This window comes from Hylobates moloch, unplaced genomic scaffold (genome assembly GCF_009828535.3).
Source record: "Hylobates moloch isolate HMO894 unplaced genomic scaffold, HMol_V3 SCAFFOLD_16, whole genome shotgun sequence".
NCBI classification, from domain to species: domain Eukaryota; kingdom Metazoa; phylum Chordata; class Mammalia; order Primates; family Hylobatidae; genus Hylobates; species Hylobates moloch.
In genome coordinates this window covers 21,540,961-21,613,049 of record NW_026652291.1, presented here as the reverse complement: position 1 = coordinate 21,613,049, position 72,089 = coordinate 21,540,961, and the positions used below count along the sequence as shown (strand labels likewise).

The following is a 72,089-nucleotide window of genomic DNA, read 5'->3' as shown; positions in this document are numbered from 1 at the left end:
CTATGGGGACCCTTAATGAGACTGCTCTGGTGCTCAGTCTTATATCTTCTCATCTTACCCTTTTACACCAGGCGTAAATAAGGCAAGGAAATAGAATGTGCTAAGGGTATCCTTGCATCACCTCATGTGAGTTGCACCATGAGTTTCCCTATTTTAGCTCCTGGGCTCTGGGCGTCTCCACATGGAATGTCTCCAGGAATCTACCCAACTACTCTGATGCATGAATGAACTTGGAAGTAAGAAAGTTAACAAACCATGAGGTGACCTCTTACCAATGAAGGATAGGAGTTGGTGAACACTCTCCTCTCCCTTATCTTACAGTGACAGTTCTGAGTGCTTATTTGACTTAGATCTTGCAGTATCTCAGTAGGATTTAACCGTGGGTTTTCATGGCAGTGAACCAGCTCAATAATGTATCTTTGGATTGCCAAGAATGGATGCCTCCATCCTTGTGTCATTCTTCTAGGTTGCCATACTCTTCTAGCTGCCATACTCTTCTAGGTTGCCATGTCTCTTAAGAGAATCCCCAATAAACTACCTCTTGCAAACATCTGTCTCACGTACTCTTTTCTGGAACAATCCCAAACTTGGCAATACCATTTTGATACACTCATTACACAGTCACATACACACACAACATACGAGTTTCATTTAATATCAAGAAAATTTGTTGTGCCAGTTCCAGCTACTCAGAAGGCTGAGGAGAGAGGTTCTCCTGAGCCCAGAAATTCGAGGCTGCAGTGAGCTATGATCATGCCACTGCACTAAAGCCTGGGCAACAGAGTGACAACCTGTCTCAAAAACAAAAGCTCACTGCATAGAATTATTAAATAAATTATCATTGAGAACTGTGCAGTGTTTCCATCCCTCTTTCTGATGTGCTCCCCTCCTTGACCTCTACCCAACATTTCCGCCCTCCAGTTCCCTCATTCTCACCATATTCACATGAGTGGGAATAAATATACCTCAGTGCGTACTGAGTAATCCATCAGTAAATTTTTCCAGTATGGTTTCTGACAGGTCTCAAAGAGGTTCATAAGAGCATTTTCCCTGAGGGCAACAACACCATTAGCCAGAAGTACTAAAACCTTTTAGTGAAAGGGAAATTGGAAAAACATTCATATTCTCTACATTTTCAAAATTGAGTACATTTAAACTTCAGTTTCCAGACTTAGAGAATAAACTTCTAGCCTAATTTCCATAGCAAAGCCATAGGCAAACAGGTGCTGGAAAGAATTCCAATCCCTTCGTTTCACAGCCTGGCCTACAGGAGTCCTGACCAGTTTGTGAGTGTCTGCATTAAGGGCTGTGCAGGCCAGGTTTGAAGGTGGTACTGTTTCATGCAGAGCAGTTGGAGGTTTCCATCACCCTTGCTGATTTCAGAGGACAGGAGTTTGAAGTGTTTCTTGTGTAGAGAGAGGACTGAACAAACAAACCAGACTAACATTACAGCTGGGATTAAACACACACAGCTGGTGTGAACATACCCAAGTATAAACTCTTAAAAAGATAAAACAGTGGGTGAAATATCAGCATGACAGCAGTTTTCATATTAAATCATACAACTTTGATTTTTCTCTTTTAGTAAATTAGTTTTCACTGATTCTGGTTACAGTTAGGAAGTAGAGAAACAGAAGTATTGGAACAGCAAGAAGGATCTGTTCTTGGGCCATTTCCAAGCAAGACCTGAAATGGGAACTCCCAGAGAGGAGTCAAGAAAGCCTGATCTTGAGCGATTTCCAGAAGCTTTGCTTCTGAATGAGTTCTGAGTTTGCAGAAGATGCCATTTAATAGTGCTTCATTGGTACATTCATATAAACCTCACATCATTTGAGGTTTGCCCTTCTCCCTTTCAAAATGCATCTTGTGTTACAAATTAGTGTAAACAGTGAAGGTTATATTCTCCCTGCCTTCTTAATTCTGATTTACATTTACAGGAAAGTCAAGCGGAAAACCATGAGCTGGGAAATACCACTCATCTGCAAAGAGGCATTACTGTTCCAGCTCTGGGGGCTGAATAATGCAGTTCCAAGTCCCATCTGCCAACCTCACTGATGCCCCATCTCTCTGCCCACAGCACACACACAGCTCTCATTCTAGTGCCATTTTACAGATCTACCTGACTTTCTAAAAGTAATTAGTTTAGTGTCACACTCATGTACCAGATATGGGGAACATCTGTGAGGCCCTGAGCATCAGACAAAACAGGAGGTAGCTCGAAGACTGTGTGTATTATGTGCTCCTTGGCTACCAGTTGGCTTGGGAAGTCTGTTTCTATTGGGAAAGCAGTTGATATGACTAATTCTTTCTCACATTTGTTTAAAAAAAAAAAAAAAAAAAAAAACTTCTCTGACCACAAAATTCCCAAGATAAAAAAATGTAGCCTATATTTTGGGCTCCCCATGCTAGTCCATTATTTTCTTTCTTTTCTTTTCTTTTTTTTTTTTTTAGATGGAGTCTTGCTCTGTTGCACAGGCTGGAGTGCAGGGGTGTGATCTTGGCTCACTGCAACCTCCGCCTCCTAGGTTCAAACGATTCTCTTGTCAGCCTCCTGAATACCTGGGATTTTTTTTTTTTTTTTTTTTTAGTAGAGACAGGGTTTCGCCATGTTGGCCAAGCTGGTTTTGAATTCCTGACCTCAGGTCATCCGCCTGCCTTGTCCTCATAAAGTCCTGAGGTTACAGGCGTGAGCCACCGTGCCCGGCCCCATTTATTATTTTCAAGCAATGAACACTGACAATATTATCCTTCTGTCATTGTATGGGACTGTTATGCACTAAGCACACAGGCATTAAAAATACATCAGAGGCATATTTACAGTTATATGCTCTCCTTTGGAATTCCTGTTAGTTCTTGCTAAAATGTCACTGAAGATTTGAAATGTTTTTGTTTTTGTTTTCCCTTTCCAAGTTGTCTCATAGTCAACAGCTTAGCATTTCCAGTTGTAAATGTTACTGGAAATCGCAAGAGAATATTTATTAAGGTCGTCAGTTTTTTACCTGTTGTAACTGTATGAATAAAGTTTTTTCTTCCTGACAAATATGTTTGTTTTCTGATGCAAAATCATTTGGAATGGGGAAATGTAAATGCGTCAACAGAGATAAATGAATGTGTTTAATTGTTTAGTCACAGAATTAAAAAAATCTAAAAATTAGGGGAAAAATATTCTCCTTACTTTTTAAAGCACAAACCTGGTTTTCATTACACCTACAATGTTGAACAGAATTGTTTTATTTAATTAGGAAAAGTTATAGAAGATACAGATTTAATATTTCAATATTTTATGGAGAAAATTCATTATTTGGAAGTAGCATAAAATGGGGATTATATTGGTTTTGTTTTATTGTTTTTGCCTTTTAAACCTATAGCTGCAATTTACTGGAGGAGACAGTTAAGCCATAGTTCCTTTCCATTATTAGCACGTTTCATTACTTTGCAGCTCTGTTATTTAGGCCTTAGTGATAATAAGATGAATATCACGTGTTATACCATATGCCATAATCAAGTAACGAGCTGTATTGTACATTTGTTAATTGCCTTTCCAACATACCTTTCCTATTTTTATTTGAGCAGTACATCAATTTCTATCTAGCCTCCACTCCCAACCCTCTGCCCCATTCTCAATCTGGTTCTAGTAAGACTACCTCTATTTCCTTTTGCAGGGCTGGAGCTTGTGATTTAAGTTATATGAGTGGTTAATTCCCATGGACACAGGAACCAGTTCAAGGACAGATGTTTGACCTCAGTTTAGCAGATGGAGTCGACAGCACTGGATTATGAAACCTTTCTCTGAGTCACATAATGACAATCAAGTTACTTTCACTACACTTGGTTTTGTAACAATATAAGCCTGAAGGTGGCAGAGTAAACAATGTTGAATCTGGCAATGAAGTCCACATTTAAAAAAAATCTAGGTAAGTAAAAATCTATAATTGTCCCTGGAAAAACTATTGAAAGCAAGGGTTAACAGTGCTGCATTAACATTTTAACTTTAAATTATAAGTATACACTATATTTTATCAAAACATAGATGTAATTACATGGGATTAGAGCAAATTCTAACCTATCTACACAACTCAAGTGTCTTCTGAGGGAGTTCTGGAAAAATCCTGCAGGTTTTCCATTTAGAAGAAATTTTAATGGAATAACTTTACCTAATTTTTCTATTTAAAAAAATATATATATTTGTGTGTTTGTATGTATATATGTACATTTGTGTGTATATATATTTATTATATAGATACATATACATGTACGTGTATGTATATATACACACGCCCCAAACACATACACATATACACACCCACACACAACACACAAATAACTGTCCTCTTTTTAGGATTCTATTAGTTACATATATTTAATACTGTTATTGTAAGAAAATCCCTCCAATTCTCCAATTAAAACTAAAACCAAAATAAAACTAAATATTCTGGAAGAGGATTACAGGATGCACCAAAGTTTTCAAAGACCATTAAGATGACTTGAATTACATAAATAATATTATGAAATAATCAATGTACTTTTTTCCTAACATATATTTCAGTACCTACTCAAATGTCTCTTGTTTCTTAAAAGTTGGCCAATAAGAATAAAGAAACAGTACAAGGAGTTGAATCAATAACTTCTTCATGGCTTGATTTGCTGAGTGACAGATGATCACTCCATTTCAGACAAAATCTCCTTTACACTTGATAGCATTGTACAATTTAAGGAGTGGCGGGCTGCAGATTAAATGCTCTACAAGTTGAGAAAGATAATATTTAGACTATGACAAAAGTACTAATTAACAACATGCGTTTGGAATCATTTTGTTAGCTTGTAATTTTGATATATCAGAGTAATTAAAACTGGCAAAGATGTCACGAAAATTTAGGACAGATATATTGTGATAAAGGGAGAGAAGTTCAAGGTTGAGAATCCGAAGAATTGTGGGTCTCTTCCTAATCTAACTTGCTTAGCTAATACATTTCACAAGAACACTGAACCTTCAGTGAACAGCATGAGAACTGGAGACTGAAGAATATGTGAGAATATTAGAAGAGATAATAAAAGTACTTAAACGTAGTCTTTTTTTTTTTTTTTTTTGAGGCAGAGTCTTGCTTTGTCTTCAGGTTGGAGTGCAGTGGTGCGATCTCTTTTCACTGCAATCTCCACCTCCCAGGTTCAAGCTATTCTCCTGCCTCAGCCTCCCGAGTAGATGGGGCTACAGGCGCCCAACACCATGCTCAGCTAATTTTTTGTATTTTTAGTAGAGACGGGGTTTCACCGTGTTAGCCAGGATGGTCTCAATCTCCTGACCTCGTGATCCGCCCTCCTCGGCCTCCCAAAGTGCTGGGATTACAGGCGTGAGCCACTGCGCCCAGCCCTATTTTTTTATATTTCTCTCATGATTAAAGTACATGCAAATTTATTCACAAGGATGTGAGTCTAGCTTTAAAGCCAACGTTTTGGCTTCTTTCTTCCAGAATGAGTGTTCTCCTCCACCTCCATCATTAGTAGATGGGGTGTCTTCTTAATCACGTTCAAGAGAAAGAAGCCATACTTTGAATCACAGTAGACTCTCTTTATCTGCAGTTTTGCTTACCTGTAGTCAACTACAGTCAGAAAATATTAAATGAAAAATTCCAGAAATAAACAATTCATAAGCTTTAAATTGTTTGCTATTCTGGGTAGTGTGCTGAAATCTTGCACTGCTCCTCTCAGGACATGAATTACCCCTGTTAAGCTTATTCATGCTCTATATACTATCTGCCCTACACAATGTGAAATAGGGAAAAGGCATAATATATTAGAGAGAGTTCAGTACTATCTGTGGTTTGTAAATATAATAAACTATTTGACATGAAACTTCTGCAGCTGTGCGTGACTGCAGTCGCTAGTAGTGTCACATGTGTTTCTTTTCATGGACAGTTTTGCTCTTTCTTCCCATAATATTTCCATAGCCCATGTTTTACAAATGGGTTTTACATGGTTATCTGCAGGAATCAGTTTTATTTGTTGTTTTGTTTTAGTTTGCTTTGTGTACATGTGTCCATATGTGTGTGTGTCCTTCCATCAAACACATGACACTTCTTCCTTTTCTCTCCCCAACTCAAGGGCATTTGTTCTGTGTGGCCACTGAATGGCAATTAAGTGTTTTCTCCCTGAGAAGGTGGATTATTAAGGGGTTGGTAGCCGGTGCAGATTGTTTTTGATTCATGGACAGGATTTCAAGGGACTTTACTAACAAGAAAACAGAGAAACATCTCACGTTGTCTTCATCAAGTCAATGATTTATTAACAAAACTTGTAACTGTGCTTGATTATTAACAAATGCAAAAGAGCAATAATTTACACAATATTTTTCATTCCAATGGAAATGCTTACATTTCTGTTATGAAGTATCTGGTTGCACTTATGAAATAACCTTGCAATTTCTTATGCTGAATACCAGTACCTCCAATATTTTTCTTAGGATTTGCCCTCTTTCTGCCAAATTTCAGCCGAAAGAAATCCTTTTGGGAAACACATTGAAAAATGTTTATATTCTCTCATGACACTGCATTGTATTGCAGATTCTCATTTACATGTAAGATCTCTTAGTTTTGCTCCTCACTGCTTTGCAAGTGTTCAGCAACACACTAGTTGAGTGAAAGGGAACAACAATCTTGTCTTGCACTCTGGTTGGCCTTACCCACCTTGGAGATAAGATGGAGTTCAACTGCATGAAATGGAACTGTTTGGCAAATAAAGTAGCATAGGCATTTAAGGAAAGGAGAGTTCATAGTTAATTAACTGATCTATGTATTTTCCCCTACTTGAAGAGTGCTCCCACTATCAAGTAGAGAGTTAAACTGAATTTCTCTGAGATGAGACTACAGAAAAGCTTCATTCCTCCTTGTTCTGCTTATCCTTAGCGCTACTAGTTATTAGCTCATAACACCAACACTTTCAATAAAAATTCAATCTTGCTTACCAAGAAATGTATGCTGGTTTAAAAATTCTAATATCTAAGTAATCAAAAGTTGTGTACAAATTTGGCTGAGCATTCTTTGTCCATTTTTTAAAAAAATCTCTGGACATTTACTTGAGAATATTTTAACCAACTTATTAATTGAAAAAGGGATTAATACAAGTTTTCCAGAGTCCATGTGTTCAACTTTTTTTTTTTTTTTTTGATAGCCAAACTAACAGTTTTACTTAGACTACTGGCCTTAAACAAAATGTAGCACAGCAAAGAAAGTAAACAAGCAGCAGCCAATGAAAGAGCTACAAACCACACAGAGTGGAACAGGAGGCAGAAGTAAAAGTAGAAAACAAAGAAGAATGTGTGTGAGCCCTAGAGGGACTCTTGCAGTGAGCCTGTGAGCCACTGAAAGAAATTTGGAACCATCTAAGGTCTTTTTATCTAACAATATACAAAAGCATCCATGGAATGAATTCAATTAAAATACATTTATTGAGAGAAAGTGCTTTTTTGTCTTTTTCCTAACATTGCTTCCTTTGCTATGAACTTCCTGGTCCCAAAGCCTATGCTTAGGCTCCGCATTGTAGAACAATTTGTTCTGAATTGAGTTGTTCCTTCTTTTCTCCTGGCTAGAATAATGAAAATTGTATTTTAGTAAGGTTATCTGCATTAGTTTGCTAGGGCTATCTTAACAAAGTGCCAAACAGGGTGGCTTAAACAACATAAGTGTAGTATCTCACAGTTCTGGAGGCCAGAAGTTCAAAATCAAGCTGTTAGCAGTGTTGGTTCCATTTGAAGGCTGTGAAGGAAAGATCTGTTCCAGGCCTCTTTCTTTGACTGGTAAATGACCATCTTCTTCCTGTGCTTTCATGTCATTTTTCCTTTTAATGTGTCTTTCTTTCCCCATGCATTCTTTTTATAAGTTCACCAGTCATATTGAATTAAGGCCTATCCTGATGACTCATCTGTACTTAATTAGTTACATCTGTGATAACCCTAGTTCCAAAAGCAGGTCACCTTGCAAGGTACTGGTGGTTGGAATTTTCAAGGTATGAATTTGTTGGGGAGTGGGGATTACAATTCAACTTATTACATGTTACATTTTCTGTATATCATGCTGCCATTCCTTTACAATTTTTCCACTTCTAGACAGTAGCATGAGTGAAGCTTTACCCAGTGGAGTAGAACTGAAGGAATATTAATTAGTGATTATACTCATTGGATCTAGAATTGTCAGAGATGTTTGAACAAGAGCAATTCCATCTTGGAGAGGGGCTGGGTAAAACAAGGCTGAGACATACTGGGCTGCATTCCCAGGAGGTTAGGCATTCTAAGGACTTACGGCCCTCCGGACCCCAGAATGGTAGATACACTGACAGCTTGCACCGTGCACCTGGAAAAGCTGCAGGCACCCAATGCCAGCCCATGAGAGGACCCATGGGGTCTGACCCCTGCAAAGCCACAGAGACAGAGCTGCCCAATGCCTTGGGAGCCCACCCCTTGCTTCAGCATGCCCTTGATGTGAGACATGGAGTCAAAGGAGATTATTTCGAAGCTTTAAGATTTAATGAGTGCTCTGTCCACTTTGGACATGCAGGGAGTCTATAGGCCTTTTGTTTTGGCCAATTTATCCCACTTGGAACAGGAGTATTTATCCAATGCCTGTACCCCCATTATATCTTGGAAATAACTAACTTGTTGTTTCTTTTATAGGCTCATAGGCAGAAGAGACTTGCCTTGTCTCAGATGAAACTTGAGACTTGGACTTTTGGGTTAATACTGGAATGAATTAAGACTTTGGGTGACTTGGGAAGGCATGATTGGTTTTGAAGTATGAAAAGGGCATGAGATCCAGGGGAGGCTGGGGTGGAATTATATGGTATGGCTCTGGGTCCCCACCCAAATCCCATCTCAAATTGTAATCCCTCTAATCCCCACGTGTTGGGGAGGGACCATGTGGGAGGCGATTAGATCATGGGGGCAGTTTCCCCATTCTGTTCTCATGATAGCGAGTGAGTTCTCATGAGACCTGATAGTTTTATAACTGTTTGACAGTTTCTCCTTCACACACTTTCTCTCATCTGCTGCCATGTAAGACATGCCTGCGTCTGCTTCTGCAATGATTGTAAGTTTCCTAAGGCCTCACCAGCCATGTGGAACTGAGTTAATTAAACCTCCTTTCTCTATAAATTACCCACTCTTGGGAAGTTATTTATAGTTATGTGATAATGAACTATCTCATCCTCCTATCACAAGATAAGATAGGAGGTTAGCACAAGACACAGGTCACAAAGACCTTGCTGATGGAACAGGTTGTGGTAAAGAAGCTGGCCAAAACACATCAAAACCAAGATGACAATGAAAGTGACCTCTGGTCATCCTCACTGCTCATTATACGCTAATTACAATGCAGTAGAATGCTGAAGGACACTCCCACCAGCACCCTGATATTTTATAAATGCCATGACAACTTCAGAAAGTTATCCTATTTGGTCTAAAAGTGGGAGAAACCCTCAGTTCCAGGATTTGCCCACATCTTTCCTGGAAAACTCATGGAAAACACCCCTCGCTTAGGATATAATCAAGAAATGACTATAAGTGTAATCACAGTGAACAGACCAAGCCACAGCTCTGCCTATGAAGTAGCCATTCTTTATTCCTTCACTTTCTTAATAAACTTGCTTTTGCTTTACTCTATGGACTTGCCCCAAATTCTTGTTTGTGCAAGGTCCATGAACCCTGTCTTGGGGTCTGGATCAGGACCCATTTCCAGTAACAGAATCATACCCACCTGTATGTTTTTTTCCTCCTGGTGTTGCTGCTTTTTAGCTCTGTTAATTGTGTTTCTTCATACGTAAAGTAGAAATAACCACATCTATCATGTTAAGTGCTTAGCCGCTTTACACATACTGCACTTATAAATATTTATTATAAAATATTATGGAAGAAATAAATTGCCTTCCAAATCCAGGTAGTAGTCCATACACTTTGATTATGAATGTTTACAATTCTAGCAAAGAGCACATAGCTAGTTTGGAAAATATCAAGACAAAGATTTACCTTTGTTTGGAATATGAGAAAAATCTTGCCAAAAAGGGCAAGGATTCAAGTTTTACAGATGCTTCAGGTAAATCATAAAAGACACTTGAATTCCAAGTGTTTTTATTTTATTATTTTATTTTATTTTTTGTCTCTGAAATTAGGTACTGGCCTCATCAAAGGGTCAGTTGGACACTCTTCTTTCACCTCTCCAAGCCCGTTTCATGGATCAATCCAGATGAAAACAAAGGAATCAATCCTTAGGAAGAGAATAGAACCCATTGAATCTTGTGCTTCCATCCAAAACCCCTGCAGTAATATCTAACCGCTTCCAAAGCATTGTAGACACACTAATTCAATCTCATCATTTCTACTTCAAATTTTTATATTGAGAAGATGTCCATTTCTGCTTGCTCTGACTTTTAGGGCACTTTATTTATAGTCAGCTAATACTGATTGTCTCTCATCTAGACCAAAATCTAGGTGAGCTCAGAAGTGTTCTCCTTTTTTCATAGTAATAACTTTCCAGGATTTGATCTAAGTATTTCACATGTATTATCACATTTGATACTCAGATCAATGCTTTTATGTGAGCATTAATATGATTATCAAAACTTGGGGGAAGAGGAGAACCAGCTTGAGGAGGCTTATATTGCCCAATTTCTCAAAGTAAATGGTGAAGATAGAACTTCAAATCAGATCAGCATGACTCTATCACCTTTCCCAAAATCTTACATTCTTGGTTTTTTTTTTTTTTTTTCTAGGAAGATATGCTGTGAGCTAATATTATATTCATTAGTTCTTAATGCAAACCATAGTTAAGAATACATCTAGAATGTGAGTTTCTTATCATTATACCTTCTCTCTTATTTATAGTTTTTACTTTCTAAGCTATGGAGACATATTTATAACTAAGAAACTCAATCTTCAGAGTTTAATTAACACATTTGACATATTTTATGTCTGAATTGCTTTCTCTGTTTGATTATATGCCTTGGGGATATGTACTGTGTATACAATGATTTATATAGTGATGCATACTTGGAGTTCAATAAATGATAAACAATAAAGAAATATTGCCTAACAAAGATACAACTTTCATGCTAAGGACAAATTAGCCAAATGACTTAGAATTATTTTGCTTTTATATTGGAAAGCAAAGACATATCTTCATTGAATGAAATAACACTCTTCATGTGTCCATTGACAAATCCCCTCTCCTGTGCAGATAGAGATGGAAGTCAGATATCTAACAGTAATCCTTATTGGAATGAGTAGGGCCCAAATCACCTAGTAAATTGTTTCATTAATGATATTGTCTCTGTATAACTTCCAATTCTAGATTTTCTTAATCTAAAACAGACTCAAGTCACTGATGGATACATGCCTTCAGAACCAGAGGATTGGCAGATGAAATGCATCAGAAGATACACCAAAAAGCATAAACACGGCTTCTGTAGATAAATCTTAAATATGTAACACTTCAAAATGTCAATGGCCAAGTATACAAAACATAAATTCATTTTCTCAGGTTTTGGCATCATTTGCTTTAGAACTCAATGATCAAATGACACTGGGATTTTTGTAAGTTCTCAAATGTACTTGATTGATCCCAAAAGATTGCTTGTAAATTGAGTTTTAAAAATTCAGTTATGTATTATGTTTCCAGAAAGGCTCACCAATTCTGAATTTTTAGACCCTTTAGATAGCGTAGCTTAATTTAATTTGTATAACTTCATATATTTGAATTCATTTTTTCTTAAAATGAGAGTTATATTAAAAATGCAAACAAAAAGATAGTGTCAAATTTAAATAAATATATATTGGGAAACTACTATGTGCCAAATGTTGAAGGTATTGAAGATATGGGTAGAAGAATAGATACATAGACATTGATAGGCAGATATTGATAGAAGTAGAGATAGAGATAGAGATAGGGATATGTGTCTGTTCATCAATCTATCTATATTTTTTGGCATTTCACATTGGGCAAATATGATGACCTTCCCATTACATAACAGGAGGTTAGCACAGTATAAAGAATGGTAGTCAAATACTGTCTTTATGCCTGTGATGCTTTGTGGCGCAGAACCATTAAAAACTGGGTAAGTTGAAAGTAAAGTGAAAAAGTTTCATTGGAAACCTTTTTGCTTCTACTCTTTTTTCCTTTTGAAAACTAGACAGGTTATTGAGGTAAAAGCACCACATTTTCAAGAATGTAATCAAGGGTTATTGTAAACCAGGATTCTGACTTTTTGAGGAAATAAGAAGCTATAGTGGGAGAAAGATTAACAGAGACTGGAGGGTAATCCTGGCAGCACCCTCCCCGTATTATATTACTGTTTGTTTGTTTTCTAGGAAGATGTACTGTGAGCTAAAATTATATTCATTAGTTCTTAATAGCAAACCATAGTTAAGAATATACCTAGAATGTGAGTTTCTTATCATTGGGCCTTTTGTCTTATTTATAGTTTTTACTTCCTAAGCTATGAAGGCATATTTATAAGAATCTCAATCTTCGGAGTTTCATTAACACATTTGACATATTTTATATCTGAATTGCTTTCTCTATTTGACTTTGATTGTATGCTTTTGTGGTAGGAACTAGGTATATAATGATTTATATAGTGATGCCTACTTGGAATTCAATAAATAATAAATAAAAAAGAAATATTGCTAGCAAAGATACAACTCTGATGCTAAGGACAAATTGGCTAAATGACTTAGAATTACTTTTGCCTTTATATTGGAAAGCAATGACGTAACATCTTCATTGAATAGAGTTACACTTTTCATCATTTTAATATCTCAAATTAATCTAGCTGTGCATGTTCCCTCTTCCTCCCATTTGAAGCTTTAAATTCAGCTTTACATACATTTTGTAAAATGCTATCATTTTATTGAATATGAACTTTGAGTGATATCGAATAAGAACTGAGTTGGCAAATTATATAGTCTAGTTCATCAGCTGAACACAGTAGACACAATAGCATTTGGAGTCACTCAAAATTAACTTAAATAATGAAGGTGAAAATATTTCACTTGCACTTACCTTTATTTCTGGCTTTCATATACCATTACCTTTCAGATCATGAACTGTTCAGTCTTTTGTGCTGTTATCAGTGTTCAATTCTTTGGCATGGCATGCAGCAAGCATCTCTCCAGGATGTCAAATCAGAGAAGAATGTACTTATGTTGCTTGCTTCATTGTGATATTCGTGTAGGCTGAAGTCTGATAGAAGGAAAAAATCCTATAGAAGATGCTCATGGTTTTGCTCATTCCCACCTCAGGGTCTCTGACAAGCTGTTTTCTGCCTGGAACACTCTTCTGCTTCTCCTTCTTGTATGATTCTCTCATCTTTTTTTCTGGCAACTTATTATTCATCATTCACGTTTCAGATGAAATGATTCTTCCTCAGGAGAGCCCTCTACTCCACTTCTACCTTCTACCTAAGTTAGGCACCTTATTAACATTACTCATACCCCCTGTACTTCACATAACATTATATTTATTAGATTAGCCATGACTTATTGGAGATGCATCTTCTTAACCAGATAATAAATCCCATAAAGGATGAACTTCCTGAATTCATTACTTATTGTGAAAGGAAAATAAATCTTGGTGCCTCAAAATCAATACGCTAAAGGGAAAAGTCAGGCTGGGAACTGCTTGGGCAAACCTGCATCCCATTCTCTTCAAGGTCACCCTTCTGTTCATTGAGATAAATGCGTATCTGATTGCCTCCTTTGGAGAGGCTAATCAGAAACTCACAAGAATGCAACCATTTGTCTTTTATCTACCTATGACCTGGAAGCCCCCTCCCTGCTTCGAGTTGTCCCTCCTCCTTTGCTTCGAGTTGTCCCACCTTTTCAGACCTAACCAATGTTCATCTTACGTATGTTGATGGATGTCTCATGTCTCTTTAAAATGTGTAAAACCAAATGTGCTCTAACCACCTTGGGCACATGTCATGAGGACCTCTGAGGCTGTGTCATGGGGGGGCGTCCTCAACCTTGGCAAAATAAACTTTCTAAATTAACTGAGATCTGCCTCAGATATTTGGGGCTCACACTGTTGTCCCCAGAATACCAATCTGGGGTATACATAGCAATCATCTAATAAACATTTGCTGATTCATTGGAAGAAAATTATTTGATCATTTATGACCACTACCCAGTAAGATCACACATACCCTTGAGTCAAAAGAGTGAAGGTTTACTTTTGAATTTGGCTTGTAAATTAAGGAAGGCATTTTACTATCACAACTAGCTTTGAGGCTCAATCAATCAGTATTTGATACAAATCATATGCTTTCCTTGAGTGACGCTAATATACCAATGCAAAATGTTCAATAAATGTTCATACAAGCTGGACATTTCTAGGTCTGTAAACTGCGTAAGTTGAACTGGTAAAGTTAACTTAGATTTTTTCCTTGGAAATGATGTAAGATTATAATGTATTGGCATCCTCTGCAGAAAAAGAAAAAAGATTCATTGACAATCTACATTTGAACTTAGCATAGGCTGAAAGGACTGCATTGCAAAAGTTTATTCTTATTCTTATGAGTGATCCCTTGAGCTGGGATGAGAAGAAGGACTGGGAGGATAAGAAGAAATGGCTACAAAAGGCTGGAGACAGGCAGAACCTCAAGTCAGGATCTGATGAAACCCAGAGAAAAGAGCTTTGGAATCTGATGAAAGAATCACAGCTGCAGTATTGAAACACATGGGCTCCTCCTAAATAAATAACTCATCACAAGACAGAGTCGTTACCAAGATGCTCCCAGAATGTTCGTGCAATATGAATACCTGTGTGTTACTGGCAGAGCAATGTGTAAATTATGGTAAACATTTTGTATGTGTGCTTGTTTGTTCATTTTGGTGAATCAAGAAATTCCTGTATTACTGGAAATTACATAGGAAATTCCTTTATCACTCTCTCTATACATGTATTTTATAAGGAGAATAAGAAGTGCAGTATCTAATTGATACTTTCTGATGCGATGATATCAGAATTCTCTCTCTCCCTATCCAGGCCTGCAGATTTTTAGGAATTTAACCTCATTTGTTATTTTTAAATTTCATTTTCTGGGGCCCAATATTTATTATGAAAGATAAAGTAAACATATAGTTCTGGGAGATACAAGAAATTTTCTGCTTATCTTTAAAAATCTTGTCTATCTACAAGAAATCTAATCCAATTTAGCAAGCTTAAAGAAAGATTAAATTATTGTAGGACTTTCTATAATTCAAATCACCTGTTAAAAAAACCACTTAAGTACCACTTTAACAAGAAAAAGGTTTTACTAATGTGGGAGTATGAATAACCCATAGATTTAAGCTCTGTGAAAATAATGCATGTCTCTCGCTTAGTCCCCCTGTTTAGCCCACCAAACAGTTAGTTTAGAAGAGACATTTATGTTTGATTTCTGAACCAACATGGTTTAGTAAATTAAATCACATTTGACAGTTAAAAGCAAACAAACAACTGTTTCAAGTGTTAGAACCATTTGCTCTTTTTTCTCCTCCAAAATGTTTGTCTTGATTGAAATTGGTGGTCAATCTTTCTCTATCCTCTCTTCATTTTACTCACCCATTTATAAGTTTCTACTGGTGATATTTCTACTAAAATAGTGTAAGAGAGGTAAATGTATTTAAATAGAAATATTAATTTATTCATTCATCTCTTTTCATTACTATTTGTTATTCTGAGTAAAAACACAAAGGGTAGGATTCTTAATTATGTTTAACCAGTTCTTGCTGTCAGTTGATTTTATTTTATTAAATGTCAAACATTTATAGTAATGGCTCCAGTATGTTTTGAGGACATTATGAACATATGATATTTGAGGGCCTTACAATTGGGCACCCATATTTTCAAAATACAAAATACCATCTTGAATTTTATGATATTTTGCAATCTCTGTCTTTGTACTATTTTGTATCCTTTCACAATATTAAATATCATTTGTTTATAAAACAAAGACTACTCTGAATAACCCTACAGTTCCAGTTTCAGGGTAAAATGTAGTTGGAAGAAAAGTTAAACCTTATAATAATTATTTTAAGGTGTAGCAGTGGTTTAGGTTGTTCCAGGAAAATAGTTATTCTCTTGAAGAGTAGCAGCTTCCAGAATGTTGAATGCAAGGGTAACCAAGCATAATAAAGCCTTTTATATCTGGTCTTATATGTACTTGAGAAATGACACCAGTTGCTTTAGCAGTAAAGTCCTTTTTAAATAAATCAACTCTGAAGAAAATTGAGAGTCCCCAGTGCTATAGAGAGAATCTATAAAAAATCTTGAAGCTCAGGGCACTGGAATTCTTAAGTGTGAAATCCATTATTCTACCATGATTAAAGCAGTTCATCACCAATTAGAGGAGTGTGTTCTTAGTTAATCAGTGGAGGTTAAAGAGTTTTTTCTTTCTTTCTAGAATTAGTTTCCTAATTAATAAAAGTGAATTTTAAAATGGTCTTCTGAGGAACAGCTGCGTTATCTATTGTTTATGGAACAGCCTCACAGTCGTGCTTGTTTTTTGGCATTGAAAGAGAAATGAGAGTAATTTGCATAAGTGGAATATTATTTGCTCTGTTGATTATTTTTCTCTCTTTTTCCTTTTCTGGGTACTGTTCATTTCTATTATTTTAATGATAAGTGACTTTCAGGCAGAAAACAACTGTCTGTTATTTTTTGACCTCACAAAACAGGCTAAAAATATGTTCATATAAAATTAGTATTATATTAGACTGCATTACATGAACAGCAATATGTTCTTTGAACAAGAGTCAAATTCATCCTAAATCTGTTTAAGACAAACAGTTATTGGTTGAACATCCCTAATCCAGAAAACTGAAATTGGAAATTCTCCAAAATCCAAAACTTATTGAGTGTTGACATGATAATACAAATGGAAATTTCTATACTTGACCTTGTGTGATGGGTTGCAGTCAAAATGCAGTCCGACTTTTTTTGTTGCACAAAATTACTTAAAATATTGTACAAAATTACCTTCAGGCTATGTGTATAAGGTGTACATGAAATATAAATAAATGTGTTTAGACTCAGGTCCAATCCCCAAGATATCTCATTATGTATATGCAAATATTCAAAAATCTGAAACACTTCTGTCCCCATGCATTTTGGATAAGAGACATTCAACCTTCAGTATATAGTCTTAACATGTAGATAGTTACATCTCCACTTGAAAATAGACTTTACAAAGTAGTTTTTAGCAGCAAGCTATGATCTTTGAGGGACTTAGTGCCACGATTCTAAAACTACCTTTAAAAAATGGAAGTTTTAGGGACAGGTGTGGTGATTCACGCCTGTAATCCCAGCACTTTGGGAGGCTGAGGCAGGCAGATCACCTGAGGTCAGGAGTTTGACACCAGCCTGGCCAACATAGTGAAACTTCATCTCTACTAAAAGTACAAAAATTAGCCAGGTGTGGTGGTACACACCTGTAGCCCCAGGTACTCCAGAGGCTGAGGCAAGAGAATTGCTTGAACCAGGGAGGTGGAGGCTGCAGTGAGCCAAGATCATATCACTGCACTGCAGCCTGGTGACAGAGTGAGACTCTGTCTCACTAAAAAAAAAAGGATGTTTTAGATATTATTTATCTAAAACTTAAAATGAGTAGTTCCTTGTGTTTCTTAAATATAATAACTACTCTCCTGAAAAGAAACAGATTTTCCTATCTAAATTTCACTACTGTGCTGCTTATTTTTTTAATTCATAGCAATTGTTACGAGTTCAAAATTTATAAGTTGAAGTTCTAATTTCCAACACCTCAAAATATTTTATTTGACCTTTATAGGGGCAAACAAGTTAAAGTGAAGTTCTTAGAGCAGGCCTTAATTTAATCTAACTGGTGTTCTTATAAAAAGGGGATATTAAGACCCAGAGAGATATATATGAAAGAAAGATAGTGTGAAGAGACATAGGCAGAAGACAGCTATTTCTAGGCAAGGAAAGAGGTCTGGAACAGATCCTTCTTTCAGGACTCAAGGAAAGGAGCCAAACCTGCCAACACCTTGGGGTTGGACTTCTATGCTTCAGAACTGTGAGAAAATACATTATTATATAAGCTTCTGAGTTGCGATACTTTGTTATGGAAATCTTAAAATACTAATGAAGTAGTATATTTATTGCTAGGTCATATGTTTTAACAAAAAATTCTGTCTTTTATTTATATGTTAATTATGCTGCAGTTTAGAAGTAAAGTGTAAGTGCTAAGAGTCTTGGGCTCCAATATCCAACCTGCCTATCCTCTAGCTATGAAACAATGGGCACTTTCTATAACTTTCCTGTGCTTCAATTTCATCATTTATAAATAGAAATAATAGTAGTTCCTAACTGATAAAAGTGGTTGTGAGGATTAAAATAGATGAAGAATATAAAATGCTTATCCAAGTGCCTGGGTTCTAGTAAATACTCCATAAATTTTAGTGGCCATAAAGATGTCCATTTACCAATACAAATTGCTATTGGAGTTTCATCTATCATGAACGGAGAACATAACTAGGAATCTGCTGGATTTCTAAAAATTAAGATTTGCAAACATATCACAGCACATGGGGAAGACCTTACCAATACTTCATGCCGTGTTACTGATTTCAACCAAAACTTTCTCAAAGCTTTCTTTATTGAATAACATACGTGCACTGTGGACTGTCCTATATGCTCTCAAGGACACAAAGATGCAACAGTCAGCCATCCAATGATGAGATATTGCTGTTTAGTTAGAGAAATTGCCCATGGATACATGTGGCTGTATTACAAAGGCTCAGTTTCAAGAGGACAGCGGTTAAGATTGATTCTGACTTCCCTGCTTAGATCTGTATTCCACAGAGAAAGCATTCTTAAAACATTTTACCACTATGATTAGATACTTTAGCAAGTCATTCATTTTTTAATGAAGTTATTAATTCACCACACCTTTATTTACAGCTTTATGTATGTCAGGTTTTGTGCTAGGCTCACCACTTGGACATATGGGATGAAGGAGCAAGGGAAGGGACTATGGCAGAATCAACTCCACTCGAGCAGATTTTGTATACTTTTCCTGTTTAATAACTATTAAAATATTGGCAAATAGAAAAGTGTCTCCTAGGTGCCCCTGGACAGAATTAGTCCTATTTGTTTATGTTCTCGTGGAAGCTGTGTTTACCTGAGTCATTGCACTTAATCATCTTATATTATTATTGATTCATCAAAAAAACTCTCTATTCTGCTACATTCTCCAACATGTTTTCTTTTTTATATGCTTAGAACCCAGCATGGTAGTCAGCATGAATCAAGTGCTTTATTAATAAGAGATTAAATTCTTTATTCTTAAAGAGGGAAGAGGAGGAGGAGGTAAATAATCATGAAGGGGGACTTAGTATTCAGGCAGAAACTTGCATAAGGCAAGGGAATAGACAAGAGAATACGGTGGGAGAAAAAACTTCCAGGCAGATGGAAAATCAAGAGCTAAAGCACACATGTGGGGAAAGGAATATTTGCTGAAATTACAAACAAGTCAATTTGGCTAGGGTCTAGTATATATAAACGCAAATAAGGTAGCATTTAAAGCGGCAAATCCCATTTACATCGTGAAGGCTCATAAATGCAAGGCTAGGGAATCTCGACCTTAATTGTTACAGCTCAGAAAACAACACTCCATGATTCTTCATTGCCTCTGGCGTAATCTGTCGACAGTGTATAATTTGGAAAAGACATGGAGGAGTTTCACTGGTATCCAGATATATTAACTCAAATTACTCTCTGGTTAATTCAACCCTGATATGCTTTAATCCATTAATACAAATTTATTTCTTAGTTGTTTTGATACATTTTGAATATGCCATTTAGCTGAACGTATTATGTTTCATGGTTTAGATTATTTACTCTTAAATGAGCAGTTAAATGTACCTGCTGTGTCCAATAGATGCTAATAAATTTGATCTGCTTACATACATTGAAATATCTTGGAAAATATGAGAGATATGTAATATCAAAAAATGACCAGTAATAAAATTAGATCATAATGTGTAATACTTAAATTGAGAATATTATTTGTTTTTCCTAAACATACTCATCAAATACTCCATACAGGTCAAAGTAAAATGGAATCAGAAAGTGAGGCTTGAGCTAAAGCTACGTGGTGCCACGATAACTTTAAGGAAAGGTAATACAGAAACCAAATCTACAGTTGGAGGTAATTCTGGGCACTTGGTTGAAAAATATACCAACAATATACTGGTAAGAAAAAAATCCTCTGAAACATCAAAATGCTGCATGATTCAGATATGTAAAAATAGATATGTATGCCTATAGGGAATACATTTTTGATGGCTGTCATGGGAAAATAAAATGCCTTCTCTATAATACTTGTTTCAATATCGATAAATCTCAAAAACATAATGCTGCATGGAAAAAGTTGCAAAATTATTCTTAAACTTGAAAGTCATTAAAATTAGTTTTAATAGGTTCCAAACAAAATGTTTATTACATATGGATACAGAGATCTGTAATTAAATTATACACTTCTCCTTGGGAATGATATACCCTGACTTCAGAATCATAACTGTCTATGAGATGAATAGGAGAAATATTAAAAGAGGGTGCTGGGGATGTAGAGGTATTGATGTTTATTTATTTTTTAAAGCTAATATCTGTGTGTTATTAATACAAAACAAAATAAAATACTTAAAGCAAATGTGAGTCATTAGGGGAAACATCATTTTCAAGGCAAAACACTGATCTTAACCTCTTGCCCCCAGAACATTTAAGGTGCCCACTTGCCTTAAATCAAAGACGTCCCACCTAGCTTTTTTCAGAGGCAAATTCTTCCAGGTTACATGATATCTTTGCCTCCAGAATCAAAAGAAGCTGGACACTTTTATATCAAGAAGATAGAAGAGTAGGAAGGAAAGAATAAAGGCAAGAAATTTGGTTTTGTCTTTGGAGGCAATACATAGCCTGCATTTTAAAAAGTGTGTGTGTGTGTGTGTGTGTGTGTGTGTGTGTTAGAAATGAGTATCTGTTAGTACTATATTACATTTTAATGTTTTTGTCATATTCTTCTATGTTATCTAATATTTCCAAAATGAGTGTGTATTTTACAATCAGAAAATACATTTTAAACAGTTATAAAAAGATTAAATGTTAATATAGAAAAAATAAAATGTTATGTAACCTATACACACTCTTAAAACTCAAAAACAAACAAACAAACAAACAATCCAATCTTAAAAATGGGTTAAAAAAACCTGTACAGACACTTCACCAAAGAGATATATAGATTGCAAATAAGCAATACAAATTTATGAAGATGTTTGACACTGTTTTTCATTAGGCAATTGCAAATTAAAATAAAAATGAGAGACTACTACATACCTATTAAAATGGGCAAAATCCCAACACTAAATGCTGGCAAGGATGTGAAGCACCATGAATTCTCATTCATTGATGGTAAGAATTATAAAATACTACAGCCACTTTGAGAGACAGTTTAGCAGATTCTTACAAAATTAAGCATGATCTTACCATATGTATTAGCCCATTTTCACGTTGCTGATGAAGACATACCAAGACTGGGTAATTTATAAAGAAAGGGAGGTTTAATGGACTCACAGTTCATGTGGCTGGGGAGGCCTCACAATCATGGCAGAAGGCAAAAGGTACATCTTACATGGTGGCAGGCAAGAGAGAAATGAAAGCCAAGTGAAAGGATAAACCCCTTATAAAACCATGAGATCGCATGAGACTTATTCACTACCATGAGAACAGTATGGGGGAAACCACCCCCATGATTCAATTATCTCTCACTGGGTTCCTTTCACAACATATGGAGGTTATAGAAGCTACAATTCAAGATGAGATTTGGATGAGGACACAGCCAAATCACATCACCATAATGTACAGAAATTGTGCTCTTTGATATTTACCCAAATGGGTTGAAATCTTATGTCCATACAAAAACCTACCCAGGAATGTTCGTAGCAGCTTTTTCATAATTGCTGAAACTTTAGAGTGATAAAGATGTTCTTCCATAGGTAAATGAATGAATAAACCATGGTATATCCAGACAATGGAATATTACTTACTGCTAAAATGAAATAAAATTGAAAAGATGTGGAGGATACTTAAATGCACATTGCTACATGAAAGAAGGAAATCTGAGAAAGCTACGTGCTGTATGATTCCAACTATTTGTCATTTTGGAAAGGGCAAAACCATAGTGACAGTGTAAAGATCAGTGGTTGTTAGGGGTTAGGAAAAAAGGAGGGATGAACAGGCAGAGCACAGAAAATTTTTAAGACAGTGAAACTATTCCGCCAGATACTACAGTGGTAGATACACGTCAGTTATACACTTGTCAAAACCCATAGAATGTAGAATAGCAAGAATGATACCTATTGTAAACTATGGACTTTGGGTGATAAAGATGTGTCAATGCAGGTTCATCAATTGTAACTGACATACCACACTGGTGTTTAAATAGTGGGGGAGGCTGTAAGAGTGTGGGGGAAGAGAGTTTATGAGAACTTTCAGTACTTTCTGCTCAATTTTGCAGGGGAACTAAAACTGGTTTGAAAAATAAAGTCTAATAAAAATTACATAAAATATATTATTAGTGTCTTAAAAATTATACAATCCATAAACATCACTACCTTGGTCCTTCCTCCTTTAGTGGAATAATTTTATTTTAAATTAGTTCAAATCAATGAATGTTCATTAAGTTGCATGGATTTTGTTGGAATTGATTTCTATCATTTTGAAGCTGAGGCATATTCTCACTGTGTTCTATTAAATTTAACGCATTTTAAAGCAATGTTAATCCATGAACTGTAATATAATGGTAAAAGTGACAAATCCCTCTCTCTGAAAAAGCTCACAATGTCATAGGAAAGACTAATGTATACAAGTACGTTCCAATATCATAGAGTTTGCACAGTAATAAAAGCTTTACCCTGGGCCGGGCGCGGTGGCTCACGCTTGTAATCCTAGCACTTTGGGAGGCGGAGGTGGGCGGATCACGAAGTCAGGCGATCGAGACCACGGTGAAACCCCGTCTCTACTGAAAATACAAAAAATTAGCCGGGCGTGGTGGCGGGCGCCTGTAGTCCCAGCTACTCGGAGAGGCTGAGGCAGGAGAATGGCATGAACCCAGGGGGCGGAGCTTGCAGTGGCGCAATCTCGGCTCACTGCAAGCCAGGCTGGGGGAAAGAGAGAAAATCTGTCTAAAAAAAAAAAAAAAAAAAAAAAAAAAAAAAGCTTTACCCTGTACAGTAGCTACTCCTAAATGGGCCAGTCCGGGTGAAAAAGGCTTCAGATAAATTTAAAATGTTAATATGGCAATGTCAGAGAATATCCTCTCAACAACCTCATTTCTGTATAATCTAACAGACCCAGAAGAGAAAGAGAGAACGTTGTTCTCTTTCTAGAAAGTAGCGAATTTGACAACACTGAAAGCTCAAACATCTATTTGTTTTAATTTAATATATTTTTGTTTACTGATACATTTGGTAGAAGAACAGCTTAAAGAGGAAAGAAATATTTTTCCTCAAGTTAAATGGTGGGGTAGCCAACGCTGGTTCAGAGAATCCTCAATGTTTTCGGTACCACAGGCTCCTTCTATCTTTCTTTACATTTCAACATGCTTTATGTAGCTCCATTGATCAAGATCAGCTCCTGGTTAAAACATGGATTCCTTGTAACTTCAACCATCATATCTTCTTCCTGGGTGACAGAAAAAGAATACAGTAGAGCCAAAAAGCTTTCTTTTTAAATAAGTTGTTTCTTTTTAAATAAGTTGTTTGTTGAAGTGTATCATTCATGTATAAATAGTGCAAAAATCGAAGTATACCACCTCAATTATTTTTTTCCAAAATGAATTCATCCATGTAATCAAAACTTAAGAAACAGAACATTGCCAGCACCCAGAAGACTCTCATGACCCTTCCCAGTCACTGAATCGCTATACTGCCTTCTCAAAGTACAAATTAATTGTACCTATTTTTTAAATTTAACTAAATAAAATGGTACCGTATATGCTCATTTGTGTCTTGCCTTTTGTATGCAACATTATAATTGTGTGTTCAGTCATGTTAATTAGTAGGATGTTATTTATTTATTTGCCAATGTAAAATAGTACATCATTGTGTGCAGTAAAATTTCACCATTTTACTATTACTAGGCATTTGGGTAGTTTCCACTTCTAGGCTATTGCAAGAAATACTGCTATGAAGATTTTTGTCCATATCTCTTGTATATGCCTGCAACTGGAAACCCTGAGTCACTGGCATGTGTTAATCAATTTCCTCAAGAGGTTGTTATCAATTCACATTTGAACCAGCAGTAATGAGATAATTCCAGTTGCTCCACATTCTTCTTAACATTTTTGTATTTTCTACCTTTTATTTGTCTTTTGGTAGAGGTGTGATAATATTCTATCGTGATTTTTAACTCATATTTCCTGATGATTAATAAGACTAAGCCACAATTTTATGCTAAAGAGTAATTAAAATACTCTCTTTTATAAAGTGACATCGTATTTTTACCATTTTTCGTTGTAGTATATGATTTTTCTTATTGAAATGTAGGATGTTTAAAAATAAGCTCATATGGGCCAGGCGCAGTGGCTCATGCCTGTAATCCCAGCACTTTGGGAGGCCCAGATGGGCAGATCTTGAGGTCAGGAGATTGAGACCATCCTGGCTAGCATGGTGAAACCCCATCTCTACTAAAAATGCAAAAAAAAAAAAAAAAATTTGCTGGGCGTGGTGGTGGGTACCTGTATTTCCAGCTACTCGGGAGGCTGAGGCAGGAGAATGGCGTGAACCCAGGGGGCAGAGCTTGCAGTGAGCCTAGATCGTGCCACTGCACTCCAGCCTCAGCGACAGAGCGAGACTCCGTCTCAAAAAAAATAAATAAAAATAAATAAGCTCTATATGAGTCCTTGATGAGTTAATACATTAGATATATGTATTGCAAATGTTTCACATTATTAGTTACTTTTTATAGTCCTAATTGCTTCTTTTAATAGGTAGAAATCCTTAAATCTGAATTTGTCTATTCATCATTTCTCCTTCTGTTACTGTTACTGTTAGTTACTGTTAGTGCTACATAGTTACTCTTGTTTTATAAAATTTGTCTATCTCAAGGTCATGAATAGAATATTCCATCATATTTTTCTGGAATCTTTATTGTTTCATAAGCCATCAGAAATTAGTTTTTGTATATGATGTGATGTACAGTAAAAATGTATTTATTTCCACATAGATATCCAATTGACCTAGCATCATTTATGGAAAATAGCATTTTTACTCACTAGACTGCAATGATACCTTTTCTATAAATCAGGTGACTCTATATGTTTAAACTACCATTTCAATCTCTTTTCAGTTTTATCTGTATATTTATCTATTGTTACACATATTTCATATAGTCTCAATTATTGTAACTTTACAATAAATCTGGGAGTATAAATCCTTCAGTTTTTTTTTTTTATTTCAAAATTGATGTAGCTATTCCTGGCCCTTTGGATATAAATTGTAGAATATGCAGTGCAATTTCTGCCAAAAGAAAACCTGTGATTTTTATTTAATTTATGAATTAAATTGGGGGAAACTAACATCTTTACAATAGTTGGGAAACCATGAACATGATCTATGTTTTATTTTCTCTTTTTTAGTTTATCTAAATAATGTTATGTTTTAGTTTAGAAGACATGTATATTTTTTATAGATTCATTTCTGCATATTTGATGTCTAAAATGTTGTTGATATATAATAACTTTTAATATTTGTTGCTACTGTAAATAAATGTAATTGATTTTCGTATATTGACCTTATACTCAGTTATATTGTTAAGTCCATGCATTAATTCTAATACCTTGTGAACAGATACTTCAAAAAATTTTACATGCAAAATCATGTCATGTGTAAAAAACATGTTTTGTTTCTTCCCTGAGATTCCATATCTATCTGAATATTTTCCATATGGTGAGCATATTTATCATTTAGGAATGATATAGGCCACGAGAACCATAAACCACTTCTAACAGTGGCTTAAACATATAGAGAATTATTTTCTCACATAGTTGACAGTTTTTGCTTAGCTGCTGCCATTGGCTCAGTGGTTCAAAAGTCAGAGTCAGGCCATCAGTGGTACTCTAGGCCTGTTCTTAATGCTTTCAATATGGTTGAAGCAAACAGATGCATCACTTAAGATATTAGAGAAGAGAATAAAGCCATCTATATACAGATCTTTATTAAAAAAATCCCCAAAAATCTTAAACAAAATCCTTATGTATTATTGGCCAGAACTATGTAGCAAGAACATTCCTAGTTGTCAGAAAAATATAGATGAGTAATTTTATTTTTAAGTCCCAGTGAAGGAATAGATAGGGACAAAGTATTCGCAAATTAATTTTACATCAGCTAACAATTCCTGGCAGCTGAAGTTTGTTTTCTAATATTTTATTTTTGTTTTGGTGAAACTTTTTGATGATGACCAGACTTTGAAAATAGTTATTAAATAACTTGCTCACTATCATACATAATTACACTACTTCTTTTAAATTAATCATGGGTTATTTTTATCATATTATGCAATGCTGGTCAGATTTTTACCATTCCATGTTCTCCTTGTAGAGTTATATTAAATTACAACAAGAAATGCATCATTGTGGAGAATCAGTACAGTTGAAAGCTGAGATTCTGCAATCATGAAGAGGGCTGTATGTGAATCTTTGAATCACATATTGTTTCTGTGATATTCAACAAGTTATTGCATCTTTCTTAGCCTCAGTGTCCTCTAGGCATCCTGCTCTATATTTTATGAGATTTTTGTAGCTACCACATGTAAAACAGTCAGCATACTGCCTGGAAATGGTAAACATAAAAAATTAATAAATATTGTAAATATAATTATGATTGTTTTATAACAATTGCATTAGGCCTTCAGAAAAAATATAATTTTTCTGAAATACGGCAATGCATAAAAAATACAAAGAAATATAGTAAAAACAAGTCACTGATCAAAGGAAAATAAAATACTAACAATAAACAGTTATATCTTTAATTTTAAATAAGCGAATATTTAAGGCATTTAAGTGGCATAACTAGAGAGTCAGAATGTTGGCTGAAAGTGAAAGCAAAGCAATCAACAAAGTCATGTGAATTTCTATCCATTTCGCTACATCTCTCTCTCTCTGTCTCTCTCTCTTTTAGTTCTTTCGATATAACTGTAACACAAATTTAGGTAAAGTAGCAATGAGGGGGTATGAGAATCTGATTAAAGCTGTGCACACTCATTCCATAAAAGTATATACATATGTATAAACACATTTTGGTGTGTAATTTTAGAGATTTTGATATGTTTACACCCACATACACACACATACACACACACACACACTTTGGTGTGTAATTTTGAAGATTTTTTCTATATTGTGGAACCTAGAGGTGCCGTGGATGGCAGAATGAAGCCTGTGAGTTGAATACATCCTCTTTTAGGCCATGTTCTTACCTCTAGAAAAAAAAAATGTGCCACTGCTATTTCTGTCCATTGGCATTGTTTACTAACTGAAATGAAACAAATAATCTGAAGCCTATGACAAAGCACACAAATATAAAAGCATTTCATAGGTAATCAGTGAAAGGGAACGTCATTCCAAGGAATCTGAAAACCTAATTCTTCTGACATTTTACGCATGGCATTTATTTTCTCTCCTCACTACTCACTCATATTCTAGCTTCCTGTACCAAACTGTTGACAGAAAGGAGAAAGTATCTCTTTCCTAGAAATTATATTTTTGTGTGACTATCCTCTATAATTCCCTCCCTGTCTGTAAACTGTACATTCTAGGCCATGAAATATTCAACAAACACCATCTTCTAGAGACCTCTATTTTACAAAACAGATTGTTTACAACTGTGCTCCCCTTCTGGCTAATGGGCACCCTGGGGAAATGTTGTGGGCTTTGAGACTCACCGCATATTCCCAACAAATAATGGTCCTAAAGCCAATACAATCTGATAGCAGCAAATATTATTCAGTGATCTCTGAATGGAATAGGCTCATATTTCTCTTCCCCTTGGGGTATGAAGGCAAAGGACATATTGGGATGTGTGAACTGCAACCACATATAAGCAAATGATTTCAAAAAGTAGTGGAGCATTTCATGTTCTTTGGAGTCAAATGGGAGTCCTACTCTGTCAAGCTTAGTTGCAGTGGTAACGGGTTTCTCTTTGGGGACTACAATATATAGTCATTTGCTTCCCATTTGCTTTGCTGATACAGCAGCCATACCCTGGCAGGTGCTGCCGGGGACTGCCAGAGGGATGAAAGCAGATATAAATTACACCATTCTATTGGGTTCTCAGACCAATAGCAAGGATTAATGTTGCCCCATGAAGATCAAAGTGCTTCCTAGGAACCTGGGGAAACCAATACATCACTGATGGTGCCAGCTAAGATTCTGTTTGAAAACAAAGCTTAGTAAGTAGCAAGATGAGAAAAGGTAGGGAAGAAAACTGCTAATAAAAAAATCAGAAGTGTTCTGGATACTTGGGTTTAAGTATTTTAACCATGCTGCTCTTTTCATATTAAGGTAGATGTATATTCAGTTCACTGTCATTTAAGAAAAATTAAACATATATTTACTGTGCACCTACTGTGTGCCACACACTAGGGAAAACATACACAAAGCATTGTTTCTGACATCTAAAGCCTAGAATCTAATGTGGGAAAAAAGGAGTAAATAATTATTCCCAAACATGATGTATTTGATGATAGGTTAAACACAGAATGCTGTGAAAGCAACAAGAGCAGCACTTATCACAACCTCAGGGAAGTTGACAGAGGAGACCTAGACCCAGGATAGGTGGCTGCTAAGTCAAATTCTAGAGGATGAGCAGAGAGAAGCCAGAAAAATTATGGGGAGATGAGGGGGATGATGAAAACTTACAAAAGCTATTATTTTGTTCAAGTTGGCAGAGTACACAAAATAATTGTGTGGTAAAGGAAAAATAGAAAAAAAAGGATCATCCAAGAATGCCTTAATTGTGGTATAAAGTCTAAAATAAAGACCCAGTATATGTGTTCTTTAATATCTGGGGAAAACCAAGATGAACTCAAATGTCCTAGCCCAAGTGCATCTCACCATTGTGGTCTCGTGGACAAGGCATCATAGCCATACCACCTTCTTTATCATGGAGACCAAGAACAGTGCCTGCTTACATCTGTGTAGAAGATTTCAGTTTGTAACTAGCCCACAGAACTATTCAAACAAGCCAATCACATCTTCCTATGGGAACCAAGATTTACCCTACCCTCCTAAATAAAGCCGAACTCACACAGCACCTGCTTATTCACCTATTTCCCAAGGGCAATCCATTTGTGGTCCTGCATAGCATGGTGTCATCATCCTCCAAAATTTGAGTGTATGTCACTAATAAGCTGCCATGGACCTCATCCGTCCAGTGTTGGGTGTAGTGTACTCAACCATCTTCATAACTCTAGGGCAGGATTCCTCTTCCACAAATGGGGTGAAGAAGATATGAATAAACACTACCTTGGGCAACAAGGTGTTATTATTTCCATTGTTGTACAAGAGAATGTTCAAGGACAAATAGGTTTATTGTTTGTTTATTTGTTTGGTGAGAGTGAAGGTGGGGGTTGATGAGGAAACTAGAAATTTAGTTTCAGCGCATAGCAGTGGTTAAGCTTGTGGAAAATAAAAAAGTGGATGCAATTTGCTTGTGTGAATGTAGAGAAGAGAGAAAAAGAAGGGAGCATGCAGATGCACGTGAAAACATTTGCAGGTTGCTTGATTGGAAATGAAGAAAGTTCCTGTATAGCAAGTTCTACTTTCTACTTGAGGTTTAGAACAAGGGATTTGATATGGTTTGGCTGTGTCCCCACCCAAATCTCATGTTGAAGTGTAGCTCCCATAATCTCCACATGTTGTGGGAGGGTCCCGATGGGATGTGATTGAGTCATGGGGGTGGGCCTTTCCCATGCTGTTGTTGTGATAGTGAATAAGTCTCACAAGATCTGAATGTTTTATAAAGGGGAGTTCCCCCGCACATGCTCCCTTGCCTGCCTCCATATAAGACGTGACTTTGCTCCTCATTCACCTTCCACCATGATTGTGAGGCCCCCCAGCCAGGTGGAACTGTGAGTCAATTAAACCTTTTTCATTTATAAGTTATCCAGTCTCAGGTATGTTTTTATTAGCAGCATGAGAACAGACTAATACAGGATCCCTGAGAATGATGGAGGATCTAGTTAGATAGGAGATCTGGGGAACATAGAGCAAGTTGAAAATGGCTAAATAACTATGGCGAAGAATAAAAACGTGCATCTCTTAGGGCAGCTGAGTTGCCATCACCAAAATATTTTATTCTTTTTTATTTAAAATGGACATAGATTACTCACACTGTGTATAAAGTCACAATCCTAGCTTCAGAATCTTTGTAGGATAAATCAGAAGGATGCTAAGGAACTTGATGAAAATAGCTCAGACCAAGACTTTTGGAATTGTGTATGCTAATACATATGTGTCTATATGCTGACATTTATATTGCTCTGATGTATAGCAGTTTATTGTTAATTTGTAAAAGATTCTTGACTTAAATGCTTTGTGGGTGTATATTATCTTGTATGATACGGTTAGGCTTTGTGTCCCTACCCAAAGGGACAAATTTGTCTTGAATTGTAATTCCCAGGTGTTGAGGGAGGAACCTGGTAGAAGGTGATTGTATCATGGGGAAGTTTCTCCCATGCTGTTCTCACGGGTGAGTGAGTTCTCAGGAGATCTGATTGTTTTATGTATTTGGCAAATTCCTCCTTCCCTCACTCTTCTCTCTCCTGCCACATGTGAAGAAGGTCCTTGCTTCCTCTTCACCTTCCACCATGATTATAAGTTTCCCGAGACCTCCCAGCCATGTGGAACTGAGTCAAACCTCTTTCCTTCATAAATTACCCAGTCTTGGGTATTTCTTTATAGCAGTGTGAAAATTGACTAATACATTGCTTTTCTCTAAAGGCAATCCCTTGAAAAAAAAATGCTTGGAGATAAGAATTGAGTATCAGGAAGAATAAGGAAAAAGAAGGAAATAGGTGCTTTCTTGAAATGTAGAAAGTGTCTATTAAAAAATAAGATGAGAAATGGTAAGATTAATAATGGTAAAAAAGCCTTGATATGGAGAAAAAAATGTTAAATGTGACGTAAAGTGAAGAGATATGCTTCATGATTTTAAATGTTTTCTCTTAAAGTTCTTCTTTGTTGCTGTAGAAAGAAAAGTTGCTTTTTATGTTCATTTATAATGATATCCCATTTATCTGCACATAACCGAAAGGTTAAGGACACACTTGCAATTTAAATACAAAGAAACAACCAAATAAAAACAAACCTAAAATCTAAGCAAACTGGCAATAAAAATAACAATAACGCTGATTCAAAAAAATCCTGAACATTATGTGTCAGGTGTTGTGGGTTGAATTATGTTTCCCCTAAAAGAAGCTGTGTATGTTGAAGACCTAAACCCTGAGACCTGTGAATGTGATCTTATTTGCAAATAGGGCTTTTTCAGATACTGTCAAGGTAAGATGAGTTCATATTGTATTAGAATAAGAACTTTTCCATGATTTGAACTCTAAGAACAGAAAGGAAATTTAGACACAGAAAAAACATAGAGAAAATACCATGTGACAGTACAGGTAGAGATTTGGGGGATATGTCTGCAAGAATTCTTGGCATCTACCAGAAGCTAAGAAGAGGGAAGGAGAAATGCTTCTCTTGAGCCTTCAGAGAGTACAGCCCTGAGACTCCTTGGTTTCCAAATGCTATCCCAGAGAACTGTGAGAGGATACATTTGCTTCGTTTTAAGCCAACCAGTTATAACAGCCCTAGGAAACCAGTGCATTGGTGAAACATTGAAAAAGGCTTTCAGAAAGCCCAGCAATGACATGAGACAAGCCTCTTTTCTGAGTTGCTTATTTGTTAAACCAGATGCTCTTGCTTTCTGAATCATTCTATTTTTGCTGAGGTTTTCATCACCAAAGACCTCACCATTCCTTTTTGTTTTAGAAATGCCTCACTTCCAAATTCTATAATCAGAGCACTCCAGGATTAGGCCAGCATACAAATCATTTCTACAGATTCAGAAACGTGTGTGTGTCTAGACTTAAAAGGGCCTTTACAAAGAATGAGCTCAAGTCCTCAGAAAACTTTTCCATCCAAACGATTTACTCAGCTTCAATTCAACACATCTCAGTTTGTAGGTTTTCTGCATTCCTTCCCCATTGTTTCACATTTCTGTATAGTGTCTACACAGGAAAAAGGGAAAACTGACAGAAAAAAATGGGGAAAGGGAGAAAGAGAGGAATAGGAAAGGTGGGAGAAAGGGAAGGGAGAAGAATTTTCTTCAAAAAATTAATGGACAGCTTTGGCTGAAATCAAATGCTTGTTTTGATCAATTTACATCTGTAAAACCACAATAGCTGTCCTTATAGAACTAGATGATGGAGAATAAAGGTGGGTTGTGAGGCAAACAAGATTTTAATTTCTTATGTACCACAGTAAATCTTTTTTAAAAAAATGCTGTTAATAAGACATAAAATAACAACGAAAGAGCTACTTTCAATGCAGGTATCCTTTGAGGTTCTGAGCAGTAGTTTAGCAAGAATATCACAACCTCAAAGTATTTCCTTGAATTCAAAAGCATGAGTTCAAATATTTAAAATACCCCACTCCACTTTATTCCCATAAGGTCCTGGCTGTGTATAACTCATGAATTCAATTCTATCAACCCAAACCTGGAAAATGCTATTGAGAGATGAACAATAAAGTAATGAAAAGTGCCCAAGTCTTTCAACAGATGAATGCTGCAAAATACAACATTCGATGAGTATCTATTACATGATTACATCCTGGATCAACAAGAATGTGTGCCCTCTGCAAGAAGATGAGATGTAAAAGGTATTTTGAAAATCTCCCATTTTATGCAGAGATCTCCTCATATTATTTGTGTTCTTATTCATGTTTCTTCTCTCCTTTCTCTCAATCAAGCTTCCTAAGGCCTAATCTTCAGGAAAAACCAACTTTATTTTAATGACATGATAATTTTTAAATGACATATCCTAAATTCCTAAGGATGCAACATTTCCCCAAGAATGCAGGTGGATTATTCTGTTGTCACTTTAGTTTGGATGAATATCTAGAGGATCCATATATCATTGACCATAATTGCAAGCTGAATTGTTGATACAAAGCTAAAGCTTCTTTGAAACATTAGGCCGAATTTAATCTAGTTCTTCCTACTCAGCTCCTTGACCCCTACTGGGAGATATGTCTGCTTTGTAAAATGAGCCTAAATTTATGAATCATCCGCTTGACACTTAATCATGTAAATTAATGACACTTGATAAATATGCCTTTTGCAATTGCAATGATGACTAAACTGTGTGTTTTGTTAACTGTGCCATTTATAGCTCACTGATTTTGGATTGGATAGAACACAAGTTTATTTGTTCTATAAATGTTTTCAATGCCATTTCTCTGTCTTTGAGTTTAAAATAACTTTATCCAGGGGAGTTCTTTATTGAACACTTTTCAAAACCCCTCATCAAATATCATCTCTTACCAAATTTTAATACAGTTTATGATTACTGCTCAGTGAAGACACAGCCAGATAAATTAGAACAACAAATCCTTCAGCTACATCTAGCTTCTGATTAGTTGGACATCACTCCAATTTGTCTCCCTAGAGAATAAGCAACACAATAATAGCTGAAACACCACTCTAGGAAACTGATGCACTATTTATCTACCCTCCTATTAAATAGCTCTTATTTCCTTGGAGTCAACTTTAACCAACCTACTTTGACATCTGCTCCCCGGTTATATCCTAACACCTACATCATCCCCTCTCAGTCATCAAATTGCTTAGGCTCCAGGTTGATAGGATTTCTTTCCGCCCCACTCCTGTCATTATCCTGAGATTTTTCCATCCCTGATGATAATGCATACAGCTGCCTAGCCTCATCTGTTCCATAGGAGTCTCAACCAATGGCCTGCACCTCTAATCTTTTCCAACCCTTTCCCCATAGTGGCTATTGGCTTCTCCATCTCTAAAATCTTAACTTTGTTCTTTGACTACAATCACTAATATTCCACTTCATCACTCACATTAATTTTTTTGATATCAATAATTCTGGTACCTTACCACATTTTGATTGGTATCACCCTTTTTCTCACTGGGACAATAATTTACTGTTAGATAGCCTTGTCTAACATTTAATCATCTGAATCTTTTACCAACTCCACCAAATTCTGAATTTCATTGATTCTCTCTTTCTCAAAATTTCCGATCTTCAAGAGATCCTAAAATTTAATTTTCTCTCTCTCTCATATGGATAAGAAGTTGAGAAAAAAGTATATTTTTGTATGGATTGGCATCACGGAACAAGTTTCTTTTCTATCTGGGTCTTCACTGTCATCTGTCAATAGCTTTACATGGTCCTCTCAGCACTTCCACTCTTCTAAGAAGGTAGATTTTTATCACAGTCTGCAGAACTCTCACTCTGAAACCTGGTACATTAATAAGAAATTTGTCTGTGAGAAGTTATGAAGACATCATGTGTATATGCACTCAGTTTCCTGTCCTTACACCTACATTCTCATCTGCAATCACCTTAATGTTCTCTTTCTCTAAGATCTTGATAGGAACCACTACCATCTGTTTTCCTTTATCACCTTCTTCTGTTTGATTTTTTTTTGACCATATCCTTTCCTTTGGCCTCTTCTTTTTGTTTGATTTTTCTTTCTGATCACAATAGCATGTTCCTATCCCTTGAATAAAAGTAGGAAATCATCTTTGAATACCATGCATTCCTATGTGGACTACTACTTATCTTTAAAATGAAGATTCTTAAAAATTTAAGTCACTCTTGGTTTCAGTACTTCTTGGACTTTATCCTCTCCAAAGCCCTGTTGGAATATATTTTTTTTGTCATCCCTACTGCTTCCTGGAAAGCCATAATGTGTCAGTCACAAATGGTTTTAAAACTCCTGAAACTGACAGATTCATGTGACACTTCCATATTCTTTGGCATAATTGACATTCTATGTCTCCTCAACATTCTCTTTGGATCTTCAACAGGAGGCTTTTTTGAGTTTGCTTCTGTGTTAATAACTATTACCTTTTAGTTTGTTTGTGGAACGTTCTATTTCTATTCCCCAACTTCATGTGGTTGATTTTAGGGTTCTGAACAAAGTTCTGTTGTGTATTCATATGCATGTTAATCCCCTTACACACTTTAAATGCCTTCTGACGAACATCTCACCTTTGCTCCAGATCCTTATATCCAACTACCTACTGTATGTCTTTGCTTGGGGATGTACACACCTCAGTCAAAACTTTACTATCTCCTTATATTATTTGCACCTTCCACTCCAACACATTGAAAAAAAAAGGCAAACAAACAAAAAAACTTCCACCATCTATATTCCATATGAAAATATTTGATGTAATCACATAAGTGCAATGTTAACCTTGGTAGTAGTATCCTAAGAAAGATCCACCTCTATGGTGGGAGAAAGAAGTAACTGAAAGAAGTGATTGGAAACACGCCACCTCCTATCCATTTGCAGTATGAGAAGAAGGCATGGCGTTCCTCTTTTCTCTGTTGCTAATTGTCTTAGCGGCAATTTTCTATCATTTGTGGCACAGAGGTTTAGGAATATTATTTTAATATGAAGAATAATCCCAAGAAGCAGGTATAAGGTACAAGGGAATAGATGAAGAGATAGCTCATGCTAGAATGTTATCAACAGTCAAGTTTCTTCAAGTATGATTGATCAATCAGTTCTTTGCTAACTCCTAGGAAAAAAAGTCTCAGGACTTTTGTGTGGTTGGGGGAGAAAGGAATATAAAGATTCCCCTCTAGTATTGGTATTTACAATTGGCTAAAGATTCTTCAGTCAAGGAGTTAACTACCCTGCTTTTGAGCACTTTCCATAGTAAAAGTGGCTATGAGAATGAGGGATCTGAAGTTATGTTAATACAAAACCCTTGTGCTGGTAGTCAGGGCCTCACTGCAGGCAAGAAGCAAGTTTCTGTCAGATTAATCTTGTTAGAAATCAATCAGACCCAACACAGAACTAGAATAAGATGGTAAGGCTAAAGCAGGTGAAGTGTTGCTTAAGTTGTCTGCATCAGCTGTCCTTACTCAACTTGCTAATCATAATTTCATCCTGCTTCTCTTACAGCACACGAAAAGAAGAGGGAAGAGAGCAGTAGTGATCCTTCTTGACTCTTAAGGTTGTGGTGACTTCGCCTTTGGACTCTAGAGCTGGCAGTTAGTAGAAAACTTACAAGTCCTAGTATAAATACTACAGACATTAAAAGGATGAAAAAATATATATTATTGATGATTTGATGCCAATTAAAATTCAATTATCGAGATAAAATAGACAATGCTTGGAATACTCATATTACCAGAATGGACAAAGAAGAAATAGGAAGTCTGAAAATCCCTTTATGTGTCAAAGAAATTCAATTCTACAATACCCACAACTGAAAGTTCTTGGCCTAGACAGATGCACTGTAGATTTCTACTAAACATTTTAAGGAAGAAATAATGTCAACATTAAACAAACGATTTCCCAATATGAGCATGTACAGTAAATGTAAATTTCCCTCAAAGGGTTTGTTATGGACTGAACGCTAGTGTAACCACAAACTTCATATGTTGAAATTTAATTTCCAATGTGCAGTATTTAGAAATGGGGCCTTTAAGAGGTAATTAAGTCTGAGAGCTCCACCCTCCTGAATGAGATTAGTGCTCTTAGAAGAAGAGGCCAGAAAGCTAGCTTGTTCTCTTTCTGCCTTTCGAGAATACAAGAAGTAGCAGTCTTCAATACAGAAGGTCCTCACTAGAACCTGCCAATACTGGTGCCTTCCCTTTATAATTCCAGCCTTCAGAACGGTGAGAAATAAGCTTCTATTGTTTATAAGCCACCCAGTCTGTGGTGTTTTGTTATAGCAGCCTGGAATAGCCAAGATGGATTGCTTTATACCTGATAATTTTTTGTACGTTTTGTTTTAATATTAACTGTGTTTAAAATGTTTTTTAATTTCTCTTACGATTTCTTCTTTGATGTATGGGTTATTTAGAAGCATAATTTTCAAATATTTTGAGGATGTTCTAGATATCCGTTTTTTAATTTTCTTTTCCTAATCTAGGTCTTATGGTAAAAAACACATAATCTTTATTATTTAATTATTTTGAAGCCTATCAACTAGATTTATCAACCAGATCACCAACTAGTTTATCAACTAGTTAAAGTAAAAAGCAAAAATAAGACATAAAGTACAAACAGCTTAAGAAAAGTAGAATGACTATATTAATATATACCACAGTAGAGTTCAAGATAAGGAGTCTTACTGGAGATAAAGAAGAACATTTCATAATGACAAATGGCCAATTCGATGGGAAAATGTAACAGTCTTAAACTTATATGTACCAGTAACAGAGCCTGAAATACAAAAAGCAAAAACAGCAGAACTAATGAGAGAAATGGATATATCCAGAATTATATTGGAAATTTTAATCTTTCTCAGTATTTGATAGAACAAGTTAAAAAATCAGAAAAGAAAGGAAAATCAATGTTGTAGTGAGTACAAAATCCAGGAAGCATAGTTTATTGGGGGCCATCTCTCAAGACTAGCTACAAAACAGATATAAAGCAAATATGACATGATGATCAATTACAACTGCGATAGCCAAGACAATTAGTAAATACCACAATACAAAATGCTTTGGGTTTTTTAAAAAAACGTAATTTAGTAAAGTATTCCCCAGTGAGGTAAAATAAATTATATACCTTCGGCCTGGCGTGGTGGCTCAAGCCTGTAATCCCAGCACTTTGGGATTCCTATGTGGGTGGATCATGAAGTCAGAAGTTTGAGACCAGCCTGGCCAACATAGTGAAACCCCGTCTCTACGAAAAATACAAAAAATTAGCTGGGCGTGGTGGCAGGCACTTGTAATCCCACCTACTTGGGAGGCTGAGGCAGGGAGAATTGCTTGAACCCAGGAGGTGGAGGTTGCAGTGAGCCAAGATCGCACCACTGCACTCCAGCCTGGGTGACAGAATAAGACTCCATCTCAAAAAAAAAAAAAAAAGAAAAGAAAAAAAGTATATATTTTTACATCAGCAGCATTGTAAATGTTAATGATCTTAGTCCCCCTCCAATTCCAAAATGTCCTTTTTATTATATTAAGTTTCCTCTATATGAAAGTCTATATGCCAATTTAGTCTGTCTGACTGGTCAGCTGCTTTGGATTCCCAGGATTAGGATTTCTACTCAGAATCCCAGATTGCTTGGCTGGATCACCGCAAGTTTTTCTAATTCTTGCCATCTTTTTAATTTCTTTGACACTGAAACTTGTTCTTCAGAACAACTGTCAGCTGGGTACCATAGAGTTGATGCCAAACATTGAGCGTGAGTTCTAGTTCTCATGCTTGTGGGCAAGAAGCTTCTAAAATATTTTTGGTTTATCCTTCTTAGATACAAGTTCATCTTATGATTTGGTTGAAAACCTTCAGTAAGCAGTAAATGGATTTCTAGGGAACTATCAGCCCATGTGTGAAGCTTCACGTCTTGGTTCAAATATCAAGCAATCCTATATAAAATTACCAACTGGATGACTTATAAGAGATGCAGTCCCTGAGCATCTTAGAGATATTTAGCAAATGTGTGAATATGTCTCCTTGGTGACACTTCAATATTGCTGATATTTAATAAGACGTAGTTCAATGTCTTAAGAAAACTAAAGTAAATCTCATGAAAATTTATTGCTGGAAACATTTTTTGTGGAAAAAATGAAATTAGAATTTTTCAGGGACAAGTAAAGGATACCTACTCCTGCCACTTCTATTCATCGTAGTACTGGAAATCCTAGTCAAAGCAACGAAATCCTATAGACAAGAAAAAATACATAAAAGGCATATAAATCAGAAAAGAAAGAAGCAAAATTGTCTTTGTTTGCAGATGACATTATCTTATATAGAAAACACGGAATTCTTCACCCAAAAACTGTAAGAAATAATAAATGAATTCAATAAAGTTGGTGAATACAAAATAAACATGCAAACATCAATGTTGTTTCTGTAAACTAATATTGACAGTAAATATACTAAAAAGAAATCAAGAAAAAAATTCCATTTATAATAGTATTAAGAATAATACAATTCATAGGAGTAAATTAAACCAAGGAAGCAAAAAATCTTTATATCGAAAACTATAAAACACTGACAAAAGATAATGAAGAAAACACAAATAAATTAAAACATATTCTGTGTTCATGGACTGGAAGCATTAATATTGTTAAAATGTTCATAGTTGTAATTCCAGCACTTTGGGAGGCCAAGGCAGGTAAATCACAAGGTCAGGAGATCGAGACCATCCTGGCTAACACGGTGAAACCCCATCTCTACCAAAAATACAAAAACAAAATTAGCTGGGTGTGGTGGCACATGCTTGTAGTCCCAGCTACTAGGGAAGCTGAGGCAGGATAATGGTGGGAACCCGGCAGGTGGAGCTTGCAGTGAGCCGAGATCGCGCCACTGCACTCCAGCCTGGGCGACAGAGCGAGACTGTCTCAAAAACAAACAAAAAATGTCCACAGTACCCAAAGAGATCTACAGATTCAATACAATTCATATCACAATTCCAATGACTTTTTTTTCACAGAAATATTTCAAAAAATCCTAAAGTTACTACAGAACTAAAAATGATCCTGAGTAGCCTAAGCAATCTTGAACAAACAGATAAAAGCCAGAGAAATGCTACCAGCTTTCAAAATGTGTTCCAAAGATATAGTCATTCAAATATCATGATGGTAGCAGAAAAACAGACATAAAGACCAGTGGAACAATGTAGAGAGCTCATAAATAAATCCACCAATTTATGGTCAATTGATTTCTTCAACGCAGGTGCCAAAGGCCCATAATGGGAAATTATAATCTCTTCAATAAATGGTATCGGAAAAACTGGATATCCACATGCAGAAGAATAAAATTGAACATCTCACTTACCCCATAATTAAAAATGAATTTAAAATGAAAGAATTAATTAATTAAACATAAGAGCTATAACTGTAAATTTACTAGAAGAAAACACTGAAGAAATGTTTTACAACATTAGTCTTGGCAAATGGCAAATAATTTTTAGATATGACTCATAAAGCACAGGCAACAAAAGCAAAATTAGATGAATGGGATTGTAGCAAATTAAAACTGAAAAGCTTCTGCACAGCAAACAAAGCAAAATAAAACCTACCAGTCAATAGAATGTACAGTCTACAGAATGAGATCAACTATTTGTAAACTATACATCTCATAAGGAGTTAATAACTAAGATCCAATCTACATAAGGAACTGAAACAACTCAATCGCAAGAAAATGAATAACCTGATTTAAAAATGGGCAAAGGACCTGAATAGACATTTTTCAAAAGAAGACATGCAAATGGCCAGTAGGTGTATGAAAAAATGGTCAACATCATGAATTATCAGGGAAATTCAAATTAAAACCACAATGAGATATTACCTCATACCTGTTAGAATGGTTACTGTCAAAAAGACAAGAGATGACAAGTGTTGGTGAGGATATGGAGAAGATGGAACCCTTGTAAACTGTGGGTGGAAATATAAATTAATACAGCCATTATGAAAAACAATATGAAAGTTCCTCCAAAAATTAAAAATAAATGACCACATGATTCAGCAATTCCACTTCTGGACATATGTCCAAAGGAAATCCAATCAGTATGTCAGTGAGCTATTTGCACTTCCATGTTTATTGAAGCATTATTCACAATACCCAAGATATGGAATCAACCTACATGTTCATAAACAGATAAATGAATAAAGAAAATGTGGTACACCATAAGGTAATACTCAGTCCTAAAAATAGAAGGAAATCTTGTCATGTACAACAACATGCATGAACTTGGAGGACATCACGCTCGGTGAAAGAAGCTAGACACAGAAAGATAAATTCTATATTGTCTCACTTACATTGGGAATCTAAAAAAGTTAAATTTACAGGAGCAGAAATTAGAATGGATGTTACCAGAGGCTGGGAAGTGTGAGGGGTGGGGAAATGGGGAGATGGTAGTCTAAGGGGAAAAAGTTTCAGACAGATTTCAGATTGGTAAAATAAAATAAAAATATAATTTCAATAGCCTAGTAATTTCATCTGTCCATAGCATGAGTATCTCTCAAGAGCCCTCGAAGAGAGTCAATATCAAATGATAATATGTAATTAAAACTAATCCTTGATCAGCTACCACTAAAATTTATCTGATTTATATTTTCAATTAATTTCAATTTTAATGGAAATTCAATATGTATTATTTGTAATATGCATACATATAAACTCACACAAATACACACACATACACACAGACACACACATACTCCTCATATAGTATAGTACAAAGGCAATGTTTTGGTTAACGGTTTAATATGTATGTAACTACATTTGTACTTTGGAGTAAAACAACATGAATAAAAAGCATTTCCCTTCCCTTATGAACTTTTCACATGTGACACATAAATACAATGTCATGTTGTGGCCTGTGGCATTACCTTATGTCTGAAAATAAAGCAACCATCAAGAGAAGTCTAAAATTGGAGTACTTATGTTTGCCAAAGTAGAATTCTGGTATAAACTCATGGAAGAAATATGATTTCATCATCAGAAGTCTGGAGTTAATTTTTTTTTCCTTTTTCAAGTTTTCAACTTTACACTAAAATATGTGTAATGTTTTGGGCATATTATTAAAAAGATATCTTCCTTAGAACTTTATCTGACACCCTTTAACACAGTTATAGTGGTATAAAAATTTGTGAGACTTCAAGAAGCTTAATGAATATACATGCACATTATCTAAACAGAAGATCATAACCTTGCTTTTAAACAATTATAATCCCTCCTATTAATCTTCCTTTTGAATGCTATTCAGCTTCAAGGCTCTGTGAGCCATTTGAAGTAATTTATGAGCTCAAGATACATTTCTTAAGGAATGAGGTATCCCTCATCCCGTGTCCCTACCCATTGATCTAGAAAAAATTTTCCTCAAAATAATTGCACTAAATGATTTCTTGCCTTTACTATCAGAGAAGACAGCTCTTTCTCTCCCTAAAAATGAATAAACTATAGATTATAATAATAATTACTTTGATAACCTGAGATTTCTTATTGTGTAATAACCATTGGAATAGGCAAAATCTGATAAACCAACATACAACAAAAAATTCTCAAGTATTTTCCAATTGATTACAAAGAAGCACAAATGTTTTTAAGCATATTTAAATAATTATTTTAAAATGCATCATTTACCTAATTGAACATAATGCAATCTTTGGAGATCCCAGGTGTATTTTTTTCAAACAGGCCTAAAAGGAATTAAAAAGTTAATCTAAAGTAATTATTATGATCCATGAGAGAAATAACTGTTCATCTTAAAACCCTTAGGTTATTTCAATTTAATAAAAGTCAAATATACACATATATTGAAAGCTGAAGTTTAAATAAATAACTTAGTTTATTATTATTTCTCAAAAATACCCCCTAGGTACAAATGTACATTGTGCAATCTAAAAATTGTCAGCTTGAACAATGGAGTAATTTGTGAGTTTGCAGTGTGTCACAGAAAGGAAAATAATAATAATGAGAGTAAAAAAGTCTAACATAATACACACATGTTAAGCCAATTTTTGGAAGTATAAATGGACTCCTATTAAAGACATTATGGAGTAGCAAAAATCATAAAAAAAATGGTCACTAATATTTAGGCTACCCCTTTAGAAACATGCTACTTTTGACTGCGTGATGGCTCATGCTTGTAGTACCAGCATTTTGGGAGGCTGAGGTAGGAGGATCGCTTGAGCCCAGAAGTTTGAGACCAGCCTGGGCAACATGGTGAGACCCCGCCTCTACAAAAAGTACAAAAATTAGTTGGGCATGGTGCTGCATTCCTGTAGCTCCAGCTATTCAAGAAGCTGAAGGATTACCTGAGCTTGGGAGGTGGAGGCTGCAGTGAGCGTGGAACGCCACTGCACTCCAACCTGAAAGACTGTGTGAGACCCCGTCTCAAAAAAAATAAATAAATGAAATAAAAAGAGAAAAAGAAACAATTTTTCCCTGACAAAAATTTATTATTAAAGTAATATAATGTTCTTTGAATAAAAAAGAGAGCACATACAGATAAAGTAATAACAACATTAATAATAAAAGAATAGAGAGGAGAGGCTTCAAGATGTCTGAATAGAAGTATTTTATGCTCACCTCCTCCACTGAGAAGAACAAAATTAGTGTATAGACAGTCACTCTTTGAATGTATTATCCAAGAAAGAATGGTAGAATTCAACAGAAGTGACAAGAAACACCAAAAGCTTGCAGGAAGAAGAGAGAGAGGCAGCCTGCCTGGTTGGGATTTGCTGGGAGCTGGCAGTGATGTCTAAATGCAGGGAAAGGGTGAATGAAAGACTTCTCATGGCCCACGTCCCTACCGTGGAATTGTGCAATGCTGGCCATGGGAGAACCCCCTAAACCCTGAAACTAACACAGCAAGCTGCCAGAAGAACGTGGAACAAAACTACTCCAGCGAGAGTGCTTGTTTTAGGCCCAACACGCTTTCTGAGAACTAAGGAGCTACAGCGAGATCCACTTTCAATTATTTGGCAAATTGCATACTGCCCTGGGACACAGTGGCTCAGGGAGTGAGGTGTTATGGAAACAAGGGCATCACTGTTATAACAGAAAAGTGAGCTGGGAGCATTCCCACCACCAGGACTAAGAATCAAGCAAGACATGGGCTGCAGCTACTGGTTCCAGGAAGCGAGTGATGGTGAGATGATGATTGGGACACAAGTGGGGTGTGAGTGGCCACTGGGTTTGGGCTCCTGCAGCTGGAATGGGGATGTGACTTGGTGCAGGCTAAAGCTGTCAAGGCTTGATGGAGAGCCCTGCTATGACTGGGTGTAAGAGAGACGACAGATACCCCACCTACCAGCCCAAGTTGTGGCCACTGAGAATGGTCCTACCTTCTCCAGTGGCATGGCCTCATCGTCACCATGGTTGCCGCTATCCCTCACTTGAGTGCTCCACCTGAAGCCTGAGGATTGTCCCACTCATGCCCACCATGGCTGCTTCCTGCTGTCACCATTGGGGAGCTTGAGGTGTTTGGGCACTCCTCCTGGGGGCCTGAGGCTGGGCCTAACCTCCCAGCTGCTATCATTTCTGCTGACGCCTACCTGTGAGCACCAACTGTGGGCCTGGAGTATGTCCCAGCCAGCCCATTGCAGCCACCACCAGCATGAATGTGCACCACTCAGGACCCAGAGAATTGTCCCATCACTCCTACTGCCATCACCCAATGCCATACGAGCTGCTCAGGGGCCTAGGAACCTGATCATCCATGAAGTTTATCACTGCTACTAATGGCATCCAAGCAAGACATCTGGAGGTTCAAGAATAAGCCCACTGGTAATTGCCAAAACAAGTGCCAGTGTATACCACCCTAGAGCACTAAAATAAGTATGCTCAGCCCACCACTGCCATCACTGGGGACTAAAGATTGGTCCACCTGGTATCACAGCTTCCAGCACAACTTCAACCTCCACTAATAATCCTCTGAGAGAATCACACATGCCACTGTTGCTATTTACACCCAAAGAAATCATACAGAGACTATGTTACCACACACAGAGACTACATTACCTAAATTCAAAGCCAAAGTAACCTACTCAACCAACACCATAAATACGTCTTCAGAAAACTTATTCCCCTATGAAAATAAATTTAAAATCAGGAAGAAGTAATTGATATGGTTTGGATTTGTGTCCCCACCCAAATCTCATGTTGAATTGTAATCCCCAGTGTTGGAGGAGGAGCCTAGTGGGAGGTGATTTGATCAAGAGGGCGGACATTCCCCTTGCTGCTTTTGTGATAAGGAGTGAGTTCTCACGAGATCTAGTTGTTTAAAAGTATGTAGCATCTCTCCTTTCACTCTCTTCCTCCTTTTCCAGCATGTGCCAGCTTCCCCTTCACCTTTTGCCAGGATTGAAAGTTTCCTGATGCCTCCCCAGCCATGCTTCCTGTACAGCCTGCAGAACTGTGAGCCAATTAAACCTCTTTTATTTGTGAATTACCTAGTCTCAGGTAGTTCTTGATAGCAATGTTAGATTATCACACTAGATGTGTAGATATCAACATAGGGAAACAGGAAACATGAAACAAAAAAAAAGGGGGAATATGACAGCTGCAAAGGAACAAAATGACTCTCTAGCACTAGATCTTAATCAAAAAGAAAGTTCTGAATTCTAAGATATATAATTTAAAAGTTGATTTTGTTTTACTTTATTATATTTATTTATTTATTTGTTTATTTATTTTCGAGATAGGATCTCATACTGCTGCTCAGGCCTGAGTGTAGTGGCAGGATTTTAGCTCACTGCAGCCTCAAACTCCTGGACTCAAGTGAGCCTCCCACCTTAGCCTCCTGAGTAGCTAGAACTACACGCAAGCACTATCATGCCAAAGTTTTTCTACTTTGTACAGATGGCGTCTTGGCGTCTCACTATGTTGTCCAAGGTGGTCTCAAACTCCTGGCCTCAAATGATTCTCTTGATTTGACCTCCAAAATTGTTGGAATTACAAATGTAAGCCACTGTGCCTGGCCAAGATTTGATTTTAAAGAAGCTTAGTGAGATATAAGAGAATTATAAAAATCAAAGAAAGATATCAGAAACCAATTCAGGATATGAATTTTAAAATTACCAAAAGATAGATATTTTTTAAAAGAACAAAATAAAAATTTGGGGACTACAGAATTTGCTTGAAGAAATACAAAATATATTTGGATGCTTCAACAATAGTCTAATCCAGGCAGAAGAAATAATCTCAGAACCTGAAGAAGATAAATCTTTTGAAATAATATAATCAGACAAAAAGTTTTAAAAAAGAATTTTTTAAAAAATGAGCAAGGACTTTCTGACATTTGGGACAGTGTAAAGCAATTGGGCATTCAAATTATCAGTATCCCCAAGGGCAATGAGACAAAAAAAAAAAAAAAGAATTAGAAAGCCTATTTAATTAAGTAATAGGTGAAAAAGCTCTAAGTCTAGCAAGAGATTCAGACATTCAGATACAGGAAGCTCAGTGATTCCCAGGTGGATATAATGCAGAAAGGGCTTCTCCATGGCACAGTATAGTCAAACTGTCTAGAACTAAAGAAAAAGAGCAACTCCTTTTTAATGAATTAAAAAGAGTCTGACTAGTATGAGATGGTATCTCATTGTGGTTTTTGTTTGCATTTCTCTAATAATTAGTGATATTGAGCATTTTTTTATATGCTTGTTGGCCTTGTGTATGTCTTCCTTTGAGAAATGTCTCTTCATATCTTTTGCATACTTTTTAATGAGGTTACTTGGTTTTTGTTGTTGTTTGTTTGTTTTGCTTGTTGATTTGTTTAAATTCCTTATAGATTCCGAATATTAGACCTTGTTGAATGCACAGTTTACAAATACTCTCTCCCACCCTGTAGAGTGTTTGCTTACTCTGTTGATAGTTTCTTTTGCTATGCAAAAGCTCTTTAATTTATGCAGGTCTCAGTTGTCAATTTTCATTTTTGTTGCAACTGCTTTTGAAGTCTTCATCATGAAATCTTTGCCAGGGCCTATGTCCAGAATGATATTTCCTAGGTTATCTTCCAGGGTTTTTATAGTTTTAGATTATTCATTTAAGTCTTTAATCCATCTTGAGTTTATTTTTTAATATGGTATAAGGAAGGGGTCCATTTTAAATCTTCCGCATGTGGCCAGCCAGCTATCCCAGCACCATTTATTGAATAGGGAAGGGATTCTTTTCACCATTGGTTGTTTTGATCAACTTTGTCAAAGATCAGGTGGTTGTAGGTGTGCAGTATTATTTCAGGACTCTCTATTCTGTTCTATTGGTCTATATGTCTGTTTTTGTACCAGTAACATGCTATTTTGGTTACTGTATCCTTGTAGTATAGTTTGAATTCAGGTAATGTGATGCTTCCAGCTCTGTTCTTTTTGCTTAGGATTGCGTTAGACAGAGGCTGGTGAGATTGAGAAAAAGGAAATGCTTATACACTGCTGGTAGTCCAACCACTGTGGAAAGCGGTTTGGCAATTTCTCGAAAAACTCAAAGCAGAATTCCCATTTGACCTAGCAATCCTATTGTTGAGCATAGAGCCAAACGAATATAAATCATTCTGTCATAAAGAAACATGCATGCATATGTTCATCACAGGACTATTCACAATAGCAAAGACATGGAATCAACCTAAATGCCCATCAACAGTAGACTGAATAGAGAACATGTGGTACATATTACCATGAAATGCTAGGTAGCCGTAAAAAAGAACATGATCATGTCCTTTGCAGCAACATGGATGGAACTGGAGGCCATTATTATAAGCAAAACACAGAAACAGAAAACAAAATACCACATATTCTCACATATAAGTGGGAGCTAAATATTAAGTACAAACGGACACAAAGGGAACAACAGACACTGGGGCCTACTTGAGGGTGGAGGGTGGGAGGAGAATGATGGAAAAACTACCTATCAGGTATTATGCTGATTACCTGGGTTTTGAGATAATCTGTATACTGAACTCCCATGACACACAATTAACCCATATAACAAACCTGCGCATCTACCCCAAACCTAAAATAAAATTTAAACAATTTTTAAGAGAGTAAATTCTAAATAACAGCAAGAGAAAAGCATATAGTCACCTACAAATGAAACTCCATCAGACTAACAGCAAATTTCTTAGGAAAAATTTTGTAAACCAGAGTGAAATGAGATGATATATTCAAAGTGTTGAAGGAAAACTATCAAACCGCAATGATAATCCATAAGAGAAAAAGAAAAGGACAATGAATAAATAAAAACAACTAGAAAAGAATTAACACTATGATTTTAACAAAGGCTCACATATGAGTAATAACCTTGAACATAAATGGATTAAATTCTCCATTAAAAGCTATAGAATGACCGAATGGATAAAAAAAAGATCCACCTATATTTTGCTTATGAAGGAACATATAGCCTGAAAATAAAGGGAGGAAAACAGATATTCCACACAAATGGAAACCAAAAGCAAGGAGGAGTAGCTATACTTAGATAAAAATAGGACTTTAAGTCAAGAACGGTTAAAAAGAAAAAAAGAAAGTCATTATATAATGGGAAAGATATTAATTCAACAAAGGGATATAAGAATTATATATATATATATATATATATATATATTCACCCAACACTGGAGCACCCAGCTCTATAACACAAATATTACTATATCTATAATGAAAGAAATCTTACCTAACAGAAATAGTGGGAGGCTTACACACCTCACTCTCAGCCTTAGACAATCATCTAGACAGAAAGTTAACAAAGTAACACTGAATTTAAACTGAACTTTAGACAGAATAAACATAAACATTTACAGAACATTCTACCCAGCAATTGCAGAATATACATTCTTTTCATCAGCAAATGGAACATACTCTATGATAGAACATATGTTAGGCCACAAAATAAGCCTCAAAAAATTTTAAAAGCTCAAAATTCTATCAAGTATCTTCTCAGACTACAACAAAATAAAACTAGAAATCCATACCTAGAGGAACATTAGAAACTATAGAGATACATGAAAATTAAACAACATGCTCCTAAATGACCATTAAATAAATGATATGAAAATAAAATAATTCTCGAAACAAATGAAAATGGAAACACAACATACCAAAACTTGTAGGATACAGCAAAAGCAGTGCTAAGAGGGAAGTCTATAGCAATAAACACCTATATCAAAATAGTAGAAAGATTATAAGTTAACAATCTATTGAAGAACCCCAAAGAACAAGAAAAGCAAGAACCAACAGAACCCCAAATTAGCAGAAGATAAGAAATAATAAACATCAGAGCAGAACTTAAAAAAATAGAAACTGAAAAAAATATAAAGAATCAATGAAATGAAAAGCTGTTTTTCAAAAACATAAACAACTTTGATGAATGCTCAATAGACTAACCAAGAAAAGAGAAGGACCAAATAAACAAAATCAGAAATGAAAAAGGAGACATTACAACTGATAACACAGAAAAAAAAGAGAGAGACTATTATGACCAACTATACACTAACAAACTGGAAAACCTAGAGGAAATGGATAAACTCCTGGAAACATACAATCTACCTAGTTTGAATCAGAAAGAAATAGAAAACCTAGACAGATCAATAATATAGATTTAATCAGTAATAAGGACTCCCAGCAAAGAAAAACCCAGAACTAGATGAATTCACAGCTGAATTCTACCAAATATACAAAGAACTAATACCAACCTTCCTAAACCTATGCCAGAAAATTGAGGAGCAGATAATTCTCCTTAACTTATGCTATGACACCAGCATCACCTTTATATAAAATCCAGATAAGAACACAACAATCAAAGAAAGCTGCAGGCCAATGTTCCTGATGAATATAAGCACAAAAGTCCTCAAGAAAATACCTATGAGTGAACTAAATCTACCAACAGATCAAAAAGGTAATACATCACAATAAAGTGGGATTTATACCAACGATATAAGAATGGTCTAGCATACACAAATCAATAAATACGAACAGCACATCAACAGAAAGAACAAAACTTTATAGTCATCTCTGAAGACACAGAAAAAGCCTATGATAAAATTTAACATCCTTTCATGATAAAGTCTCTCAACAAACTGGGCATAAAGAAAACATGCCTCAACATAATAAAGGTCATTTATGACAAATCCACAGCTAGCATCAGCTAAAAATTGAAAGCCTTTTCTCTAAGAACTGGAACAAAACAAGCATGCCCACTTTTACTGCTCCTATTCAACATAGTACTGGAAGCTCTAGATAGAGAAAATAAGCAAGAGAAATAAATAAAAGGCATCCAAATTGGAAAACAGGAAGTCAAATTGTTCCCCTTTGCTGATGATAACATCTTAAATCTAGAAAATCTTTAAGACTTCACCAAAAAACTCTTAGATTAATAAAAGAATCCTATAAAGTTGCAGAATATAAAAGCAACATACACAAATCTGTAGCATTACTATAGAAAAGTAATGATCTAGCTGAGAAAGAAATGAAAAAAATTATATTTACAATAGCTACCAAAAATACCCTGGAATAAATTTCACCAAGGAAGTGAAAGATCTCTACAAGGAAAACTACAAAACACTGATGAAAATAATTGAAGATGACACAAACAAATGGAAAAACGTTCTATGCTCATGAATTGAAAGAATCGAAATGGTAAAAATTACCATACTGCCTAAAGCAATCTACAGATTCAACATACTCCCTGTCATGATACCAACGTCATTTTTTTCACAGAATTAGAGATACTAATATTCATATGGAACCAAGAATGAGCGTGAATTGCCAACATAATACTGAGCAAAGAAAAAAAAAAAACAGAGTTGGAGGCATCACATTCCCTAACTTCAAATTATATTACAAGGTTTTAGTAACCAAAACAATATGGTGTTGGTATAAAAAGACACATACACCAATGGAACAGGATAGAGAGCCTAGAAATAAAACTACATATTTACAGTCAATTGATTTTTGATAAAGCCAGCAATAACTCACACTGGGGAAAGGACATCCTTTTCAATAAATAGTGTTGGGAAAATTGGATACCCACATATAGAGAACATAACTAGACCTCTATCTCTCACCGTATAAAAAAATCAAACAAATGAACTAAATACTTAAACATAAGACTCAAAACTATAAAAGTACTAGCAAAAGCCTGAGGAAAACTGTCCCAGACAATGATCGAGGCAAAACAAATTATGACTAAGACCTCAGAATTATAGGCAATAGAAACAAAAACAGACCAAACGGGACTATATTAAATTGAAAATCTTTGACACTGCAAAGGGAACAAGCAACATAGTGAACACAACCTGTTAAATGGGGAGAAAATATTTGCAAACTATTCATCTGACAGGTTACTGATATCTAGAATATACAAGGGACTCATTTCAACAGAAAAAAAAAATCTAATTAAAAAGTAAGCAAGGACATGAATGAATGTTTTTCAAAAAAAAAAAGACAAAAAAATGGCAAACAAGTATATGAAAAAGGGCTCAACATCACTATTCTTAGAGAAATGCAAATCAAAGCCATCACCAGATAATATCTTACACTAGTCAGTGACTATTATTTAAAAAGCAATTAATAATGCCTTTACAAATTAATAAAACTAAAATTTTTAAAATAAAAATTGCTAATGGCTATTATTAAGAAGACAAAACCTTTAACAGATGTTGACAAGAATACAGAGAAAAGAGAACTAGTATACACTGTTGGTATGAATGTAAACTAATACAGTCACTATGGAAAACATTATGGAAAGTTCTCAATAAACTAAAAGTATAATGAGATGGTTTGGCTGTGTCCCCACTCAAATCTCAACTTGAATTGTATCTCCCAGAATTCCCACATGTTATGGGAAGGACCCAAGGGGAGGTAATTAAATCATGGGGGCCAGTTTTTCCCGTGCCATTCTTATGACAGTAAATACATTTCTTGAGATCTGATGGGTTTATCAGGGGTTTCTGCTTCTGCTTCATCCTCATTTTCTCTTGTTGTTGCCATGTAAGAAGTGCCTTTTGCCTCTCACCATGATTCTGAGGCCTCCCCAGCCATGTGGAACTGTAAGTCCAATTAAACCTCTTTTTCTTCCGGGTCTTGGTTATGTCTTTATCAGCATCATGAAAACAGACTAATACAGTAAACTGGTACTGAGAGTGGGGCATTGCTGAAAAGATACCCAAAAACGTGGAAGTGACTTTGGAATTGGGTAAAAGGAAGAGGTTGGAACAGTTTGGAGGGCTCAGAAGAAGACAGGAAAATGTGGGAAACTGAAACTTCTTAGAGACTGGTTTCATGGCTTTGCCCAAAATGCTGATAACGATATGGACAATAAGGTCCAGGCTTAAGTGGTCACAGACGGAGATGAGGAACTTGTTGGAAGCTGGAGTAAAGGTGACTCTTGTTATGTTTTAGCAAAGAAACTGGCAGCATTCTGCCTCTTCCATAGAAATTTGTGTAACTTTGAACTTGAGAATGATGATTTAGGGTAACTGGCAGAAGAAATTTCTAAGCAGCAAAGCATTCAAGAGATGACTTGGGTACTGTTAAAGGCATTCAGTTTTATAAGGAAAGCAGAGCATAAAAGTTTGGAAAATTTGCAGCCTGACTAAGGGGTAGAAAAGAAAAACCCATTTTCTGGGGAGAAATTCAACCCAGCTGCAAAAATGTGTGTAAGTAGTAAGGAGGCTAACATTAATCCCCAAAACAATGGGAAAAAAATGTCTCCAGGCCATGTCAGAGACCTTCATGGCAGCCCCTCCCATCACAAGCCTGGAGACCTAGCAGGAAAAAGTGGTTTTGTGGGCCAGGCCTAGGTTCCTTGTGCCATGTGCAGCCTAGGGACTTGGTGCCCTGTGTTCCAGCCACTCTAGCCATAGCTGAAAAGGGCCAAGGTACTGCTTGGGCTGCGGCCTCAGAAGGTGGAAGCCCCAAACCTTGGTATCTTCCATGTGGTGTTGAGCCTGCGGGTGCACAGAAATCAAGAATTGAGGTTTGGGAGCCTCTGCCTAGATTTCAGAAGATGTGTGGAAATGCCTGGATGCCCAGGCAGAAGTTTGCTGCAGGGGCAAGTTCCTCATGGAGAACCTCTGCTAGGGCAGTAACAAAGACAAATGTGGGGTTGGAGCCCCAACACAGAGTACCTACTGGAACACTAGCTAGTGGAGCTGTGAGAAGAGGACCACCGTCCTCCAGACCCCAGAACGGTAGATCCACCAACAGCTCATACTGTGTGCCTGGAAAAGCTGCAGACACTCAATGCCAGCCTGAGAAAGCAGCCAAGAAGAAGGCTGTACCCTGCAAGGCCACAACAGTGGAGCTGCCTAAGACCATGGCAACCCACCTCTTGCAACAGCATGACATGGATGTGAGACCTGCAGTCAAAGGAGATCATTTTGGAGCTTTAAAATTTGACTGCCCTGCTGGATTTTAGACTTCCGTGGGCCCAGTAACCCCTTTGTTTTGGCCAATTCCTCCCATTTGGAATGGCTGTATTTACCCAATAAGTGTACACCCATTCTGTCTAGAAAGTAAATAGCTTGCTTTTGATTTTACAGGCTCATAGGCTAAAGGGACTTGCCTTGTCTCAGATGAGAGTTTGGACTGTGGACTTTTGGGTTAATGGTGAAATGAGTTAAGACTTTGGGGAACTGTTGGGAAAGCATAATTTGTTTTTAAATGTGAGAACATGAGATTTGAAGAGGCCAGGGGCAGAATGACATGATTTGGCTGTGTCTCCACCCAAATCTCAACTTGAATTGTATCTCCCAGAATTCCCACATGTTGTGGGAGGGACCTGGTGGGAGGTAATTGAATCATGGGGTCTGGTCTTTCCCTTGCTATTCTCATGATAGCGAATAAGTCTCACAAGATCTGATGGGTTTATCAGGGGTTCCCACTTTTGCTTCCTCCTTATTTTCTCTTGCCACCACCATGTAAGAAGTGCCTTTCACCTCTCACCATGATTCTGAGGCCTCCCCAGCCATGTGAAGTGTAAGTCCAATTAAACCTCTTTTTCTTCACAGTCTCAAGTATCTGTTTATCAGCACCATGAAAACAGACTAATATATATAAAATTACCATTTAATCCAGCAATTCCACTACTAGAATTGGAATTCCAAAGGAAAATAAATCAATAGATCAAAGAGATACCTGCACTCACATGTTTACTGCAGCATTATTCGCCATAGCAGAGATACGGAATCAACCTAAGTGTTTATCAACAGATGAATGCATCAAGAAAATGTGGTATACATATGCAGTGGAATACTATTCAGCCATAAAAAAGAATAATATCCTGTCATTAGCAGGAATATGGATGCAACTGGAAGTCATTAAGTGAAATAAGCCAGACACAAAAACACAAATATTGTACATTCTCCCTTAGATGTGAGAGCTAAAGAATTTGATCACATGGAGTTAGAGAGTAGAGAGATAAATAACAGAGACTGGGAAGGACGAATGGGGGAAAAGGGGGAGAATGAAGAGAAGTGGGTTAAAATTTGCAACCATATAATAAAATAGAAGGCATACATTCAATGTCTGTTAGCAGAGTAAGCAGACTATATCTAACAAAATGTACTGTACTTGGCTGATTGGCATCATAAATACCCTGACTTAATCACTACCTAAGATATGCATATACAGAATTTCTCATGTATTCCCATAAATTTGTATAAATTAAGAAAACAAAGATATCTAAACACTGACTGTCAACAGGCTTATGGAAAATTTTGACAGAATAGTTTTTGAGTCCTTTGTCCTTGCTGAATTCACTCACCCTTCCATAACCTCATAATATACCAGTCCCATAATGCCTCCCTTGACTCCTTATTGTACTGTTACTTTTATAATTTTAACTATTAACTCACCTTTAATAAATGATGATGTTGGGCAGTTTATATAACTGGTATTATTTTTATAGTAGTTCTCTTCATTCACATAGTACATTACCATTACCAAAGATATTGCTAAATATATTAGATTATTTTACTCCTCAGTACAATTTCTATTTCTGCCCAGATTACCAATCATTTTTCAGTTTCTCAATGAAAACTTGTAATTGACTTTTAGTATTTACTATTTTCAATTTTAAAACAAGCTTGCTACTTTTCACTTCAAGATATGTTTTGTATTTTGCCTTTTACTTCCAGTTTATCTGTTATTACTATAAACTCCATCATTACTATCATTATCCCAATAGCAATTATGAATTATTACAGACATTCTAGTAGTTTAGAAGTCATGAGAGAGAATCAGGAAGCCTGGATAAAATTTGTACAGCCCCGGCCGGGCGCATTGGCTCACACCTGTAATTCCAGCACTTTGGGAGGCTGAGGTCATCGGATCACGAGGTCAGGAGATCGAGACCATCCTGGCTAACACGGTGAAGACCCGTCTCTACTAAAAATACAAAAAAAAAAAAAAAAATAGCCGGGCATCATGGTGGGCGCCTGTAGTCCCAGCTACCGGGAAGGCTGAGGCAGGAAAATGGCGTGAACCCGGGAGGCGGAGCTTGCAGTGAGCCGAGATCACGCCACTGCACTCCAGCCTGGGCGACAGAGCAAGACTCTGTCTCAAAAACAAAAAAAAAATTTGTATAGCTCCTAGTAAGTTGATTAAGCTCACTGGACCTCAATGATTTCATCTGTAAAATGAAGATAATGATTACAAATTCTCTCTTACATTGTTTTGAGGATTAAAAGTTACTTAATTCATGTAAAGTGCTCAGAATATTGGCTCATAGTAAGCATTTTAATAATTCTTATTATATTTCATTTTGCTTTGCCAAATAATTTGCTAAGATAATCAAATTTATCTTCTAATTCAATTAACTCATTCAATGATATAAATACCATTTTGAAGAATTATTGATATTTTTATTGCCAAATAATATTTCATTAAATGGATATATCATATTCTATTTATACATTTATCAGCTAATGGACATTTGTGTTTTGTCTACTTTGTGGCTATTATGAATAATGTTACTATGAACATTAATGCTTCCATTTTTATGTAGACTTTTTTTCGTTTCTCTTGAGGAGCATAGAAATACTAGATTATATGATAAATCCTTGTTTAAACTCTTGAGAAACTGACAGACTGCTTTTTAAAGTATTAATAGCTACACCAGAGCTAATTCAACTAGTTATTTAATGAAAGTGCTTAGCACAGTATCTGACACATAGCAGAAGGGAATTAAAAGCCATTAGCTTTTCCCTGTACTTCCAGCACCCAAATTCCATCCACTCACATGTGTAAGGTCTAATAACACCAATATATTATCGCCTCTCAGAGTGTGATTATTTATTCACTCAAAAGCACTACAGATCAGCTACTTTCCTAGTAAGTCTATGAATATGTAGACATTTCCCTGTGTCTCAGTTCTGGTATCACTGTTAATATTTTGAGGTATATTTTTCTAGATATTTTTTAGTTTAAATACTAATATGCCATGGAAAATTGTATACATAATTTTTAAAGAGAAATATTACAACACAATTGTTTGAAACATATTTAATTTTTAAAAGATCCAGAGAAAGACATTTTGGATATCTAGTCATGTCAATACATTCAGATATATTACTTTTCAAGGTAGATGCCTGGTCTTTTATATTAAAATTTTATAATTTAATCAATCTAGGTATTCAAGTGTTCATTTACTGTGGTGAACAAGGATTTCAAATACACACCTTTGTGTGTGTGTTGAATGTGTTTGCGTATAATTTTATAACAGTTTTATTGAGATATAATTCAGATACCATAAAATATACCCTTTTAAAGTATTCTTGGAATGTGAAGTTGTTCAAGCATCACCGCAATCAAGTTTAGAACATTTTCATTGCCCCAAAAAGTAATTCTGTATCCATCAGCAGTCACTCCCCATTTACTCCCAACTTCTCTAGGCATAGGCCAATACCAATCTATTTTCTGTCTCTATAAACTTGCTTGTACTAGATGTTTTACATAAATTGAATAATATATTATGTGGTCTTTTGTGATTGACTTCTTTCATTTAGCACAATGTTTATAAGATTCATCTATGTGGTAGCGTGTGTCAGTAGTAGTTTATTTTTATTGCCAAACAATATTTCATTGAATGGACATATTACATTTTATTTACACTTTCATCATGTAATGGACATCTGGGTTGTGTCTACTTTGTGGTTATTATGAATAATGTTGCTATGAACATTCGAGCTTCTATTTTTTTGCATAGGCATTTTCTTTTCATTTTTCTTGAGGAGTGGAAATACTAGATCACGTGATAAGTCCTTGTTTAAGCTCTTGGGAAACTGATAGACTGCTTTTCAAAGCGGCTACACCATTTTACATTCCTAATCGCAGTTTATGAGGCTTCAAATTTCTCCCCATCTTCACTAATGCTTTTTTTTTAATTAACTTTTTAATTTTTGCCATCATATTGAGGGTGAAGTGATATATCATGTGGTTTTGGTTTTCATTTACCTGATGGCTAATGAGGTTAAGCATCTTTTCATGTTCTTATTTGCTATTGAAATACCTTATTTGGAAAAATGTCTATTGCGGTCCTTTGACCATTTTTAATTGGAATATGTGTCATTTTATTATTACATTGTAAGAGTTCTTTATATATTCTACATATAAGTCAATTTTGGGGGGAAAGAGTTTTAGAGCTCTCTGTTCTTATGAAATTTGTCTCTCTCTCTCTCTGTCTCTCTCTCTTATCAAAATCTCTGGGTCAATGATGAGTGAACTTGAGAAGAGTTTGTTGCCTCTCCTCTTCTTGGCTCGTTTCTCTTTGCATGGAATATTCCCCTATGACCATGCTGGAGTGAGGGTGATTGGGCTCTAAGATTCCCATCCTCTCCTGCCTGGGGCATAGCCTCTAACCTATGAATGGTGGCTGCATAAAGAAAAAGAGACCTGACTTCTTAGTTGCAGTCATTAAAAATGTATCTTCTGCAACTTGGAGTTTAAGTGAATGAGAAATACTGGTCACCTGCCCCTCCAAGTGAGAATTCCTATCCATAGGTGGAAGATAAGAGCAAAGGGTGTCTAGTCTTCTCACCAACACTCAACCAGATTGGAGATTCTGTCAGTCTGTGTGGTGGGGAGAGAACAGACTGTGGCTCAAGTGCTACAGATTGTTGGTGTTTTCTGCTGATATTTAGTAAATTTTCTTGAATAAATGTTTCTTCGTTTGTTGAGCTGGAGATTTTAATCGTTATTTTTTAAATAATTTTTACTTGTTGTGGCTGTTTCATTGGGGGATGGGTCTGTGGATCTCCTTACACTACCATTTCAGGGCGATGAAACATATATATATTATATATTACATAAATTATTATATAATATATAATATATATTTATGTTATGTGAATGTAACTGTAAAAATAGAATATGGGGACAAAAAGTAATGTTAAGTTTAAACTTTAACAGATATATTCAGATTACCCTCCAAAAAATTGAAGCAATTTATTTTCCTTAAGAGTGGAGAAGGTTTTTTTATTATTATTATTTAGATTTTATTTGTTTTGTATTGAAGATGGAAATATTTCTAAATTGTGGAAAGGGAACCAGAAGGGAGGAGCTGTTTGTGGATAGATGAAAAAGTCATGGATGAAGTATCTTGGGGAAAAGTTTAAGAATGAATCTTGAACATAGAATAAGTAATTAGTCTTGGGTTGGATGGATAAAGGAGCAGAGATAACATTGTGGTCAACACATAACTGTGTTATTTAAGTTCTAAATATTTTTATGTTTTAAAACTTGCATGGTTCCCCTATTGATTCCATGCTTCTGCAAAAAAAAAAAAGTATGATCCTTGTCTTTAATAAAAGTGTGACTCTGTGCTTTTACAACCTTAGCACACTTACGTATCTCTGATCACATACAGTTTTTCAAAAGGCATTTTTTTTCCCACTAGGAATAAAGAAAACAGTCCAGGTCTGGTGGCTCATATCTGTAATCTCAACACTTTAGAAAATTGAGGTGGGAGGATTGCTTGAGACCAGGAGTTTGGGACCAGCCTGGGAGATACAGTGAAGCCCTGTCTCTAAAAACATCATTTAAAAATTAGCCGAGCATGGTGGCACATGCCTGTAGTCTCAGTTACTTGGGAAGATGAGGAGAGATCACTTGATCCCAGGGGTTCAAGGCCGCAGGGAGCTATGATCATGGCACTGCATTCCAGCCTGGGTGACAGAGCAAGACCCATTCTCTAAAAAGAGAAAGAGAGAAAGAAAGAAAGAGAGAGAGAGAAAGAAAGAAAGAAAGGAAGGAAGGAAGGAAAGGAAGGAAGGAAGGAAAGGAAGGAAGGAAGGAAAGAAGGAAGGAAAAGAGAGAGAAAAAGAAAGAGAGTGAGAGGAAGGAGGGAGAGAGGGAGGGAGGAAGGAAGGAAGGAAGGAAGGAAGGGGAAAGAGATGATACTTCTTTATATGACAGTACTGTGGAGAAAGTTCTACCAGAATCTTAAATAACTGAAATTTGTCATAGAGAGATTTAATCACTGTTATAAAATGTGCTTAACTTTCATTAGAAAACCCCTCAATACATCCAGTTGATACCATCTATGATCATGCCCTTTTATAGAGCTGACAATATCAAATAAGGTTAAACATATACCCATAAAATATGGCAATAATTGGGCATCTATATCTGAGCAAAGCAATTTGTCTTGAGTCTTTAATTTTGCTTTAGTGTGTTTCTGTCAAGATCTCTCTTCAATCTTTAGTGGTAGAATATTGAATTGAATGCATAACTCTGTGATTTGAAACATTAATTAGGGCAATGTGCAGAAGAAAATTTACATAGAAGTCTACATTTTACACAATAGAAGTTAAATTTGCTACTAATATGTGTTAGACTAGCCTGCTTTTATTTTTCAAAAAGTTGTATGTTGAACATTTAATATTCTGCCTTCAAATATATTGTGTAATTCAGTTCTCCGTATTTTGGAGTTGGGTAATGACCAACTAGAGAACATCCAGAAAAAGGCAATCAGAAGAGTGAATGATCTGGAAATGATCTCAAGAAGAAAATTTAAGGAATAGCAAATATTCACCCTGGAGAAGAGAAGGATAATTGTGAACATTAAAAGTGTCTTTAGATGCTATGGGGAGAAAAGACATTTGATTTAGTCTTTATAGAACCATAAAGATTAACAAAGTTATTGAAAGAACACTTTATTAAGATTTAAAAGGTTTCTTGAGTTATATCTTTTACTAAATAGTTATATACCCTTGGGCAAATGCTTTAATAGGTCTAGGATTCCATTCCCTTCTGCCATTTCCTTCTGTTTTATCAAAACATGTGGCTCTCAAATGTTCTGCTTCTGTAGAGGCTTTTATAGATTACCATTATGTATCTTTACTTGATCCATGCAGCCCTCCAGTGAAACAAAATGTCCTGTAAATCATCCATTCCACTTGTCCCTAATTTCCACTAATAACAAAACTAAATGCAATGGCAGGTGTGGCAAGATCAACAACAAGTCAATTATTTAAGTAATTCCATGTTCAATCCCATCCTCCTCCTCTGAGTTCTTTCCAACTAGCTGTCTTTCTGAATAAATGGTTAGGAACTTAATGAGGCACTGATGAAACATATTACCACAAAATTAATAACTTAGCCAATACTAAGGTATTATATATAGATTAATGTCTAATGGAATGAAGGTTAATAGTGATACATAAATAATCCTAAAAGTTATTTTTTTAAAATCTTCATGGCTATAGGATGACTGAGACATTATTTATTACAAAGCCATTTAGGAGAAGACCTAAGGGCATTAGCTGATGATCAAATCAATGGGAATTCACAGTGGAGTGTAGTAACAATGATAATTAATCTTAGATTATATTCATGCTCTAAGAGTATAGTACTTAAAACAAGAGAAATGCTGTTCACATTTTGCCCTTAATTTGTCAGACCCACATGGATTATTAAGAGCAATTTAGGGTCCTACTCTTTAAAAAGAATAGCAACAAATACTTAAGGAAAATGGCAATGAGGAGATATAGTAAAACCATGTCTCATGAGAAAGAGTTGAGATAAATAAAATCATTTGTCTAAGACTAGTAGGGAAGAAAGGGAGAAGGTCTTAACAGATGTTTTTGTAATGTCACATGCAAATAGTTTTGTAAATAGTAAATAGTTTTCTAATAGTTTTTGTAATAGTAAATAATTTTGTACAGCCAGAGTGATAGACACATGCTCATTTTATGTTTTCCCAGTGCTATGAGTTTTGATTCTACAAAATTGGGTGTGTAGAAAAAACAACTTTTTCTTAATTCAATATGATTTCCATAGTAAGAGAGTAGTAGAAATCTGTTTTCATTCAATTCAGCAAACCAACATAAACCCCACATTCGTGGAACATTTTGCTTAAGTTCTGGGAACTTTCCCGGTTTTGTGGTACTGTAGGAAGTGGAGGAGTTTGCAGCATGATTCTTGAGAGACCTGTCTACCCATGTAGCCCCTGGAACTTCTATTATTCCGCCTGGCATTGGTTGAAAGCACGATGAACCACCACTGAGGGGTGGTTCTCTTCTAGCTATTTGGACACCTGAGATCTGATAGCCCTTTCTACTGCATCCTTAATATTCTTGAATAGTCAGGTGTGCTCTAATGCATTGTGCAAGGCTGGGACACAAAACTTTTTGCAAGGCCATGGGTAGTCCCATCGTTCTAGTTGTATCAGGCAATGATTTCTTTCTACAATCTTGTTATCTCCCTGAAACTCTAATTCTAGAAAAAAAAGGAAGACATGAATCCCTCTTACTTTTCTGATCTGGACTGTCTTAAACATTGCTGTTAGAATGCAGCCTGGTTTGGTCCTACCCATAAAGGTAACTTTTATAATCTCTCCTGTGTCCTTTTTCTGCAAATTTGTGAAAGCTTCTTCTATTCTAAGAGGAATCTCTTCTCTTAATCTTGAGGCTTATCTCTCAGATATGCCCCTTTTGTCATAATGAGTTATGTATGCCTGAGAGATATGCCTTTGTCAGAGATACTGAGATACTTAAAAAGATCATGCCCAATTTCTGAATTAATTGAGAAGGGAGGAGTAAATGGGGAACCAAAATATGCCCTTTATTACCAAGAAAAAGGCTAAATAAGAAGACATAACTTAATGCAAGAGGCAAATAAGTTATCTAAACAAATTAGCATGTTACAATTTAATCAAAGTCACACTGGATCGGAAAAGGACCTAGGTGAGGGCTTGCCAAGGAGAGACAGAACATGGAGCGGCAGAGAGGAAGGACAGCTGCTTGTTCGTATGCTCGGTTCAAGAGAAGACACATAGACAAAAATCTTGATGTTTGCCTTACTAGGATGCATATCAATCTCTGTTGATTATGTGGAATCCAATGGTGACTGATTTTTAAATTAACTGGGACAAACCTTCCCACAAGAGGCTAATTTTGGACCTAGGTTCCTTCCTTGTCTGAAGACCCAATGTATCGAAAATCTTGATTACATTATTTCTTTTGTCTCCATTTCCAGTTCTCTAATAGAAATGGAAAAGTATGTGTTCTATCTAGAGTCGTAGCATCAATGCTGTCCTGTAAGCAGGCAGTTTTAGGTTTTTGTCACTGTGCTGCTCCCATTGTTTCTTACCATGGGATTGCTGAGATCTGGGGAGCCTGCCTCCTAAGCTAAGTCATCTTTTATTGTGAAAGTAACACCACCAGAAGGCAAATGTAAAGGAAAGTTGATGACAGACTTGGTTTCTTAAAACTTTATTGCTAATTTATTTGAACATTTTTACATTTTTCAATATAGAGTGGTAGTCCAAGTAAATATTCGCACGGCAATGTTAGCTTAGAATGTTCACTTTAACCTGTCTACGTTGTAATTTCATTGAAACACTGGAAACACTGTCCTTTGGCTGATCTTGCCACTGACTCAAAACACATTTTGAGAAAAAAAAGTATTATTAGCAACATGGAGAAACTATTTTGCTGCAGAACTCAACAAATAAATTTACCACTTTCTTCCAAAAGAAGGTCTCATGAGAGTAATGGTGTTATTTATTATGAACTAAAAATCAATTGATTATAATATTTATTACTACATAAACGTATGATAATTTAGTTTCACTTATATTCTTAAAGTAGATTGATGAATTATAGTGCTATGCTAAGAAATGCCTTGAAGAAAGTTGGATAAGAGTGGTAAGTTACAAGTTCAATGAACACCCATATTAACCCTAATGAAATAGAGACAGTGCCAGTCTAAACAGGATTGATAAGGCATGCGAAGTAAGCAAATATTGCCAATATTATTTTGGTCTTAACTTTTTTTTTCTTGTAAATGACATGTAATAAACCTTACCTAACTGTAATGGCACAGTTTGCACTGAGATTTGGAAAAGGCATCATGCAAAAAGAGCAACTCTAACAACAACACTGGGTGGCAGAAGAGGCAATGCCAGTGAGGAAGCTGATCAGCTTAGAATAAGCACAGCCCCTTTGTCTCTTTGCTGTATAATGTCCCGGGTGCAGTTATGTCCATATTAATTGTTATTTAGGAAAGGGCCAAAATGTCTGAGATGAGCCTTGGTAAAGATGATGTTTGATTTAGAAAATATATATATATATTAATTTTTTATATTTAGTATATAATTTTTAATATTTAATTAAATTAAATATGTTTAATTAGGTCCCACTTACAATATATTATATATATATAGCCTTTAGTTGCCCATTAACTAACTTTATATTTACTATGTGTGACTTCCCTTGGAAGTAAAGATTTTTTGTTGTTAACAAAGGTGATAGACAAAAAGACATTTGTTAATTTCTCACACTCTCAATGGACCATTTCTCACTGATAAAATTAATATTATACTTGCATTGTACCTGATAATTTTTACCTTTTATTTTTTTCTTGCATGCTCACTAACGTATAATGTAAATTAACTTAAAAATTGATTATTGTGTATCAAAAACATTTCAGGTTTTGATGATAAGTATGGTCTGGGGTCTGGATGCTTTTAGAGGTAGATTACTGTTGAAGACAAAGCCAGATGCACTTGAGAGAAAAAAATTTAACATTTGAATTTAAAAAGTCAGAACACTGTGTGTGTGTGTGTGTGTGTGTGTGTGTGTGTGTGTGTGTATTCTGTATGGTTCTATTCGTATAAAGCTCTGGCAAAGGAAAATCTACCCTGGTGACGAAGAATATTAGTGACTAAAAAAATTTAAATATAAATATTTGATATACAGTGTTATTAAAACTCTGTCTTATTGCTCTTTACACTTAATAAGTATAAAATAAGTCCTTATCAACAACTTACTGAATAATCAAAGGAAATAAATAATTTTTAAAATATAGTATATTTTGCAGACTAAGTTAACAAGAATATACTTTCAGTAATTATTTTCTTTTTCATAGCTTATAAATTTGAAAATATTACTAATATAAAATTTAAAAAATAGTAAAACCACACCAATGCACTAAGAATTATATCACCAATCTTATGCTTGAAACAACTTAGGTAAAATTGAAAATCATATACTCTCACTAATATGCTAAAAATATATATGAATATATAATTATAATTTCAACATTCCATACAAACTATAGCAACATGTTGTATTTACGACCACTGTAATTGAGTGGAAGGATAGCTGATGCAATCTTTAAAAAAAAAACTTATTGGTTTGATTTTTTTTCTCAACTTTCATTTTAGAAATAGCAGATATATGTACAGGTTTGTTACAAAAGTATATTGCGTAATACTGAGGTTTGGGGTGTGATTGAACCTGTTACCCAGGTAGTGAGCATAGTACCCAATGGATAGTTTTTCAGCACTTCCCTCTCTCTCTTCCACATCTAGTAGTCCCCAGTGTCCACTCTTCCCACCTTTTTGTCCATGTGGACCGAATGTTTAACTCTCACTTACGAGTAAGAACATGCAATATTTGGTTTTCTGTTTCTCCATTAGTTCACTTAGAATAATGGTTTCCAGCTGCACCCATGTTGTTGCAAAGGACATTATTTTATTGTTTTTTTATGGCTGCATAGTATTCCATGGTGTATATGTACCACATTTTATTTATCCAATCCACTGTTAATGGGCACTTAAGTTGATTCAGTGTTTTTGCTATTGTGAATAGCACTGTGATCAGCATATGTGTACATGTGTCCTTTGGTAGAATGACTAATTATCCTTTGGGTATATGCCCAGTAGTGGGATTTCTGGGTTGAATGGTAGACCAGCTATTAGTTATTTAGGAAATCTCCAGACTGCTCTCCATAGTGACTGAAATAATTTACATCACCACCAACAATACATCAATGTCTCCTTTTCTCTAGACATGCCAACATCCTATTTTTAGCTTTTTAACAAAAGTAATTCTGACTGATGTGAGACTGTATCTCATTATGGTTCTGATTTGAATTTCTCTGATGATTAGTGATGATAAGCATTTTTTCAAGTTTGTTGCCCATGGTTATGCCTTCTTTTGAGAAGTGTCTATCATGTCCTTTGACCACTTTTTAATGGGGTTATTTATTTTTTGATTGTTGATTTTTTTATGTTCTTCACAGTTTCTGGATATTAGACCTTTGTTTGATATATAATATGCAAATATTTTCTCCCGTTCTGTAATTGTCTTTTTACTCCCTGGGTAGTTTCTCCTGCTGTGTAGAAGCTCTTTGGTTTAATTAGGTCCCACTTACAGTTATTATTTTGGTTGCAATTGCTTTTGAGGACTTAGCCATAAATTATTTGTCAAGGCTGATGTCAATAGGGGTATTTCTTAGTTTTTTTTCTAGTATTTTTATAGTTTGATGTCTTACATTTAAGTCTTCAATTCTTTTGAGTTAATTTTTATATGTAGCAAGCAGTAGCAGTCCAGTTTCACTCTTCTGCATATGGATAGCCAATTATTCCAGCAAGAAGGGGCAAGTCACGTCTTACATGGATGGCAACAGGCAAAGAGAGAGCTTGTGCAGGGAAACACCACCTTACAAGCCATTAGATTTCATAAGACTTATTCACTATCACAAGAACAGCACAGGAAAGACCTGCCCCCATGATTTAATTACCACAATTTCCCTCCAAAAACATGTAGAAATTTAAGGTGAGATTTGAGTAGAGAAGACACAGCCAAACTATTTCATTCCAACCCTGGCCCCTGCAAATCTCATGTCCTCACATTTCAAAACAAATCATGCCTTCCCAACAGTCCCCCAAAGTCTTAACTCATTTCAGCATTGACTCAAAATTCACAGTCCAAAGTCTCATCGGAGACCAAGCAAATCCCTTCCACCTATGAGCCTGTAAAATCAAAAGCAAGTTAGTTACTTCTTAGATACAATGGGGGTACAAGCTTTGGAGAAATACAACCATTCAAAATGGGAGAAATTGGCCAAAACAAAGGGGTTACTGAACCCATGCAAGTCCAAAGTCCAGCAGGGCAGTCAAATCTTAAAACTCCAAAATGATCTGCTTTGACTCCATGTCTCACTGATGCAAGAGGTGAGTTCCCATGGACTTGGGCAGCTCTGTCCCTGTGGCTCTTCAGGGTACAGCTGCACTCCTGGGTGCTTTCATGGGCTGGTGTTGAGTGTCTGCAGCTTTTCCTGATACACAATGCAAGCTGTCAGTGGATCTACCATTCTGGGGTCTGGAGAACAGTGGCCCTCTTCTCATACTTCCACTAGGCAGTGCCCCAGTAGGGACTCTGTGTTGGGGCTCCAACCCCTACAGTCCCTTTGTCACTGCCCTAGCAGAGATTGTCCATGAGAGCCCTGCCCCTGCAGCAAACTTCTGCCTGGACATCCAGGCATTTCCACACATCTTCTGAAATCTAGGTGGAGTTTCTCAAACCCAAATTCTTCACTTCTGTGCACTGGCAGATTCAATGCCACGTGGAAGCTGCCAAGGCTTGAGGATTGCACCCTCTGAAGCCATGGCCTGAGCACTATATTGGCCCCTTTCAGCCATGGCTGGAGAGGCTTGGATGCAGGGCACCAAGTCCCTAGGCTGCACACAGCACAGGGACCCTGGCCCTAGCCCTCGAGACCACTTTTTCCTCCTAGGCCTCTGGGCCTGTGATGGGAGGGGATGCCATGAAGAAGACCTCTGACATGCCCTGGAGGTATTGTTCCCTGTTTCTTGGGGATTAACATTCAGCTAGTTGTTACTTATGCAAATTTCTGCAGCAGGTTCAGATTTCTCCTCAGAAAATGGGATTTTCTTTTCTATCACATTTTATCACATAAAACTGCAAATTTTTTGAACTTTTATGCTCTGTTTCCCTTATAAAACTAAATGCCTTTAACAGCACCCAAGTCACATCTTAAATGCTTTGGGGCTTAAAAATTTCTTCCGCCAGATACCCTACATTATCTCCCTCAAGTTCAAAGTCCCACACATCTCTGCGGCAGGGGCAAAATGCCACCAGTCTCTTTACTAAAACCTAACAAAAGTCACTTTTGCTCCAGTTGCCTACAAGTTCCACATCTTCTTCTGAGATCACCTCAGCCTGGATTTCGTTGTCCATATTGTTATCAGCAATTTGATCAAAGCTATTCAATAAGTCTTTATGGAGTTCCAAACTTTCCCACATTTTCCTGTCTTCTTCTGAGTCCTCCAAACTGTTCCAACCTCTGCCTGTTACACAGTTTCCAAAGTCGCTTCCACATTTTTGGATATCTCTTCAGCAGCACCCCATTCCTGGTACCACCTACCCCACCTACCTGTATTAGTCCATTTTCATGCTGCTGATAAAGACATACCCAAGACTGGGTAATTTATGCAAAAAAAAAATGGTTTAATGGACTTACAGTTCCACATGGCTGAGGAAGACTCACAATCATGGTGGAAGTAAAGGAGGAGCCAGTCTCATCAAACATGGATGGCAGCAGGCAAAGGGAGAGCTTATTCAGGGAAATAACACCTTATAAAGCTGTCAGATCTTGTGAGACTTATTCACTGTCACAAGAAAAGCACAGGAAAGAACTGCCCCTATGATTCAATTACCTTCAGCTAGGTCCTTCCCACAACACATGGGAATTTAAGATGAGATTTGGGTGGGGAGACAGCCAAACCATATCAGTAAACATAATGATATTATATATCTGTGTATTTTGAGAGTGATCAGTAGCAATGAACTCACCTATTACCCAGATTCTTGTTTTAAAATACTATTCTCCAGTGACAAAATGCAGGACTACTTGGAGAAATGCCTTATTCTGAGACTGGGACAGTGGAAATATCAGATGAGTTTGGAACACTTTTTTGACCAGGAAACAATGCTTAGTAAACAAACATATGAAGGCATGTCGAAAGGACACAAAGCCAAACTAAAAGTGAACTCCCAATGACCAAAATCTGAACAATTTGAGAATATATATATACATATATAATTCACATATTAGTCAATTAGCAATGAAAGTATAAAATAAATATGTATGTGTCCTTACTAATATAAATAAATTAATGAATAAATAAGGAGAAAAGACAAATATTTTTACAAAGTAATTCCAAATAATATGTGTAGATACTTCCCCTACATAAAAGGTGGGACTTAATCCTTCTCAGCAAAAGCGTGCTAGATGTAGCAATGTAACAGTGTCAGTTCGTTTGTTTTGGTAAATATACCATAGTAATCCAAATGATTAAAAATGACTAAAACTCGGAAATGAGTATTAAAAAACTCTGTTTACTATCTTTGTACATTTTTTAAGTCTAAAATTATCAAAATAAACATTTTAAGAAATCTAGATAATGACTATAATGGTTACGTGTCAAATTGACTATGCCATAGGATGCCTAGATAGCTGGTTGAACATTATTCCTGGGTGTTTCTATGAGATGTATCTCACAGAAGAGATTACCATTTTAATAGGTGAACTGAGTAAAGCCTACAACGTTTGCCAACGTGACTAGGCATCATTCAATACATTAAGGGCCATTCCAAAACAAAAATGCATGGTAATGTTGAATTCACTATCAGAATAACTGAGCTGGAACATCAGTCTTCTGCCCTTGGCACTCCTTGTTCACAAGCCTTCAAACCTAGACTGAAATCTGTTGCTTTCCTGGGTCTTCAGTTTGTAGATGGCAGTTAATGAGACTGCTCTTCCTCCATACTTTTGTGAGTAAATATCTTTACATGTTTCTCCCATTGTTCTGTTACTCTGAGAACCTCGTATAATTAAATAATACAATGTCTTCAATAAAATATGAAGAACAGATGTAGATAAATTTATTTTTATTTTTTAATTGATATTACATAATATTTGGATATTAGGGATATATGTGATATTTTGTTACATGCATAGAATATGAATTGATTAAGTCAGGATATTTACTGAATACATCTACAGGATATATCCATCACATTGTGTATTTGTCATTTATATGTATTAGGAATATTTTAAGTCCTCTTTTCTAACCATTTGGAAATATAAAATACATTGTTGTTAACTATAGTCACCCTACTCTACCATCAAACATTAGAACTTATTTTTCTATCTAACTCTATATTTGTACCCCTTAACCAATCTCTTTTCACTCTCCACACACTAACCTCTGCTATCATTCTAATCTCTAGCTACATGAGATCCACTTTTTTAGTTCTCACATGTAAGTGAGAAATTTAATATTTGTCTTTATGTGCTTACTTCATTCCACTTAATATAATAACCTTCACTTCAACTCATGTTGCTGCAAATGAGATGATTTAATTCTTTTTAATGGCTGAATAGCATTCCATTATGTATATATACCACAACTTCTTTATCCATTCCTCCATTGATAAACACATAGATTGATTCCCTATTTTGGCTATTGTGAATAGCATTTGCAGTAAACATGAGGATGCAGGTATCTTTTTGATATACTGATTGCCTTTCCTTTGGATAAATACCCAGTAGTGGAATTGCTGGGTCATACTGTAGTTCAATTTTTAGTTTTGAAGAAATCTTCAATCTGTTTTCCATAATGGCTGTACAAAGTTATTTTTCTAGCAACAGTAAATATCACCTGCATGTGGTATTTTTTGTCTTTTTAATAATAGCCATTCTAACTGGGGTAAGATGCTATCTCTTTGTGGTTTTAATTTGCATTTCCATGATGATTATTGATGTCAAGCATTTTTTTCATATACGTATTAGCCATTTGTATGTCTTCTTTTGAGAAATGTCTATTGATGTCCTTTGCCCATTTTTTAAAACAGTATTTTTTTTTCCTGTTGAGTTGTTTGAGTTCTTTAACTTGCAAATATATTATTCCACTCAACAGACTGTCTCTTCACTCTATTGATTGTTCCCTTTGTGGTACAGAAGGTCTTTAATATAGTCCTTTTTGTCGGTTTTTAGTTTTGTTGCCTGTGCTTTTGAAGTCTTAGTAATAAAATCTTTTAAATATCCTAAAGTGTTTTCCCCATGTTTTCTTCTAGTAGTTTTATAGTTTGGCATCTTATGTTTTGTTATGTAACTGATTGATTTTTGTATACAGTGAGAGATAGGGATCTAGTTTCATTCTTCTTCATATGTAGAGCCAGTTTTCCCAGCACCATTTATGAAAGAGTGTCTTTTCTCCAACGTATGCCTTTGGTACCTTTGTAAAAATCAGCTGGCTATGAACACATGGATTTATTTCTGGGGGATCTATTGTTTCATTTGTGTATGTGTCTGTTTTTATGTCAGTACCATGCTGTTTTGTTAACTATAAACGCAATGTATTTTGAAGTCAGATAACGATTCCTCCAGCTTTGTTTGTTTTGCTCAGTATTGCTTTGCTTTGGCTATCTGTGCTATTTTTTTTTCCTTTGCTTCCAAATAAATTTTAGAATTTTTTTCAACAATAAACTGGATCAAGCAGAAGAAATAATTTCAGAATCTGTAGATGAGTCTTTTGGAATAACCTAGTCAGAGAAACAGAGAAGAAAAAAAGAATTAACAAAGTCTATGTGACATATTGGACACTAAAGAGCCACCAAATACCAATATATTGGTATTTTGATAAAGACTGCATTGAATCTATAGATTACTTTAAGTAGTGTGGTCAATTTTACCATATTATTTCGTGTGATGCATAGCATGAAATGTTTTTTTATTTGTTTGTACCATTCTTAATTTTTTCATTAGTGTTTTGTAGTTTTCCTTCTAGAGACCTTTCACTTCCTTGGTTCAAGTTATTCCTAGGTATTTTTTTGTTGCCATTGTAAATGAGATTGACTTCTTTTTTCATGTGTATTTTATTATTGGTGAAAAAAACTGCCACTGACTTTTGTATGTAATTTAATATCCTACAGCTTTGCTGAATTCTCTTATCAGATATAAGAAGGTTTTTAGTGAAGCATTTAAATTTTTCTAAACATAAGAGCATGTCATCTGCAAAGAGGGATAATTTGACTTTCTTTATTCCAATTTATATGCCTCTTATTTCTTTCTCTTGCCTGATTTCTCTGCATAGAATTTTCAGTATTATACTGAATAGGAGTGGTAAAAGTGTGTATTCTTGTCTTGTTTCAGTTCTTAGAGGAAAATCTTTCAGCTTTGCTCCACTAAGTATGATGTTAGCTATGAGTTTATTATATATGGCTTTTACTCTTTTGAGGTATGTGTTAATTTCATGCCTAGTTTTTGAAAGGTCTTATAATGAAAAGATGTTAAATTTTATGAAATGCTTTTTCTGCATGCCTTAATCCTAAGAGATTCCAAAGAATGAAGATAATATTTTATTTCATTCCATGTATGTGTATTGCACATTTTTATTAAGGTATACTAGACTATTCTTGCATTTCGTAGGATAAATACCACTGATCATGATATATTATCTTTTAATGTGCTGTTGGATTAAGTTTGCTAGTATTTTGTTGATTTTCGCATCTATGTCCATAAGGAATATTGGCCTGTAGTTTTCTTTTTTATCCTTTTTGGTATCAGATTAATGCTGGCCTTGTGGAATGTTAAAAAGAATTTTCTCCTCTTAAATTTTTGGAATGGTTTAAGGAGAATTGGTGTTAGTTCTTCTTTATAAGTTTGGTAGTATTTGGCAGTGAAGCCATCTGTTTTTGGGCTTTTCTTTGTTGGGAGACACCTGATTCAATCTTGTTACTCATCACTGGCCCGTTCAGGTTTTCTATTTCTTCCTGATTCAGCCATGGTAAGTTGTAGGTGTCCAGGGATTTAATCATTTCCACTAGGTTTTCCAGTTTGTTAGCATATCGTTGTTCATAATAGTCTCCAAAGATCTTTTTTATTTCTATATGGTCACTTGTAATATCTCCTTTTTTGTTTCTGACTGTTTTTTTTTTTTTTTTTTGAGACGGAGTCTTGCTCTGTCACCCAGGCTGGAGTGCAGTGGCGCAGTCTCGGCTCACTGCAAGCTCCGCCTCCCGGGTTCACGCC

At 35.9% G+C, this 72,089-nt stretch overlaps 2 long non-coding RNA genes across 2 annotated transcripts; both read right to left on the bottom strand.

Moving 5' to 3' along the window:
- Positions 1–23,558: 23,558 nt before the first annotated feature.
- Positions 23,559–48,508, bottom strand: LOC131381413 (uncharacterized). The gene is made up of 3 exons (XR_009210160.1): positions 48,418–48,508; positions 42,400–42,455; positions 23,559–23,714 (listed from the first exon to the last, which is right to left on the bottom strand). It is a non-coding gene; the product is annotated as an uncharacterized LOC131381413 (long non-coding RNA).
- LOC131381414 (uncharacterized) lies at positions 26,551–35,042 on the bottom strand. Its single transcript, XR_009210161.1, has 3 exons — positions 34,679–35,042; positions 33,655–33,748; positions 26,551–26,860 (listed from the first exon to the last, which is right to left on the bottom strand). It is a non-coding gene; the product is annotated as an uncharacterized LOC131381414 (long non-coding RNA).
- Positions 48,509–72,089: the final 23,581 nt, after the last annotated feature.